The 72,089-nt window shown below is 46.8% G+C and overlaps 2 long non-coding RNA genes and 2 pseudogenes across 6 annotated transcripts; 1 reads left to right on the top strand and 3 right to left on the bottom strand.

The window, feature by feature from the left end:
- Window positions 1-10,018: 10,018 nt before the first annotated feature.
- Window positions 10,019-18,242, bottom strand: LOC120639737 (annotated as a pseudogene).
- A 2,450-nt stretch (window positions 18,243-20,692) lies between these two features.
- Window positions 20,693-24,251, top strand: LOC120639738. 5 transcript variants are annotated; one of them, XR_005661644.1, is made up of 3 exons: window positions 20,693-23,534; window positions 23,626-23,847; window positions 23,915-24,251. It is a non-coding gene; the product is annotated as an uncharacterized LOC120639738 (long non-coding RNA). The 5 variants fall into 5 exon arrangements; XR_005661642.1 differs by having other exon boundaries at window positions 20,700-22,010; window positions 22,341-23,847; XR_005661641.1 differs by having other exon boundaries at window positions 20,700-21,408; window positions 22,341-23,847.
- Window positions 24,252-25,585: 1,334 nt separating this feature from the next.
- LOC120639739 lies at window positions 25,586-30,848 on the bottom strand. Its single transcript, XR_005661645.1, has 2 exons — window positions 30,382-30,848; window positions 25,586-25,878 (listed from the first exon to the last, which is right to left on the bottom strand). It is a non-coding gene; the product is annotated as an uncharacterized LOC120639739 (long non-coding RNA).
- A 10,354-nt stretch (window positions 30,849-41,202) lies between these two features.
- Window positions 41,203-42,608, bottom strand: LOC120642872 (annotated as a pseudogene).
- Window positions 42,609-72,089: the final 29,481 nt, after the last annotated feature.

Here is a 72,089-nt window from a genome sequence, read left to right on the forward strand (position 1 = left end):
AATTCAATGGGATGATTCCTTGAAGTTCTTGTAAGCCTCTCTTGTGCTTGAGACGTTGATTCTTCTAGTGATTCGTCATCTTGATCTTGAGCTTGGGCTTGTTCACTTGTGATGTGTGTGTCATCAAATGGAAGTTGTTCTTCAACCACTTGTTCATCTTGGACATCATGGAAAGGAGGTGAGGCATCATCTTCTTCATCGGATGACTCATCATGGTGATGTGAAGGTGTAGACTTGTCTTCATCCTTTGAGTCATCCTTGGAAGTGACTTCAACTTGAGTGGATGAGGCTTGTAGCTCTTCTTCCTCCTCCTTTGGCTTGACTTGCCCAATAGTGATGTTCTTCACCTACATCATCACAAGAGAAAACTTCCCCTTGGGAGCCATTAGTCTCATCAAACTCCACATCACAAGTTTCTTCAATCTTGCTAGTAGCACTATTGAATACTCGATATACTTTGGAGTTTGATGAATAACCAACAAGAAAACCAACATCACATCTACTTTCAAACTTGCCTAGGTGCTTCCTTTTCTTGAATATGTAGCATTTGCAACCAAACACCCGGAAGTAGGAGATGTTGGGCTTCCTCCCAATGAGAAGTTCATAGGGTGTCTTTCCCAAGAAGCGGTGAAGATAAACTCGGTTGGATGCATGGCATGCGGTGTTGATGGCTTCCGCCCAAAATCTTTGTGAGATGTCATAGTCATCCAACATTGCTCTTGTAAGAGTGATCAATGTCTTGTTCTTCCTCTCCACCACTCCATTTTGTTGGGATGTGTATGTTGATGAAAACTCATGCTTGATCCCCTAGTCGTTGCAAAGCTCTTCTACTTGAGTGTTCCTAAACTCCGTGCCATTGTCACTCCGGACCTTCACAACACTTGACTCAAATTCATTTTGAGCTTGCTTGACAAAAATCTTGAAGATCCCCATAGTCTTGCTCTTGTCCTCTAAAAAGAAAGTCCAAGTATACCTAGAATAATCATCAACAATTACAAGACAATAGAGATTACCGCCAAGACTTTTGTAGGTGGTTGGCCCAAAGAGATCCATGTGTAGTAGCTCCAAGCTTCTTGATGTTGACAAATAAGCCTTCATGGGATGTGATGATGCAAATTGCTTCCCGGCTTGACAAGCACTACACAATTTGTTTTTGTCAAAAGTAACATCTTTGACACCAACCACCATACCTCGTTTGAAGGTCTTCTTGAGTTGGCTCATGCCAATATGAGCAATGCGGCGATGCCAAAGCCAACCCATGGAGTTCTTGGAGAAGAGACATGTCGCCAAGCTTGCATTATTAGATGAGAAGTCAACAAGGTAAATGTTACCATGTCGAAATCCTTTGAATATTAAGCTCTTGTCCTCCTTGCTTGTCACTACAACCTCACTATCACTAAAGGTGCATATTAGTCCTAAATCACAAAGTTGAGCAATAGATAACAAATTGAAACTAACCGACTCAACAAGCAACACATTAGAGATAGAAAGATCCTTGGTGATTGCTACCTTACCCAAACCTACCACTTTTCCTTTTGAGTTGTCACCAAAGGTGACATGTTCATAATCGCCCACATCTTCATCTAGTGAGATGAACATCTTTACATAGCCGGTCATGTGTTGTGTACATCCGCTATCAAGCACCCAATGCTTGCCACCGGCTTTGTAGTTCACCTACACACAAATGAATCACTTTTGAGATTTGGGAACCCAAGCAAGTTTGGGTCCTTTGACATGAGTTACTAAAGCTTTAGGAACCCATGGTTGGCGTGGTAGCTTTCCCTTAATGTGAGTGCCAATAAACTTTGCCTTAACCTTGCCACTTTTAAGCTTGCTTAACACGAAATGATTTTCATTGAATTGAGACTTGTAATTAGGAGGCAAGGTAGGAGGTGGACCAGTAGGAATTGGACACTCCCTTGTGTGATGCCCGGTGATTTGACAATGTTGACAATATGAGCCAACTTCCTTGGTGAAGCATGCATTGAGCTCCGGCGACTTGGGACAATTTTCCGGAGGGTTGGGAAATGATCCAAGTCCATTTGTCCCATAGTGCCTTGCATTGTGGAAGAGAATCTCCTTATGCAAGTGTTCTCCCCTTGTCACATTGAACATGCATTTGGTCATGCTTTCAAGTTCCTACTCAAGTTGTTTCTCCCTATCATGGTTAGTCTTTGAACAAGAAGGAAAAGCATGATGATAAGTAATAGGGTGAGGCAACTCCACAAGATCATAACAAGAAGTAGCTATATTGACTTTGATGACTTTCTTTTGAGTTTCTTTTAGTTCTTCATCCAAAGCATCAAAGGCAAGGTCAAGTTCTTGGTACTTCATATTTAGGTTAGCATAATCAAGCTTGAGCTTCTTGTTACATGAAGTAAGTGACCTGTTAAGCACAACTACTTCCTCATATTTAACATTCAATTCATCATGCTTAACAAGTAGCTTGTCATGCTCCTCTTTAAGTTGCTTGCTAGGAACAATGCTTGTATCATGAGTTTCTACTACCTCATTATGCCTAACAATCAACTCATTATTTGAAGCCTTAAGCTTGGCATATTCAATTTCAAGAACTTTACATTTTGGTTTGTACTTCTTGATCACTTGTTGGTACTCATCTAGGATGTTTTGCACTTCATTAGGAGATAGGCAATGTTCACTTTCATCACTAGAGGAGTCTTCATCATCACTCACCTTAGAGTTACCTCTTGCCATGAAGCACATGGGTGGTGGAGGTAGAGGTGCCTCATCACCATCATCTTCATCATCATGCATGGCAATCCCGACAATTTTTTTATTTGATTCTTCATCACTTGAGTCATCATTTGAGGATTCACCATCCATGATCCATTCTCCAAGGAAAGCCTTGACCTTCTCTTTTCTTGTGAAAGACCCTTTCTTCTTGTGGTCCTTCTTCTCATGACTTTTCTTTGATGACTTGTGTTGATTGTCATTATCTTCTTGTTTCTTGTTGAGCTTTGAAGGTTCTGGACAATCATATGAGAGGTGACCATATTTGCCACAATTATAACAAACTTTCTTGACATTGTCCTTGCTCTTCCGGGTACGAAACTTGTTTTTCTTGGGGTCATAGTTGTACCCTCTCTTGTTCAACCTTGACATCATCTTGGAGGTCTTCCTCATGAGAAGTGCTAGATCAACATCACCATCTTCATCATTTGAATCTTCATTAGCTTCATCTTCGCTTGAGCTTGGTGATGGAACTTTGCACTTGTTCTTTTTCTTGGACTTATGATCACTTTTAGTTTTGAGTGCAAGATCTCTCTTGTCTTGCGGTGGATCAACTTCTCCCAAGAGGAACATCTCATGAGACCGAATCTTCCCAACAACATCACTCACATCAAGTGTTTCAAGATCCTTCTCATAGAGCAATGAGGTGACGATGTTGTACTTGGGCTTGTGTAGACAATGTAGGATCTTCCGGATGATATCACTAGTAGACAAAGGAGAAATTTCAAGAGCATTAATGTCCTCAATAAGCACATTCAATCGAGCATACATTTGTTCAACCAATTCATTTGGAAGCATTTTGAATTCATTTAGTTTTTAATTAAGCACTTGATATTTTTCTTCACGAAGCTTTTTAGAACCAACATAAATAGCTTCAAGTGCTTCCCAAATTTCATGAGAGGTCTTTTTGCTGTGAACACGAGCAAAGATCTCCTCACTAAGAGCATCAAACAAAGTATTCTTCGCTCTAGCACCATATTTGACTTGATCTTCATTCCACGGACCAACAATAGGTTTTTCCGTGACCGCCCAAGCGATGGGATTAATAGCCTCAAGGTAACCCGCCATGCGAGCTTTCCAATAAGCATAGTTTCTCTCATCGAGCTTGGGTGGACCACCACTTCCCCCGGCCATTCTCTAGGATTTTAAGCCTAAAAAGATAGCCCTTGCTTTGATACCAATTGTAAGGATCATGGCCCAAGAAGGGGGGTTGAATTGGGACTTTTTCAAAATTCTATCTAGTCCTTAACCTAGACTAGTATTGCCCAATCTATAAATTTGAAACCTAGTCACTAGAGCATGCTAGCACAAGGTCCTTAGGTAGGTAAACACACTATCATGATCATGTTGCCTAAAAGATTTCACACTAGCAAGATCAAAACCTAAGAAAAAGATCACACTACCATGCAAGTTGTCCTAGTCAAACTACAAGCAATCAAAAGCAAGAATAACAACAAAGGGATTTAATTGCTTGAAATAAGAGTAAGGGACACGAGACAATCGGATTTTTTTCCCGTGGTGTCGAGGAGTTGACGCTCCCCCCTAATCCACGTTGGAGCACTCACACAAGGGTATAGCTCTCTTGCTTCACCAAGGAGCAAGTGATCACTAAGAATGCTCTTTCTCCATCTCCGGAACGGCGAGCTTCACACCGTGTACAATCTTCTTGTCTTGGGGCTCCCACAAACTACAAGAGCTCACCAAGAACCTCCCGATCACCAAGACCGGCTAGGTGCCGTCAAACACCAAGAGTAACAAGCTCCTAAGCCTTCACTTGACCTACACTCAGTTGGCCCTAGCTCAAGCACACTTGCTACACTTGCAAAGGATGAATTCTTCAAGGTTGAATCACAAACAATATACTAGATCTTCTCTTGTTTGCTCAAAGCACTTTCTCTTCTTCTCAAGGGTGGCCTCAGGTATTCAGAGTGTCAAAGGCAACTGAAATGAGCCATGGGGTGCCCTTATATAGAGTGGAAAGAGTTACATAGCCATTGGAAGTCCACTGCAGAAAAACCGTGAGCACCGAAAGAACTGATGGGTGTCAGATTTGAGGCGTCGGTTCAACCGGTCTCTCTGTGTCCAAATTGTAGCCGTTGGGGTTCTGACACAGTATCCGGGCTTGCGTCATTGCACCGGTGCATGCTCCGTAGGGGCATCGGTTTAACCGGTGCTGAAGAGGTTCACTGATCAACTCAAACAAGCTCTTTGGAACATAGGACGTCTAATACACCGGTGCTTTGATTCTGAAGCATCGGTTCAACCGGTGCTGAAGAGAAGTTGAAGTCCACCAAAACATGCTCTCTAGAACAAGGTACATCCAATGCACCGGTGCTTATCTTTTGACCGTCGGTTCAACCGGTGCTATAGAGTTTTTGACTTGATTTCTGCCTGCATCCAGAGAAGATAGACCGACAGGGCATCGGTCCTTCCGCCAAGCATCGGATGCTCCGACGCTAGGGCACCGGTTCAACTGGTGCTGCTGTTTTTCTTTGTTTTCAGCTGAATTGACTTGGATTCGAATGTGACTTTGATTGTTTCTTCTTCCAAGAGTTGTGTTAACTTCTATTGACCATCTTTTGCTGTTTTTGAGTGAGTGTGCAAGATTTCTAAGGCCAACTCAATTTCGATCAAGCTACTAACTCATGAACCCCTCTTAATAGTACGGTCAAGAACTAAAAACTATAAACCCTAGCTCAATCAAGTATCCTTCATCTCCTTGTGACACTTGAGACTAGCAAGATCCTTAATCTTTAAAATTGAGTCCTTGGCACGCATGGTTGTTCCGAATTGAGGGGTCTCTTTTCATATTTCATACGAGACTAAATTAATCATTAATTTATCCTTCAAAACACACGTTAGTCGCATACGGTTGTCATTAATCACCGAAACTTACCATTAACATCTATCGGCTTAGATGCACTTCAGCTAGTCACCACGTCGTCCTTGTTGTGCGCCTCTTCGGCCTCGCCGTTGGCTATGGCGATCTGGACGGCCAGGCCGGCCTTCTCCTTGGACTCGTACTCGGCCATGAGCTTGGCGTAGTTGGGCCCCGGTTCCGGGGGCCAATGATCTTCTTGCGCAAGCCGTAGATGCTGCCGAAGTAGAGGGAGTAGATGTGCTCCGCGTACTTGATGATGCCGACGATGAACATGAGGACGGTGGCGTGGATCATGGGGTCGCCCTGCAGGGAGCAGAAGATGACGGCGGTAGCGAAGAGCTCGAAGAGGAGGCCGACAAGGTAGCGAAGCCACAGCTCGTTGTCCTCCAGAGAGTATGCGGTGATGGTGTACGGGCCACCTAGGTGGAGCAGCAGGAACGGCGTCCAGAACGCCAACATCATGCCATCGGCTGCCTCGTGCTTGAAGCTGAAGCCTATGATACGCGGATACTTCGCAAAACTCACGTACCGGTATCGGATACCCGTACTCCACGGATACTCCCGGATACATATCCCGTAAGTATCGGACTATTTAGGTATTTTCAAATAATAAAAATAAATCGGATACTCATGGGATACCTGTCCGATACCTTCAAACCCTAACAACACCACTCAATCGCTTCGTATAAAGGTCCTCCGTTCAGCTGTGCCACCCTCTCATCCCCACTCGTGCGGCCCGCGCAGCCGCTAGAGAGGGAGAGGATGAGCCGTAGCCTCCGGAGAGGGAGAGGAGGAGCCGCGGCCACCAGAGTTGGCCGCTACAGAGAGAGAGAGAGTGCCGGAGGTTGGGGAAGAAGACGACCGACATCCATTCATGGAACAAACGAACAGGTAAGAGAAGGTTGGTTCTTTTTTCCTTTGCCCCTTCCCTTTTCTAATAATTATAGAACATATGAATATATGAGTTTATGATGCATTATAGTCCCTGGAACTTCTATTTTCTCACATTCTAGTTCCTGAAACTTTTATTTATTTTTATTTTTTATATATATTGGCGTATCCCCGTATCCTTGTTTTTGGAAAAATGGTGTATCGGAGTATCCCCGTATCACGAACCGATATCCGTATCCGCGTATCCGGGCAACATAGGCTGAAGCTCCATATGTTGTAGAGGATGAGGCCAAGGGTGAGGACGGCGACGGAATCGGCAAGGAGGTAGCAGGACCATAGGGTAAAGCGGGATCATATGGCGGAGGACCGCCGCCATGTCCGTGTGGGGCCGAGGAAGATGAAGAGGAGCTGGAGGAGGAAGCTGAGCAGCACGGCCACCTCCGCCAGCTACGAGAGGCACAATGCACGCTATATGTGCTTGCATTGGTTGCTGCTGGTGCTGCTGTGTGTGTGTGTCTCCATCGTTAATTAGGCACACTTAGGTGTGTGGGGTGGCAGGAAAGGGAATTACACTAATATACTAGTACATTATTACGTCAATTCGCAGACAAGATGTCGGTGATGCTAACTAGGTTGGATATGGAATAAGTCCTTTTATGCCTCTTGCAAGAGACGTATCGGAGAAGGGGCACGTACTAAAGTGTATCAACAACCTTGCACTCGGATCGGAGAAATTAAAGGGCACTAAAGTGCATCAACAAGCTTGCACTGCAAGCAATTTATCATTCTCCCACAGGTCGCGGACGAAGCCCAAATAGAATATTTGGGGCTCATCAGTCATCAAAATGTCTCAAAAAACTTCCAACATTTGGGTTTAGCTATAGAAGAGTTGAAGACAGCATGAAACATCCTAATAAATATCTAAGGGCATGTTTAGTTCCCAAAAATTTTCAAGATTCCCCGTCACATCGAATTTTTGGACACATGCATGGAGTATTAAATGTAATTTAAAAAAATAATCAATTGCACAGTTTAGCTGTAAATGATGAGAAGAATCTTTTGAGCCTAATTAGTTTATGATTGGACGCTAATTACCAAATAAAAACGAAAATGCTACAGTATCCAAACCCAAAAAAAATCGCGAACTAAACATGCCCTAAACACATTTTGAAAACTTCCCACAACAAAAGACGAGTTTGCAGCCAGCATGAATGCCACTAATAATGTACGTTACTGTACATGTGTTACATCTCATGTTGTGGAAAGTTCTCAGAATATGTTTAGACATCAGAAAGCATGCATGCTTTGAAAGCAGTATTACAAAAATAATCTTTCAAAGGCTCGTTTACTTGCCAAACCATTTGTAACTATTTCAGGGAGCACTGTAGCTTATAAAACTCCCCTAGAAATACATTTTTAAGGATGGTTTCATATTAAGTAAACCGTCACTGAAAAAATATATAGTTTTAAGGACAATATGTTTAAGAGAACTCTGAAAATATTATTTTCAAAGATAGTTAATTATGTCAACCGTCTCTAAAAATAGGTGATTTCTAGGGATGATTGAATTAAGTCAACCGCCCTAAGAAATCGATTTTCAAAGGCGTCCTTAAAAATATGTAGGGCACAAATAAAATTCATAGTTTTTCAAACCAAGTTAGATGAAGCCAAATTTATATCAAAGTTATAGCTCTCAACGAGATTTAAAACTTTGTAGTTGATGAAATTTTTATTTAAGTTCTCAGATTTCAAATTTTTTATTTTTTCAAATGATCTTGAAAGGAAAAAATGTCCTATATCAAAGTTATAGAGCTCGGTGAGATCTAAACTTTGTAGTTGAAAATTTTCTCCTATGAGATTGTTTACGAGTTACTCCCTCCGTTCCAAATTATAAGCCAAGAATCTTGGAGAGTCAAAATTTTTCTAGTTTGACCAAATTTATACAACAAGATAATAATAACATTTACGATACCAATTAAGTATTATTAGATTCTTTGTTAGTTATATTTTCATAGTATATCTATTTGATGTCATAAATCTTTGTGGTTCTCTCTATAATTTAGTCAAACTTTGAGATGGTTTGACTCTCCAAGATTCTTGGAATGACTTATAGTTTGGAACAGAGGGAGTAAAATATTATTTACAAGATTCGTGTATATTACTATAAATAAATATCATCATATATCCAACCAAAAGTGATTGTGTCGTGTAGTGGTTCAGAATAGAACACGCGAGGCGAAAGTTTGTGGGCGGTCCCTCTAGGCTTCTGACCACACTAAAAGTATTTTTTTAATTGCATTCTAAATGATTTCTAAGAGAACACCAAAATTACACCACTAAAGACAAAACTTTGAGGATCTCCATTCCACGAGCGAACGCAGGACTCTAAGTCAAGATTGACAGACGACAGTCATGAAGTACGTCTCCTATGGAGTTCATTGGGATCCAATTGCCTTCCACCTACACCCCTAGAGGGGAGGAAGCCTCCAGGGTTGGAGGACCGACAATTGGAGAAAGAGCATATCCAAGATAGGGGATCATGATCCCACTAACCTGGCATACGGTGAGAAGATGCAATCAAGGAATCTAGAGGATGATGGAGCAAGGACACTGGCAGCAGACACCGTTTAGCAAACATCTTGTGCCACAATATAGGGAGTGCATGGAGGACCCGCAAGAAAGTAAGTTGTGGTAGGTCTGAGGTGGCCCTCCATGGTGATTCCCTCATGAAGGACGTGACGTCTTTAACATCGCCACAACCGGCTTAAATAACTAGAGCAAGGTTTTCACCAGAAGGAGAGGGACAACACCACAGTTGTATAGGCACACATGGAGGCTGCATTGATGCCTCCAAGGAGGTAAACAACGCCGATGGGCGCGGTCATCTATCGCAAAGCCAGGTCATGCACATCATTTGCCTAAGCTCCCCAAATCCTTGAACTGTAGCCCGCCATCTCAGACCTAAGTAGACGAGCTCGAGGCACAACGACGTGCAATCGACATAGGTACTGAGCCATGAGCCCATGTTGTGGGCTCCTAGGGCACACCGACAGCAGCTGCTCCAAGGGCACGGCCCTACCACGCCCCCACTACCTGAGCCTTGACAACTCACACAATGCAGTAGGGCATGTTGCCAAGCATAGAGCTGGCAACTAGCATGCAGCTGGGAGGTAGCCTGGTGACCACGGCCACCGAGGTGCGAGCAGGTGAGCGACCTCCGGGGCGCGAAAAGCTCAGCCAGCTTTGGAGCAAGTCATCAGTGCACGAGCGGCCGAGTGAGGCTGCTTGGGCACACGCGGGCCAAGCCACCGACCAGTGCTAAATGGTTCACCGAACAACTTCAGCTTTACTAATAGAGCTGCTTGTAAAGCTGAAGTAAAAAAAATTCTTCACTAGTAAAACTAAGCTATGCCAAACGAGATCGAGATCTACGTTATAATTACATTCATAATAAAAAAGAATATATACATCTAGAAAATTCAAAATATCTTATAGTTTAGTAACGATGAGTATGTATAAAAATATACTTTTATTGTGGTCTTAGCTGACGACCAGTGACAAACAACCGAATAAGATAATCAGTGTGATAATATAACACTCAGTGACCCTCTATAAAATCAGCAACGGTGGTAAATGGAAGACGAAGAGAAGGGAACACATATAGACGACAAGGAGCGAGCTGAGATTCCTACGCTACTACTGGTCTCTGACGATGAGCTTGGCCTTGGCGTCCCCTTCCTGGATCTGGTACATGTCGCCGAGCCCCATGTGCGCCATGAGGAACCAGACGAGGGTGATGAGCTCGCCGCCGCGGCTGAGCTGCCGGACATGCATCCTTCCCCGGCACTTGCCCGCGGCGTACGTCAGCATCTCGCCCCACACCCCCGTGATGACCTCCCACATGAGCGTCTCGTCCAGCTCCCGGAGCACCTTGGCCAGGATGACTGCGTCGAACAGCGCCGACTTGCTCCGGTCGCCCTTCACCTCCGCAGGCCTCCGCGTGGTGTTGACGTTGAGCAGCATGCTCCGCGCGTCTTCGTGGTTGTGGTCAGGGTTCCACGCTGCCATGGAGTTGAAGAACCTCTGCGCCTCGGCGCGCGTGTCACGGTAGCGGAGCAGGCCGATGCCGGCCGTCGCCGCCAGCATGTCCGGCTGCTTGATGAGCAGGTACAGCATGTACTCCGACAGGGTCTTGCCAATGGCTCGAAACCGTGGGGTTTCTTCCATCGTCGCACCAAGCCTGTCGTGCTTGTGGCGGCACAGGTCGGTGGCGATGTGCCACAGCAGCAGGGACTCGTCGAAGTCCTTGATCGTCACGCTCTCCATGATGAGGTCGAACTTGATGGCCTTGTTATGATTGGCGTCGTCGCCATCCTTGAGCCCATCCTTGATGTGCTTCTCAAGGCGGTCGATGACACCCTTGCCCCGGCGGCTGCACACCTCCATGATCTCGTGCTTTTTGTCCAGCTTCTGAGCCGCGCCTTTGAGATCCTCGAAGATGAAGTCCAGTAGACGTGACTCCTCCGTGTCGTCGTCGTCCATGTCGTGTACACCCGCCTTATTGCAGCACTTGGGAACAACCCGGCGAAGCCGCTCGCAGAACTTGTTCTTCTCCCTCTTGGTGAGCCAGACGCGGCGTATGAAGACGAAGTCGTCGACGATGTCGTCGAGGCCCAGGAAGTCGGCAACCTTGTTGAGGCCGAGACAGCACCAGGCATGGGCAGGCTTGCCCAGGGAGTGCGCGATGAGGTTCAGCTGCGAGGTCTTCCCCGACCATCGCCGCGTCTCCCACCGCTTGGTGGCCTGCCTAAGCTTCGCCAGCAAGCCCACCAGCCCCAACCGCGACGACCGCTCCTCCAGGTACACCTTGGCGCGGTTGGAGAAGGAGATCATGAGCAGCGCCACCACATCCAGTGCCAGCCCACCCAGCAGCAGCGCGTACGTGATGCCGACGTCGACGAGCAGGATCTGGTGCCCGGGCTTGTCGAGGAAGAAGAAGATGACGAGCGCGTAGACGAGGCAGCAGGAGCAGATGCAGCGGAGGACCCACCCGACCTTCTTGTGCGCCAGGGGCGCCTTGGTGTACACCATGTCGTAGATGAAGTTGAGCTCCACCTCGATCACCTCGAACGCCTCTTTGGGCGTCGTGGCCACCCGCTCCAGAAAGAAGGCCTGGCTCAGTCGCCGCTCCTTGAAGCTGAGGATGACGTTGACAATTGACAAAGAGCCGGCGGAAGACGAGGAAGAACTCGTACGCCCGGGCCTCCACGGTCTTTTTGCTGTCCAGCACCAGCCGTTTGGTCTCTTGCTTCTCCATCTCCTCGTGCGCCTGCTCGGCCTCACCGTTGGCTATGTCGATCTCGACCACCAGGCCGGCCTTCTTCTTGGAGTCGAACTCCGTCATGAGCTTGGCGTAGTTGGGCCCGGGCTCCGGCGGGTCCAGGATCTTGTTGCAGAAGCCGTCCACGCTGCCGGAGTAGAGCGAGTACGTGCGCTCCCCGTACTTGATGATGCCCACCACGAACACCAGCACGGTGGCGTGGATCAGCGGGTTGCCGTGCAGGGAGCAGAAGAAGATGACGCAGGCGGAGAAGAGCTCGAAGAGGAGGCCGTGTTAAAATAATCGGATCGACTAGGTGTAGATCAGAGGGTTGAAACCTTCAACCGTGGAGAAAAGCCTTGCTGGTACCGCCGTTGCCACCTGCCATGGCGCCGCTTCACACGTCGAAGTTCGTCGGAGTAGAGGTGCAGTGGCGGCGTGGAGCAGAGGCGGCTCGTCGCGGTGCGATTGACGGGACTGGTGGCGGCTTCCCGTCGCTTCAGCGCCTCCCTCTCAGATCGGTCTAGGGTTAGGACGGTGGGAATAGTGGCGGCGACGAACCTCATGTCAAGCCATCAACCCCACCTCTCTCTTTTATATGGCACTGCGCGACGGGGGCCCACCAGCCGTTCTGGGCTGGGCGTCCCCGATCAGGACGCGAATCAAGGGCCCAGTTGGCCGTTGGGCCAACTGGTGAAGATCAATCCAACATTCTCCCCCTTGATCTCACCTTATTCTTTCAACTTTATATCTTTATATATATCTTTATTCCTTTTCATATTTCATCACAGATTAATGCATAAAGCATCTTCATCGTCACGGTCAGTTGCCGATAGATTCAGCAGCTACAATACACGTCTCTGTTCTGAAACAAATCCTTTAACTTTGGGCCCTTTATTGTCCGGAAAACATAGGCTATACCATAAACCCATGTCGACTGTGTGTTCTCTATACACACTGGGCGGCAAGCCTTTAGCAAACGGATCCGCAGACACTTTCTATCATTTATACTCACAATGCATTTCATCATGATTCCGGACTTTCTCCTTTACAACGTATAACTTTGTGTCAATGTGTTTGGCACCACACTTGACTCGTTGTCATAGGAGCATACTACTTTAATGGTTATTGCTGTTGTCAACTATTATCAACTCCGGGTACAGGTTCCCTTAACTATTTTGCCTGTCCCTCGGCCTCGTATTATGCTATACCATGTCTTTGCATCATATTGATGATAATTGTTTCATTTTGGAGCTTTTCCACACAAAACCTCCAAGTGTGAAAGTTAGTGACAATTTTGGATTTCGCTACACATTTCACATGTTCTACTTTTGTACTCACAATCTTTTGAGAGTACTTGATCTTTCCAACTTAGCATGAGGCCGACATTCTCAATTTTATTCCAGTGATCTATATCTGGATTGAACTTTTGCCAAAATAACCCGGATAAACAAAATATGTCAGGGTAAGTTTTTTACTTGCGCGCCTATAAAGCTTCCAGCAGCTGAAGCATTTGGAACTATTTCCATTTCACATTGGTTCCTGGAACACTAAGGTTCCCAAAACTATTACCCTTGACGATAGGAACAAGCATGAGTTTATTCATATGCATACTTCATTTCTTTAGAATCTTTTCCAAGTATGCCTTTGTTGTAACCATAATACCCCTTCCTTTTATCTCGATGAGTTTCAATTCGTAGAATGAAAACCCATCACCGAGATCAAAATTTGAGGACAAGAATTCTTTATCTATAACAATATTTTAACACCACCACTAGAATTCTAGTAGGATGTTATCTTCATTTAAGATGAGGAAATCAGATTTCCCATTCTTTTACTTTGCTTAAAACTATTGTCCTCCTCAATCTCTTTAAACCCAAAATTTCATACTATTTTATTTAAACTTTAGATACCACCGTCTCGTGGCTTTCTTCAATCCATAAATGAATTTACTATTGTGGTATCCCATATGTTCTTTCTTCTCTTCGACTAAAACTTTTGTCACAAATTTTGCTTTATATCTTTCAACATTCCCTCTGGAGTCACATTGACATTTTGTAGGTCCATTATAATCTACTGTGATGGTTCTTTCAGGAATCACATCTTTTTTTTATGGACTTAACCCATGGAATTCTTATGACTTCTTCAAATGAGGTGGAATCGACCTCCATTTGATTTTCTTTACTTTGTATAGGGATGTTGTTGCTCCTTCTTTACTTTGTATAGGGATGTTGTTGCTCCTTTTGCCAAATGGCTATGGACTAATGAGATCCTGCATAACAAGATTCTTCTTTACTTTATTCATTTTCTTTGAGAGCTAACAACATGTGTTGTATACAACATCAGCACGTATGAGAAACTTGTTCTTGAATCATCGAAGTGGACACGCATTCCCACTTTTGTAAAGATGGCATATCAATAAATCTTTTGGTTTGGGTTCTATCTGTGCTCCGTAAACTTTATATGTGCTCATAAGCAGCATCTTACTATCTTTGAGGGTAGTCCAGCATGAATGCTGAAATTTAGCTATTTCTTTACATAGGGGTATCAGCATAGTGACCGTTGTACTCCTCCTGACGGTCACATTCATTCTTTAATAGATCATCTCTTGCTTTCAATGCATATTACAGGACAGTATCTTTCTAAACTCTCATATTTCTACCCCTCGAAATGTGGCTTGAACTTTTCTGCCACAATTTCGAAAACTATTCACAACTTTCGTGAATGAGGAAACTTTTATTACTTACTTCATCCACATGATCACGACATGCAGAATCAATTAATTTATTACTTTGTATGGGAGTACCTTTTACTCATTTTGCTTTGAGAACTCAATAGAGTCCTTTATTCGATATGGCAGTACTTTTTCCTCATTTCATTTCACGAACTCAACAGAGTCCTTTATTACAAGTACTTTAGCAAGTCATGCTTGCATATCTTTCTTATCTCGAGGTTCGCATGTAACTTTCCATTCTTTTAAAACTCATTGAGTGCTTAATCACTGTGACACAATAGAAGTGCCCGATCAATTCTAGAATAGCAAAGCTACTACAAACTTTTCTTCCAGTGTGGGATAAACCAGCACATGAGTCATCACCACTTTCTCCCGCCGTGCAGGATTAGCACTATGCTAACTTAACCCCGTCATGCGGGTATTATTTCATACTTTTTCCAGACATAAATGTCAGAATTGGCTTATATCAAATTCAGAAATAAATCTGAATATTCCATGACACACATGCTTAATCCGACGTTGGTCAAATTAAATATGTATGACTTATCACAAGTTTGAATAAACTCAAAATGAATTCTACTTGATAGAGAGTACATAAGAGATATTTCTCAAAACAATCTTTTATTGATCATTCTTCTTTTCCTTGGATCAATATTCATAAGTACTTTTCTCATGTGATGACCTTCTTTCTTTATGAGTCGCAAGTACTCAGTTCATTTTCTTTTGTTCCTTCAAGCAGAACTACATGCAAATCTCTGTCTGAAAAGACAACAATTAAAACTTTTAAGTTCTATTCTATATCACCGTTGGGCAGAAATAGAATAATCTTTTACATTAATTCCATATCACCGTTGGGCAGAAATGGAATTAACGTATGGAAATCTCAATAAACTTTAAAACCATATATTTGCTCCTCAAAATTAAATTCTCCCGTTGGTTCGAATTTAATTAGAGGATAATCAACTTTATTGCAGTGCAAACTAGAAAATACATTTCTCTAGTTTGAGAGCAGTTCTTTAGCTATTCTCTGAAATGGTCACTTTGATGCAACATTTACCAGAGACCTTAAACTTCAAGGTATGATTCATGAAAAAATTATAATAATGTTATCATCAACGTTGGTCAGAAAATAACAATACCATAATTAACTTTAAATTTCTCTTCCATGAGAAATATCTTTGTGATTCCAGTAATGCTCAACTTTGAGACTTCAAATGGCAAAATAATGCCAAAACTCAACTTTTACTTTAAACAGCGGAAGCTTTTCTGTCTTTTACCTTTAAATGTGTCTTTACCCACAGGAAAAAAAACTTATTTAAGACTTTTAGGCTATTCTTCCAATTAAATCTTCTCGTTGGTTCCGACTTAATTGAAAGATTAACCTTTTTCTTTGCAGCGGAAAACTTTTCTTTCTTTAAACAAGTGGAAAACTTTTTCTTTCTTTATAGAAAGAGTGCTTTGATTTTCTCTCTAAATAATTTATCTCGTTGGTTCAAAATTGAATTAAAGGGTGAAACTATTGAAAATTTCATCAAAATCTGCCTCAGAAATTGAGAATTTTACCTTTTTCTTTTACTGTGCACGTGGCCCGGCTCGGGGATTCGGTCCGCTAGCTCGGCGCGGCCCAGCAGCGAGCAGTAGCCTCTCCCCCGGCCTCGGCTTGGCCTCATGCGCGGCCCAGTCGGCCCAGCAGCTAGAACCAGTGGCTTGGCTCGCTGGCAGGTCGGCTCACTGGCGGTTCGGCCACTTCCTTTTGGGCCTGGAGCCCAACACCCAACGGCCGGGCCGCCGAAACGGCCTGCCGTGGCGCCCCCTTATCGCCCACCTGGGCTGAAAGTCGACCCATATGGCCGCCCGTTCGCCCTTGGCCGTTAGATCTTATCCGACGGCTGCCCGCGAGTTTCGCCAGAGCAAAAACCGGCGACGGTGCTCCCCAAACCCTAGGTTTCTCCTCCCGTGTTTCTCGGTCGAGCGAGCGGCGCCGCCGCCGCCGGCCGCTTGTTGCAACATCGCGGCAAGCCAGCCGCCACGCCGCACGCAAGACCGGACTTCTCTTTCTTCTTTCTTCTACCCTATCTCCCCTTTTCTCTCGCGCTCAAACGGAGCGGCGGCGGCTTTGGGTAGCCGATGGAGGTGTCGGCGGCACCGCCGCGGCTCCCTCACCGGCGCGTCGGAGCTCCGGTCGCCGGAGCAAGGACCAGCGACCCTCGAGCCTCTTTCTTTTCTTTTCTGGCGCTCTCTTCTCTTTTCTATCTCCACTCAAGTGGAGGCGGCAGCCTTGACGGCTCGCCTGAGGAGATGGCCGGCACCGGTACGGGCCCTCTCACCGGCGCGCGCGTCCACCAGAATGTGGGCGCGCCGCCGTCGAGGGGCTCCTCGTCGGTGCTGTGCCGCGTGTGGGCACAAACCCGCGGCGGTGCTTTCCTGCACGAGCTGTGGCTCGGCCGGAGCTCTTCGCTGTGGCGGAGCGGAGTCTCCTCGCTCGCCACGGTTGATGACGGCGGTGGGGAGAAGTGAGGTATGCCCTTCCCCGATCCATCCTTTCTTTTGACTGTTCTAGTTTTAGGGTTTGCATTTCTTTGTTCGATTCGAGATCAAATTTCCTCCTTTCTTGTGTGTCTGTCTCTTTCGATTCATGACCGAATCCAACCCATCTCAATCCACACACTAGAACCTGGCTCTTGATGCCATTGTTAAAATAATCGGATCGACTAGGTGTAGATCAGAGGGTTGAAACCTTTAACCGTGGAGAAAAGCCTTGCTGGTACCCGCCATTGCCACCTGCCATGGCGCCGCTGCACACGTCGAAGTTCGTCGGAGTAGAGGTGCAGTGGCGGCGTGGAGCAGAGGCGGCTCGTCGCGGTGCGATTGACGGGACTGGTGGCGGCTTCCCGTCGCTTCAGCGCCTCCCTCTCAAATCGGTCTAGGGTTAGGACGGTGGGAATAGTGGCGGCGACGAACCTCATGTCAAGCCATCAACCCCACCTCTCTCTTTTATATGGCACTGCACGACGGGGGCCCACCAGCCGTTCTGGGCTGGGCGTCCCCGATCAAGACGCGAATCAAGGGCCCAGTTGGCCGTTGGGCCAACCGGTGGAGATCAATCCAACAGGCCGATGAGGTGGCGGAGCCACAGCTCGTTGTCCTCCAGCGAGTAGGCGGTGATGGTGTCCGGCCCACCCAGGTGGAGCAGCAGGAACGGCGTCCAGAACGCGAAGATGATGGGGCTGCTACTGCCGCCGTTGTTAGCGTTATTGTTGCCGGTGGTGCCGCCGCCGCCGCCGCGCTTGAGGCCGAAGCTGGAGGAAGAGTTGTTGCCGCCGCCGCCGATGTTGCCCATGTTGTTGAGGAGGAGGCCGAGGGCGAGGTGGGCGACCCAGTCGGCGAGGAGGTAGCAGGACCAGACGATGAAACGGGGTACCGGAGACGAGGAGTGCTTGCGCATGGGGCCTACAAAGATGAGGAACATCTGGAGGACCAAGCTCAGCAGCACGGCCGCCCGGATCTCCCAGTCGCTGTCCTGCTGCGGCACCGGAGGGTTGAAACCCATCGCCAACGACCGATCTGCCTACCTGAGGCATGCATGTCGTGCGTGCACATTCAGTCACTCATTGGTTAGCCGTTGCATTGCATTGCATGATGAACACATCACGCATTGCCTGAAATTTGATCACATCAAAATATCTCTAGCAGCATTTTCTTCAAAAAAATATTTGTAACAGATTTTTTGCTGATAAATTAAATGATGGTTCAGAGAAAAAGCAAATGTCCAGATAATTTATTTGTCCCATTCAGTAATATAATCGATCGAGAAACTATTTCTTTGATCAACCACTCATACATGTTTGTATTGTTAGTGGTTGTCTGGTAAATCGACATACTATTTTCGTCTACATTTCTAAAAGATGAAGATATTATCACCGATTATTCCCTTTTCGTTTTAAAATGACGAAATCTGTTGGTGATGAATTTATTTTTAAAAAAAAGGCTCTCGTAGAGTGTGTGCGTGTGAGTGTATAAAATAATAAAAGAAACAATATCCATACGGTACCCCGTTGTACCGTGAACCATATCCATACGGTCATAGCTGTGATATACAAGGAAAGGATTACAAGATCATATCTCTAATATGTGCTACGGATAAGCTTCTCTCCATCATACTGACGAAAATTCCACCTAAACCAGCTGCTACAACCTTGCAATGCTTGCTGCCTTTGTTAGGTGACTTCAAATTTTACCATTTTATGACTGCCCGCCCTTGACAATTTGATTTTCTGTATGATGATACCCTGTTTTGTCCGCATTGCTCCCCCAATTCGCTGTGCAGGGAAAGAGTGAGCAGATGATGGAATACATCAAGAAGTTGCGGGCCGGCATAAAATGGTTGCTTGAGAGAGAGGAAGCAAACCTCATTGAAATTGGGAACATTAGTGCCCGGCTTGAGGTTGAAGGGAAAGAACACTCTGAGACAGGTACCAAACCTGAACTCGACCCGATCATCGAATCGGATTTGTTGGCCCAGCCGCCCAGATCCAGCCTAACACGTGGTCGGGTTTGGAAGAAGAAATGAAGGAGTGGAGAAAATGAGCCCCCTTAGCTTCATGACTATTTCATGGCTAGCTCCACCACTGCAACCAAACATAGTTATACTACTGACACCTTGCTTTATCACCATGGCAAACACATCCTAATCAGCTTGCTTGCTGGAGATTTGATAAAGTTGTGAAAAGAAACCAGACCTACAGTATAGTGCTCATGCGTTGCTACAGGTAATATAAATTTTATCCAGATCTACATAAGACTATGAATTTTATGCTCTTTCAGTTCGTGTACAAGTTGTACCGTGACCGTACGAGGTATTAATAATTGTCCAGGTTCTATTAGGATTCGGATTGATTTGTTTGGGTTCCGATTAGAATTCCAATTAACGGACCGTGGAATCGTTGCTTGCTTTAGAAATAGAAAATAAGTAGAGATAAGAAAATAAAATGATTTTTTATCGGTAAAGAAATGAACTCGGAAGACACTACGAGTAGGAAGCAGCGGTCAACAAATCTAGAAATTCCACTCGACATCGCCACGTCAGGGCGGCCACGAAGGCAAAGCACGCGCGTGGGCATAGCGGCCTGGCTGCGGCGTCTGTGTCTCCTTTCTATGTCTCCATCCGTGTCTCCGCGAGCTTCTGGTTCATTAGTTCATTGGTTTGCTCATCTCCGAGAGCTGGGCCTGTAACATTTCCGTCCACAGCCTAACGACGAAGTCAACTAATCTAATTTGATTTTCTGGACGAATTATTCCAACATATTGGAAGTATGAAAGTGCATATCTCTTCTTCTCTACTCCTAAAAAGCCCGAATGGGCGACTCGTACGTCGGCCGCCCTCGCGCCCCCCGCTCGTCAGTCTGCCGCGCGCGCACGGCCGTCGTCCGATCCCTGGTTTCCTCGCTGCGAGCGGTAGACCGCAAAAAACGCAATCCTCCCGTCGTTGCCCCCCCCCCCCTCCCCTATGCCCATCGTCATTCTGCCGCGATCAATCAGCAGCCATCCGATCGAAGGTTACTCGTTTCGGCGGTGGTCCGCAACAATCGCGGAACCCCGATCGTCGCCCCCTCCCTTCTGTCCACCGCCCCCGCACTCGCAATCCCCGCCCAGCCGCCGCCGCTGGTCTGCCCAGGACCGATGCCACACGAGTACACTGCCTAGGATCGCACGCGACGCTGCCTGTGTACTTTCCCGAGGAGCTATGGCTGCGGCGGCACCCACGACCCGGTCGAACGGTGCCTATTGTAAGCCTCAAGTTAAGATCCCCTTTGCCTCCTCTTCCAGTTTTTTCTTACCTTTCATCGAAATCCATCATTCCTAATCTGCCCTATATTTCCTCCAGTGATGCTCCGGCCAAGCACAACAGTACGTGCATGGCGCCACCGTGTAGGTCGCCGTCGGCTTGGAGCGGAGCAACAAGATAAAGACAGAGCCCTTGGATCCGAAACCAAGGGCGTAGATCAGATAGAGACCATACCCCTTCGTGTGGACCTGGTGCACCATGGACTACACAACACCCATGGTCCACGGGATTCGTAGACCGAGACTGACAGTCCAAGCAGGGGCCTCCTGTGTTGCCCTCTCCGGTGACTCCACGATTCCTCTGCCATCGCCTTCACCGCCGCCTGCGTTGTGGTGCCATCGCCTGCGCGCCCCGCCGTCACCTGCGCGTGCCACGCCGATGCCACCCGTACCACGTCCATGTTACGTCATCATCACCTCCTCTCTTCCTTCCCTCTCCCCCCTCAGGCAAGCCGAGCAGAGCTGCCGCCACCCCCAAATCCTCCCCTCCCGGCCCTGCACCCATAGCTGCGCCGCATCCTACTCCACCTTGGCCCATCGTTCCCTGCCCGCTTTGACGCCTTCCCCAGTCGGAATCGGCCCGTGACCGGCCGCCGATGCTCAAATCCGGCCCATCTCCGGCTGCCCCGACCCCGACCGAAGCTGCGGTGAGCTTCCCCGCTGCCCACGCGCTCTCCTCCCCCCACTCTCCCCCATCCTCACCTGCCCTGCGCCTCTTCACCGTCGGTGATCTGGTCGGCACTGGCTCACGTCGTACAGGCTGGTGAGTTCGATCTGTTTTGCAAATCCCTGTACAAAACCGTAGCCCGTAGTTTCTGGCGATCCTCTGGCCATCCGTGCCGCCGCCATCCGTGCCACTGGCCTGGGCATAGGAACGGCAGATGTCTAATGGTGGTGACACGCTCGATAAAAAGCTAACATCAGATCGTTCTCAGATACAAAAAGTATTACTCTTGTGCCTCTACGAATTCTGACATACAATCAGAGGTAAAATTTTGTTTATGCTTGTTGATGTTTGGTCTTGCCTCTACGAATTTATCATGCTTGCTGTTTGCTCTGACACTAATGAGCAATTGTCTCCAGAATTTGTTTACAAATATAATTCAGTTTCTGTTCAGGCGAGACCATCCATTAGTACATGTATACACAATATGTTTAGTACATTGGCTTCCTTATTTAACTTTGTGACACTTCAGCTTCCTCAATTACTCTTACTAAACTTCCAAGTTTAGTATGCTGTAATCTACCTTCTACAATGTATCAACACCTTTCAGCTACAGTTAGCGACAAGCACACGTAAAATATTCGATAGAACAAATGATATTAACCAAATATTCAGCTACAGTTATACAATGTCAAAATATAAAGGTAACATATAATTGATTTTAGCTCATCTGCACAAGTAAAGCAAACCAAATAATTGTTGGCATCAAGCAGCCTAGCAATATATTTGTAGTCTGACAAGTAATACTTTCCAGCACAAGCTATAATGTATTTATCATATTATCACAAGAACTGATGCTTGCTATCTGCATTTCAAGTTTGTAACTCAACTGGGTTGGTACTATTGTCCACGCTACAGGACAGAGGTAGCATGGCATTCCAAATCATCCCTATACGTAGAAACATTTAGTTTTATGCACCTTGCCCAGTTATTTATTGTTTATTCTAGGAAAACTGATAAGTCTTATTGTTTTGATACACATCCCTATAATCGAATAGGGTGCCAGCTTTAGACCAAGGAAACTTAATTAACTTGAAATAAATTTGAATTGTCTTAGGTGACCTGTTGGTTAACTCATCAATTGATTATACTTTTTTTTTTGCTGTTATTGTATTAGGCAATATATCATTTGTTTCTATTTTTGTAATTAAATTTTAAATGCATCTGTGATGTGGTTTATATGACCCTTTTGCAGTAAATACAGTACATCGGTCTTCCTGTCAGCAAAGGGATCAGTTCTGTTGTTGCTAATCTTTGCAATTGAGATAAGTAGTGGTGCATGGAGATGCTGCTGCGAGAGTCGAAGAACAGCAATTGGGATACACGAATCATAACTTCAATTCATTATATAACATTAGGGTCATCTGCAGGCATTTGGACAAGCAAAATTAAGCACTAATGGAAACATACCAAGCAATGTCACATGTGAGTTGCACAATAAACTTCAGGTGAGCCTCTGATATTATGAGCTTGTTTGCTGCAGAAGGGCCTCTTCCAAAGGTACGTCCTTTGCCTACTTATGGATGATATGGAATGTTACTTCCGATTATTCTCTTGAAGATGGCATTTTTTCCATGAAGTCAACTGTGTTTTCTTTTTTTAATTTAGAGTGCTAAGGAAACTCCTAAATTTCACTTAGAATGAGGGATATGAAGATGAAATAACCTACCGCTTTGCTAAGATTATTAAACTTTTTAGTCCTTTTCTTTTAATGTTCAACAAACGGCTACCAGGTCTGGTAAAATTTATATTGTGAGAGAGATTTTTTAATTTGCATCTTCTTCTACTATTTGGAAAATTTATCACCCATGTCTAAGACCAAAATGATGTTCTGACAGAAATAATCCGTGTCTTCTACTTTTCAAGCAATATATAGCATCCATATTTAAGATCAAAAGGAGATGCTGTGACACAAGTAACATGTATCTGTACAAGAAACGGTAAGTTGAACCTGTAGATTTAGCTAAAGTAGCACAATTTGAGAAGCTATTTTCACTTAAATTGAAAATTGAAATATGTCCAAACTATATGTGCAGGAGTCTGCTTGTTATGGGTACTGACGTTTACCCAACGGTAAGCCAGTCCACTTCAGGGCAGGCATTTGACGAAGTAATTGCAGAACTGATAAAACAACACATATTCCCACCCCTTTTATCTGCTTTGTTCCAAATTTCGATCAAATTGCTTCTTAGTTATGTACTTAATCCTTTTGTCTATTGCACTTTGGATGCCCCATTCGAATTTTCTAATTATTGATGCAGTGCAGGAAAGAAAAGGAACAGGAGGAAAAGGCAGTGAATCAACTCTGAAGAGCAAAAACTGAGAGCAGTAAAGCTTATTATGATTTGCAATATGGCTGAAATTGATACCAATTCAATTGAAGAGATAGGTGCCTCAGTGCCTGCTATCCTATTTATGGCAGTTTCTTCTCATTGCTGCTATTATGGAGAAGTTTTACCACTAAAGCACAATGCATGCAGGATGCTTCTCAATGCGGCTTAAAACTATGTTCTTCCATGCTTCAAGTATTATGTTGAAAATTTTTGTCTTCGTAGCAACACATGGCCATTAAATTGAGCAATTTGTATTGAGCATTGCCACAAGCGTACCATTAGAGTAGGTAGAATGCATCAAAGATGATGGCAAAATCTATTTTGCTGAGGTTCAATGGTGGCTTCAGACATTACTCCTTATTGCACTGGGTAAGATTGAACTCATAACCGTTTTTAGGTTGATGCCCATCACTAAATGAGGAGTTTGTTGCGACAGGAGGAACCAGCAGATGGAGTTCAGATTTACACATGGAAGGATGCTGCAGTTTATGAGCTCAGTGATCTTCTAAGTCCTTTCTACAGATGTTTTTACTTGTGCCATTTTGAGGAAGATGAAATGTTAATTTATACCTCAAAGGAAAGTAGGTTCATATCTTGGTTGCATACCACTAGGTGTAACAATGACATATCAAGTCGTATGTTGCATTCCTCCCACACTGTAAATATATCATTTTTGCTTGTTTGATTTGGATGAAGTGACTAGAAAGATTGGAGGAGGTCGGTGAGATGTTGATATGAATAAAAGTAAAACAAGGTGTCGGACTCCGGGTACAGGACACTACAGTATGACAATATTGTTTGAACAAATTACCAACAAAAATAGCTAAAATCTGCAGTGACTAGGAGTTGACAAGACGTTGCTACTTTGGTTTTGAAGATTGAACAACGATTCAGTAGAATGCGGCCTCTTGATACTCTTTTGCGATATTTGAAAAGATCTATATGCTCTTTCTGCTGCAGACAGGGGCACCTATCATTTTTTTTATGCCATCCTGTAATAATAATGCACCCTCCATAAGTGCATTATGCAAGTAAGTTTGATTGACAACACAAATCAAGTTCAGCGAATTTCACTTGGCACCAAACTATAACTTTACTGATGTAACATCTTTAATTCTATATATTGCTCTAAAAGTATTTTGACTCCCGTAGCAACGCACAAGTATAAACCTAGTACAAGTATATACATATACCTCATCCAAACACCTTGACGCGGGCCATTCCGGCATCCCGGACTACCGGTCAACACACACCTTCCAGAACCCCTGATTTCGGTATGAGAACTCCCGCTCCTCGCACCTAAACTATTATCCGAGCAGGAAAGTAGACTAGAGGGAGGTAGAAATATCAACTAACACTACTCTAGAAAGTGAAGCCAGATTTAGAGTTGTACATGACCGAGTACGCGGCTATATGTATAGTTTTCACCCTGCAGGAGTTATACACCTGTACCCACTCGGATTGCAAGTCGGAATCAAACCGACTGAGACACAACCCACAACCAAGACTCTCTAGTAATAACGGTACCATCTTGCTTTCCCGGGGTTGGATACATTCGGCGCAACGAATGACCTGGGACTGTGAATCTCTAACCTGGCCAACTGGTTTCGAAAGTCTCGGAGACTGGGTTCGGCGCAGTCCGAATTCCTCATGGGCGCGCCAGCCTCCACCCTCTCCTAACACGTAGTACTCCTACAGTCCTGGTCCCGCACAGCTAGGAATGGCTGGAACCTCCGCTCATACGGGGTAAGTGGCGTGCACGTTTGACATAGTTCCATCTCCAGGTCCACAAGCTCAAGTACTTAATTTGCTGAGGTGAGTATCTTCGTCACAGTGCGTATCCGCCGCAACGGTCCGCGTTTGGCACCTATCACAGGTATAGCCCACCAACTCCTAAAGTACCACCAGTTCCCGAAGGAAACGCTTCCCGAAGGAAGAGTGCACCCGCAACAGGCGCTCTGTAGAGTGTGCCCAACACACACCCCCAGCCCCTGATCCGAAGATCAGGTTAATTCACTCGCCCCCGCTAGAAATCCTAGTCAACAACTCCTCATATGTGGATCTCCACTCACGCCAACACTATCATCACACAACCCACACATACACATACACATGGTAGCCAAAGCATCTCAATAATCAATCAAGATAAACATGGGAGTACAAGGAATGCTGGTAAATAAATGGCTATGCAGGTTCATTTCATCATAACAGGAAAGTAAAACATAGCATAGCTAGTAAGAAAATGCCTAATAGGTATTCAAATCGTAGATGGGCGTGAACTTGGTGTATCTTCGTAGTCTTCCTAGGCCTCCGGGGTCCTCTTGGATCTCCTGGGCTTCTGGGAAGTCCTCCTGGATCCTCCGGTCGTCTGAAACATCGGTCAGCTCCTCCCATAGGGACCTAATCGTAATAACATATAAAGATATGGACCAAAGTGCAAAATACACAAAAGTATTCAAATAAGATCCACATCACAACAAAACTATTCTAATGGGTAGTTCATGATTTTAGAAGAATAATGAAACTGGTTTCATAATTTTCGAATGTCCGGTTTATTTATTATGAACTTTCTAAGGTTAAATTATTTTTTAAAATTACTAAATGATTATCGGAGAAGGAAAAAACACACACATTTAGCCACGTGGCAGCACCTGGGGCGTGACACGTGTCATGCTGACATCATTATGACATCAGCATGGGGTCAGTCCTCTGATGACGTCAGCAGTGAGCCATGCTGACGTCATCATTGACTAGTCAACACTGACCGGCTAACGGTCAATGGGCGGCTAACGGTCAATGGGCTAAGGTGTGGGTCCACGAGTTAGGAGGTCAACGCGTGGGGGCTGCGGGTTAGTGGGTCCACTGGTCAGTCACACATAGTGGCTAATAGGCGGGACCCACGTGTCCGGTCACACAAAACAAAAGGAAAAGGAAAGGGGTTGCGATATCACGGGCTGAAGGCAAATGGACCGGTTCAATCGGCCCATATGCTTAGCTCAGCTCGGAGCGAGACAGGTCGGCTCGGGTCTTCGGTTCGCGCTAGCAGGCTGGCTCCGGCAGAGGGCCGGCCTATGTAACTCGGCTTGGCTCGTGCAGGTGTGTATGATCGCACAGAAGGTGTTCGACCAAAGGCCGAGGCGGCTCCCGCGAGCATCACGCACGTCGCGGCTCTGTCACACGATGACCGCGCGCGGCGAGGTAACGGCGGGACAGGGTCAAGGCACGGCGGCGAGCGGGGCGGAGAGGCGACGGCGGCGGAGCAGAGCAGAGTCATGTGGCGGCAAGGCCGCGGGCTCCCAGCGTTCCGGGTCCGCGGCGGTGAGCAGGGACAGGTCACAGGTACGGCTTAGGAAAGGGCAAAGGCAGCGACACGGCGGAACGGGTACGACGAGGGTCGTGTGGCAGGCCGGATTGGCTAAAGGGCCGGTGTGTGCAACATGCATAGGTGCTTTGTCCCAACGTCAAGGAGAACTGGTCCAAGCTCAACACGTATTCGGCAAGAAAGATCAAACACAAGCACACGTCTTTGGCCTTAGGCTTACTAGCTTCTTGCATGGAGCTGTAGCAACGTGGATCCGATCAGATCAAGGTTCAACATGAAATACAAGGCTGTGACATGGAAGAAAGCTAGCAGGTACGTGTTGTGAAGGAGTTTGAGGCGATAAGAGGGCTTTAGTGTAACACCCAGGTGTTAATTCTCTGTAATTTAATCACGGCCCTTAGTTTCAAACTCACGGGACACATCTCTAAAACCAAAATTGTGCTTGTCAGCCTGGGCGGACCGGTCTGACCGGTCGGGGCAACCGTTCTGACTGATTGAACCTGTTTCAACCGCTCAGGGCCCACAGCATTTAAATCTTCTCTTTATCTCTCTCTCATCAGTTCACTCACCTGCCTCAGCTCTCTTACCCTCTCTCCCGAGCTCTCCCTCACCCCAAGCCCTAAAATCCGAAATCCTCCCTCTCCACTTGATTCCAAGGCCAAGGAAGGATCAAATCGGCGTGGGGAGGCTTCTTCTCCACGATTCCCTCCCTAGGGTGCCTGGGATTCAAGTTCTTCGGGCAAAAAGGAGCTCACTCAAGGTATTAAAGCTTGTGTAGGCCGATCTCTTTTTCTAGGAGGTTTTAGTCGATTCCCTCTGGTCAAACACCTTTAGTGACATCCTTAAACTAGTGCCTAGAAGAGTTTTAGAATTGGTGGGCGAGTTTCGCCGCGACAAGAATTCTAACTCTGGTCTGGGTAGGACCGGTATGACCGGTCGGATGGACCTGTCTGACCGGTAGGGTGGCTAGTGGTGATTCAGGACCGGTCTAACTGGTCGGGTGGACCGGTCTGACCGGTGCTAGCAGAGGCTGAGAGGGTGTAGTAGGAGGTAGTTGGTACAAGTAGTTAAAAATTATTTCGTGTATTGGGTACTTGTAATTTTTGCAATTCATATATGCATTCTCTCATATCATATGCATATGCACACATGTAGCAGCCGCGGCAGAGGAGGTTGTGTACGAGGTGGTTGCGGAGCCACCGGAGCCGCTAGAGCAGGCCCAGCAGGAGGAGAGGCGTGAGACCCCGGCCCAAGGTCAAGTTCACCCCAGTTCTGAGCAGCAGCTCGAAGGCAAGCCCCGGTGCATGTCCTACTATTTCAAATTATGACTCACTATTTATATTTATTACTTGTGCATTACGTTTCAAGAATTGTTTGGAACCCTAGTTGCATGATCCTTAGGTCCCCTTGAGTTATATTAGTATGTATAGGACGATAGAATGTTATGCTTAATAGTTCTCGGTAGAAGTCGAGTGAGATCTCGTCACTCGCGAGATATAGGATGTTCAGAAGTCGAGTAATTTCCGGTTACTCGCGAGATATAGAACATATTTATATTCCAGTACATGAGTATTGAATTTTGTTATGAGATGAAGGGAAATTGGAGACCGGACGAGAAATGATGATGATATATAGTTATGGCAGCAGGACAGGGTTCCTGGTGTCTATCCCCGTCTGTGTCGATTGAGAACCGTACCGTTGTTGGTCCTGCTGATCATGTTTGAATTGTACTAACCGCATGCCGGGAATAGGAGGTAGTCGAAACCGGTAAGCCTAGTACTGTCTTACTTCGAAAGTACAGGAACCCGCACCCAACTCCTAGGGTAGTCGAGTGGCCGCGGAGAAAGGGGTTGCATATGTTTACTTTTGGTGGTCTCACGTAGGGCTCGGCTGACTATATGTCGTTTGGCTGGTTCCATAGTTCGAGGCGGGGAGGGGAAGGGTTGGTGCGTGTGGTCCGACGGGGATTATATGTGCCGTGTTGGTTAGGTCCACCTTGTAAGGTTAAATCGAATTGATTCGCCGTCAGTCGCTCTCAAATATGAGCACCTTGATCTCCGAGTCACATCGTAGTTTTATGATGGAATGATAATTATTTATAAGATGATAAATACATTGAATCATTGTTTATTGCTCCCTCATGTTTGTTATAGTTGGTTTATGCAAATGTTAGATTATGTTTAATTTACATAGAATCTGGAGCTAAAATAATGAAAATAAGAAATTACTTGAGTCGCTTTTCTGCAAAATAAACCACCAGCCAAAAGCCTTGCATGTCTAGATATGTGGGCTAAGTATACCCAATAGTCGGGTAAGTCTTACTGAGTATTAGTTGCTCAGGGTTTGTTGCTGCCCAATTTATTTCAGGGCACCCAGATGTTGACTTCTACCCCTGTTATATCAAGTTCATCTGTCGGAATGCAGAGGGGTGGGGAATGGTGGAGCGAGACCCTTAAACTAGGGAGTTGGCGGGTTGCACACTTGTGGGCGGAGTGTGCAACCCCTCTGTTCTGCTTAGACCGGTCTGACCAGTCCGAGGACCGATCTGACCAGTAGTCCTTGGGGGGTCCATGCAGGCCAGTCTGACCGGTTAGGCTAACCTATCTGACCGGTGGTGTAAAGGCAGTGTAGTTGGTAGTAGTGTAGTGTAGTCCTTTTTCCTCTTGTTTAAACTCTAGTTTTATGGTTGTAAAACTTGTAAATTATGTGTGTATTTGAACTAGGATGGTAAAACTATTGTATTTGAACTTGGTTTGTAAAAATTATACTTTATATTATTTGTCGCGTTGTTGTATTTTCAAGTATGCGTCGTGCATGTACCATCTACGCCCGTCTTCGCGTGGGACTACCGGTATTGTTTCGATCGGGCCGTGGGTTGAGAAAGGACTGTCAAATTAAATCATTAAGCTAATACACCTAATGTGTTCAAATGACATCCATTACGCTTAATTTAGAGTTTTAATTCGGCGGTCCCGTCACATTTAGCTTGGGGTTCAAGAACGTGCAGGGCTCGAGGGCAGGTGAGCGGTGGCGAGGTTGTGTGCGCGCGAGGTGCTCGGGAAAAGGTCACAAAGGATTTGGACGCACGCAGCGCGATGGCGGGCGTGGTCACCGGGTGGCTGCGGTGCAGAACGACGATGAGGCAAGGCGCGCGTGTGTGTGCGCTCCGCCTGTGCTCGATGAAAGGCCGCACAGGCCCGTGTGCGCGCCCATCAGGACCGTGGCGAGGCAGGCTCGGGCAAGGACATGGGCGGCGACAGGTCGACGGCGCGGCGAGCTGCGCACGGGTCAAAGGCGCGGCCTTTGGGGTCCTACGTCGGGGATTCGCAGTCACGCGCGCGGGTCCTAGCTTCCTAGGGCCGCGGCATGGCCGGGCGTGCACGCAAGGCACCGGCATCCCGGGTCGCGGCACGACGCGGCGGCGGGCAAGACAACGGCTGTCTGCGGGTTGCGGTGGCGTGACGGCGTCAGGTCCCTGCACAAAGAACGGGACGGGGCGTCCTATGGCTTGCTACAGAGGGTTCCTCGGCACGCCGGCCGGCAGCATGGTGAGGTCGAGGGGCGACGAAGCGGCGGCCTACCGGTGGTCTGCGGATGAAGGTGGCTGAAGCAGTGGCGAGGTGAGGCCGGGCGGGGTTGAGGCCGTGCCGTGCCGAGCTGCTGCATCGGTGGGGTCGTACGGGCGCTGGGTCGACGGCGTCCTCCCCCTCCTCGGGCGGCTCCAGTCCTCTTCGTGCTCGGCGGTGGTGTTCTTCTCCTCCCCTTCCTTGGCTTCCTCTTCTGCTTCTCGGATGAGGCGGCTGCGGCGTGGGGGAAAAAGAAATTGAGGGGCTGCTGGTGCTCGTGTCTGGTGGAGGAAGGACAGGAGAGAGGAGGGAAATCGATTGGAGAGAGCTACTGGTGCTGGGATTGCAGCTTGTGCTTTCTCGGTGGAGAAGAAGAATCAGAGGGGGCGCTTGGCTTGCGGTGGAAGGAGCAAGGGAGAGGAGGGGAGATGGCGTGCAGGTGAAGGAGATAGTGGCGGCGGCTGGTAGGAGAAAAAGAAAATGAGATGGGAAGAGAGAGGAGTGGGGTATTTATGCAAGATAGTTAGGGTTAGATTAGGTGGGGTTCGAGGTTTGGGCCAAAAGAATTAGCAATTTATTTCACCAAGCTCAGTCAAATGAATTAGACTATTTCTCATAATCAAATTAAATAAAATTATTCAATTCATGAGCCGAGAAATGTAATGTCATAATTTAATTGAATCCAAAGAAATTTTGATAGATATAAGTCAGACTATTTTCCGGAAGCGGATTAATTAACAAGGGATTAATCCGAAGAGATGAAAAAATAAGATCTTAACTCATGCATGACTCGAGAGAGTGGTCAAGATTGAGAAGGTCGAGAACTCGAGATAGTTAACGAGTCGACTGTTAGTAGCCTATCAGGCTGAGAGGTCGGGGACAGTTAGCAGGCCGGGATAGGGCTAGAGCTAGGTAACGGGTTAGGGTAGCGGGTTGGACTGGTTCGGGCCAGGGTTAGGGTTAGAGCCGGGTAGGCTTGTTAGCATTTGAATTTAAATTGAAGGGCACACTTCAATTTAAATTCCACTCAATTTCAAACAAGAAATTAAATCCAAATCTATTTGGTATAAACAAGGTAGATCCAATAAAATCCAAACAACTCCAAATATCCGCACTAGCTATTTATTTTCCTTAATTCAATTCAAAATTTTAATTATTAAGAATTTTAGAAGGGTAGAATTCACACTTAAATGGTTCTAACTACAACATTACCACAAAATTTTTTGAAATCCACATTTTTTGACTTTTTAACATTCCGGAAAAATTCGGGATATTACAGCGATGAAGTCAACAAATGCCTGGGACTTGATGGCTGTTCGTGGAGTGTATGATATCTCATAACCCATTAGCTTGAGGGCCCACTTTGCTATCTAACCTCGCCTAGTGGGATGGAGGTCACCACCGTCACGGGGTGTGATTCAAAGTAGCGGTGCAGTTTTCTCTTGGCGATGAGGACGGCATACAAGAGCTTTTGGATCTAAGGGTAGCGCATTTTCGAGTCTGACAATACCTCACTAATGCAGTACACCGGCTGCTGGACTTTATGGACATGCCCTTGCTCTTCGCGCTCGACAACTATGCCAGAGCTAACCACCTGCGTGGTGGCCGCGACGTAGAGCAGTAGGGGCTCTCCGTCCGTGGGTGGCATGAGGATCGGGGCCTTTGACAGGAGATCCTTGAGCTTGTCAAGTGCCTCCTGAGCCTCGAGCATCTAGGCGAAACCGTCGGATTTCTTCAGGAGCTTGTAAAGCAAAAGACTCCGCTCGCCAAGCCGCGAGATGAAGCGGCTCAGCACCACGAGGCATCCCGTCAGCTTCTACACTCCTTTCAAGTTCTGAATCGGGCCCATCTTCACGACGGCCGTGATCTTTTCTGGGTCGGCCTCGATGCCATGTGCGAACATGATGAAACTGAGGAGCATGCCCCCTGGGACCCGAAAACACACTTCCCGAGGTTGAGCTTGATGTTGTGAGCGTGGAGCCTCACAAACGTTTGCTCTAGGTTGGTGACAAGCCTGTCAGTCCGTTTGGACTTGACCATGATGTCGTCGACGTAGGCTTCAACGATTCGCTCGATGAGGTCGCCGAGGCACCAGAGCCGTTGGTAGGTAGCCCCGATGTTCTTCAGACCGAACGCCATCGTGGTGTAGCAGTAGACTCGTAGGGAGTGATAAAAGATGTCGCGATCTGGTCGGACTTTTTTAACGCGATCTGATGATACCCGAAGTACGCATCAAGGAAGTTGAGGGTTTCGCACCCTACAGTCGAGTCGACTATCTGGTCAATGTGCGGCAAAGAAAATGGATCCTTCGGACACGCTTTGTTGAGACCAGTGTAGTAAACACACATCCTCAATTTCTTGTTCTTTTTTGGTATAGGAATAGGGTTGCATGCCAATCTGGATGATACACCTTGTTCATGAACCGAGCTGCCAGGTGCTAAGTGACTTCTTCCCCGATCGCTCGTCGCTTTATCTTGTGAAAGCACCGCAGGCGCTGCTTCACAGGCCTGGAACCTGGCCTGATCTTCAAGGCGTGCTCCGCGACTTCCCTTGGAATGCCCGGCATGTCCAAGGGCTTCCACACAATGATATCCTTGTTGACATGGAGAAAGTCGACAAGCGCTCATTCTTATTTGGCGGAGAGCACTGTGCCGATCCGTATGGTTTTGTCGGTGGAGTTTTCGGGGTCGACTAGGACCTACTTCGTGCCTCCCGTAGGCTCGAAGGATCCAGCCTTTCGCTTGGAATTAGGCGCCTCCTCGATGACCTAGGCCTTGAGGACGGCAAGCTCCTCCATGGCGATGACAGCCTCGGCGTTGTCACAGCACTCGATCTCGCACTAGTACATCTTTTAGAAGGCCGTGCCAACCGTGATAATGTCGTGCGGCCCGGGCATCTTGAGCTTCAAGTATGTGTAGTTCAGGATGACCATGAACTTCGCGTAACACGGCCGACCCAGGATAGCATGGTAGGAACCAGGGAACCTCACCAACTCGAAGGTCAGGAACTCCGTTCAGTAATTCGTCTGATCCCCGAACGTGACGGACAGATCGATCTGCCCGAGGGGGATGGCCTGCTTACCCAGCACGACGCCGTGGAAGGGGGCTCCAGTCAGTCGGATGCGCGACCGGTCGATCCTCATGGCATCGAGGGTCTCAGCGTAGATGATGTTGAGGCCGCTACCCCCGTCCATCAGTACGCGGGTCAACCGCTTCGTGCCGATGATTGGGTCAATGACAAGCGGGTATCTGCCAGGTTATGGCTAGGGGTGGTAAAGAGCCCAATATTTTGAACTAGAAAATCAAAGGGCCGGGCTCCAAAAGGGACGGGCTCTAATCTTATATAATTTTGAACTAAAAAATTGAAGGGCATTGTTGGGCTGTAAAGAGGCCACTAGGGCCATAACCCATTACCACCCCTAGTTGCGGCACATGGTCGGGGTGGTCGGACCGGTCGAAAGTGATCCCTGATTCAGACCACTTGAGGTAGGATGGCATGACTGGCTCGGCCGAGTAAACTTCCCTACGGACGATCTTCTCCTACGCTTGGATTCGTAGGTCGCTGGCCCACCGAAGATCATGAGGCCCCATCGGTCTTCCTCTTGTACTCTTCCTTTTTGTTGCTGCCACTCAGGAAGCGCCTGAGGAGGCCACAGTCTTTGTAGGCGTGCCCGACTAGGTGCCCATGATTGGGGCACGACGCCTCGATCATCTTCTCGAAGTGGTCAGGAGCGAGTTTTGTCGGCGCTTGGCCCGACCTCCGACCCTCCTGGCCGCCTTGGTGACTTCGGCTGCCTTGGTTGCCGTGGCCGCCCTGGCTGCCTTGGCCACCTTGCCTATGCTATCCGCCCTATCCTTCCTTACGGTCGGCTGTAGCCACGAGTGTAGCTCCGTGAGGCAGCTTGTTCTTCTTCTTTTTGGGACACTCAAATGTGCTCTCGCCAGCATCGTCATTGCATCTGGCCTTGCCCTTGGAGCGCTCAAAGGTTACTCCAATGGCCTCCTCACTAGAAGCGTGGTTGGTCGCGATGTTGAGGAGCTCCTTGGTCATGCGTGGGTTCTTTTGCCCCAGCTTGTGGACTAGGGACTTGCAGGAGGTCCCGGTCAGGAAGGTGCTGATGACGTCAGCGTCGGTCACATTGGGGCACTCATTGCATTGCCTCGATAAGCACCGGATGTACTCCTACAGAGTCTCACCCAACTTTTGTCGGCAATTCTTGAGGTCTCAGGAGTTCTCCGGGTGCATGTAGGTGCCCTGGAAGTTCCCACGAAAATCTCCCTTAGGTCAGCCCAATTGTAAATCAGGTTGGCCGGGAGATGATTAAGCCACGTCCGGGCTGAGTCGGCCAGGTACAATGGCAGGTTGCGGATGATGAAATAATCACTGCCTGCGCTGCCGACTCAGCAGGTGAGCTGGTAGTCCTGAAGCCAGAGGCTAGGGTTTATTTCCCCGGCATACTTCGGGATATAGGTCGGCGGCCGGTAGCACGGCGGTAAGGCCAAGTTCCAGATCTGCGAGCTGAAGACCCTCGGCCCCAGTGCATCAGGGCTCGAGCTTCGCTCTTAGTCTTTTTTCGGGTGCCCATCGCGGCGCCGATGGAAGCCACAAGTCGCTTCACCACGCACCTCCTCCCGGCCGCGGCGCCAGGCCTCGATGGTGTGGCATGCATCACGGCTGGTGCCAAGGCGCCCTTGTATCGGAGCTTTGGCGTGTCTCCTCTCTTCACATGGCGGTTGGTCGACTGTGCGGTCCCTAGCTCCACCCACTGCCGGGGTGTGCTGACTGGCCTCGAGCCCATGTCGTCGAGACATGGAGCTCTCGACCTGCTAGGCCGCCGCTCTCTCTAGTAGTGCGCTGACATCCCGTTGGGTCTGCCGACCCTCCAGGGTTTTAGGCTCAGGGAGGCCATGGAGCAGGGCCGCGGTGGCGGCGATGTTCTGGCTCACGTGATTAAAGTGTTGAGGGCTGCCATCATCCTTAATGATCCTTCGCTGCACGTCACGCACCCTGGCGCGTGCGCGTCTGCTATCCCCGCGGGTGCTCCAACTCCTGCAAGATCGCGTCGCGCTCTTGCTCGATTTGTCGGCGCGCGGAGTCGAGCTCCCTCTGTCGTGCCTGCAACTGCTCCAACTGCAGGGGCGGGGTGAGGCTGGCCGCCTAGTGGCCTCCGCTATCAGAGTCGACTGAGGGGAGGCTTTCCTCGTCCTCATTCTTGGAACCATCACCAAGTCCTCAGAGGCGTGCGCCATAAAGCACTCCCACTAATGGTGGTGACTCCCTTCGTCAGAAGTCGAGTCGGGGAGGGGCTCGGACTCCTCTACCAGGAAGTTGTGGGAAGACCCCGAGCCATAGTTGGCCATCCCCACGAACTCCCCGCCTGCGGGGAATGGGTCCACGACGCGCATCATGACACATGTGAAAGACCCCATGAGATTGCACATCCCTCTCGTGAGGAGCTCCAGGGAGAGAGGCTCCACCCCGATGAACTACGCCAGATGGCTGGCGAAGAAGAAAAGGGTGCGGCGGAGCTCCTTCAGCGACGGCTGCGGCCTGAGGAAGATGTTGAGCTTCCGTCGCAGCTCTCCGAAGTCGACAAAGATGGGCTGGACCTCCCCGGAGGGGCAATCCTCCGGGTCATCCAGCCTCAACTTTCTGAACTCCTCTATGAGGGAGTCCAGGCTGGTGGTGTGCAGGGGTGAGGAAAGCGAGAGCACTCGCTCGAGCTTCCCCTCCCTGGTGACGACGAAGTCAAGATACTCGAAGTGAACAAGCGCTCCTGGGGCCCAAAATCCAGCGAGAACAGCCATCCAGTGCAGAAAAAGGAAAAAACATCGAGACGCGCAAGATCCCCTACTTGGCGCGCCAACTATCGGCGTTTCGAGGAGTGACGAGTAAATTTGTATGTGCGTCTAGGCCCGGATGGTAGCAAAGAGGACACAAGGATGTATACTAAATTCGAGCAATGTGCCCTACGTCCAGCAGTGATATTGCTCACGTTACCTTGCTCAAGTTTATAGTAGGGGATTACAAACGGGCGAGAGAGGGAGAGCTCTCAAGTCTCGAGGAAGCAGAAAGGTTTGGCTCGCTCGACAGTGCAGCCGAGTGTGTGTGCGTTGTCTGTGGTTTCTCTGGTGACCATGCCTCACGCAGGAGGCTCTGCCTTCTCTTTTATAGGCCAAGGAAGGGCAGGTTACAAGGAGGAGAAACAAAAAGAGAAAAAAGGGGTGAGAAGACATTCGGGATCTCGCCAGTCCTCCCTATCGGCGGGCCCCGTGGGCCACTGTGGATGTGGTCAGGGGTAGAGGTCGTCGGCGATCCACGCCATCCCGTCTCGTCGAGTCATCAGCGGAGGCGTGGACTCCTTCCTGACAGGGCAGTACAAGGGTCGGTGGTACAGCCCTGCTCCGTCCCGTCGAACTGGGCACAGAACCATGGCTCTCCCCCAACGAGCCAGTATGGGAGTTGGCGGAATAGTCCCACCCCGTCCCATCGAGCTGGGCGCAGGAGCGGGTCTTCTCCCCATCGGGCTGGTACGGGAGTTGGCAGAACAGTCCTGCATTGTCCAGAACCCATGCTGACGGGGGCAGGTATGCCCCGTGACTCGGCCTGCCATGCAAGCGTGCGCCTACCTTCCGAGGGTCGGGCGAGGCGGAGAAATTCTCCCGACCCTTTGGGGGGGTCGGGGGTCGGGCTAGGCGGAGAATTCCACCAACCCTTCGGAGGGTCGGGCGAGATGGGAGCACCTTCTCAGCCTTGCCAGCATTGTTGTTGGGCTGCGCGGCCCATCTTGGCCGTGATTGGGGATTCTTTGGGCCCTTTCAGGCTGCGCGAGGAAGAGGAGTGGGCCTCCTTATGCAGTCTGCATGGGCTTCGCGGCCCAGGCTAGGTCTGTGGCCGGGTGCTCCATTGTTGGGTACCCGTCAACTCCCTGCATCCAGTATTTATTTCGTCACTGATAAATCATAGGTTTATACTAATGCCATATTGTGTTTCCTCTTTATCGGCCCTCTGGTTATAGGAACAGGATCCTCTGCAGTCAGTGCACCCTGACTTCGTCACTGACATGTATCAGTTATATTACTCTGCAGTCCCACTCGTGGCCCACGCATGGCCCACACATCAGTGACAAAGTTAGGGTGTCGTCCTGGTTACAGAGGTACTATAGGACCTGTATCAGTTATATCAAGGACCCAAGGCACAGAAGTAAGATTAACACAACAAAGTTCATAAGTATGTACTGAAAATGGAGTTTTCCTAGAAACAGTTCTTGGGAATGCAGTCCACTCAATCGCACGATGCCAACTACTCCCTCCGTTTTAAAATTTAGTTCACTGTTGATTTTTGAATACAACTTTAATCATTGGTCTTATTCAAAAAATTAGTGCAAATAAATAGAAATATAAGTCATATTAAAAGTATATTTGAGGATAAAAAATTGTAATAAAATCAATGATACTTACATAAATTTTTTTAAATAAGACGAATGGTCAAAGTTGCATAAAAAAATCAATAGTGAACTATATTTTAGAGCAAGCATCGATTTGAAATTATCACATCGTGGCAACTAATGTTAGGACCTGCGTATTAACATATTATTTTCCTTGATATGCTAACCAAGCACGAGTTTATATTTTTAGAAATCCGCAAGTAGTACTTCCTGTCTCGGAGTGACAGACATGCATGCTGGTACAACCTAAAACAGATTTTTCCAGCGACTTCGGCAACTATACTACCAAATTAAGAACATATTATATATTAATTATGCTGAAGATATCCTCTAAGAAAATCAGATACAAATCGATCAAAGTACACACAGCAATAAGTATCATAAAAGAACAAATAAATGGATACAGGAATATATATGGATTTGATGATCCAGAAAAAAAAAGTGTTCATCCACTAATTCATCGCTCGATCTTGTTTTTCCTGTGACAGACTGCCAATTACTTCATATGCCCCCAAAAAAAATAAAAATGCTCAGTTGCTTCTTTGTTTGCTGCTCTCAGGCTCCTTTTGGTGCAGTATAAAAAGAAGAGCTACATCGGTCACATGAGTAGGAACAGAGACACAGCAGATACGATCAAAGACCACGCAAGTCATCCTTTTTCGTTCAGGAACTTCATGATCATCTGTCGGCAGATCTGCTATAATTCTCACTCATATTCATACGACTTGAACTTTTTGTGGGAATTGATTCGAACCGCATCCTTTGACTCTATGATCAGTGCAGGCGTGTGGGACAGAGAAGACTACATACAGGCCATGAGGGGCTCCATTAGTGAGGCAGAGGAGCAGCAGGAGAAGCTGCCTCTTCTTCCTCCCCATAGCACACCTTCACAGGTCAGTCCCTTCAATTCCTTGCTCGCATATCTCAGCTCATCAAAGAGAGCATGGTTACTATTTTTTTTGTTTTCTTCGAAAATAATATAAAAAACCAAATGTTAGGATTGGTTTGAGAAAGTATATATCGTTGCTTAATAATCTGTTGACATATCATTTGGCCACTTGTCTTATTTAAAAATCAGTCACCTGTGACAGATAGCCCACTTGTTTAAAAATCGTTGCTTACGAATCTGTTGACAGATGGCTGGTCACTTCCACGATTGTGATGGTGTCAAGGTCAAGCAGGGTCTCCATGGCGATCGCCACCTATGACAGGTGTTCCCAAGCTCTTCCCACAGAGGGCGACAAGCATCTTGGGCGGCACGGACCATAGGATGGCCACAAGGGAGAACCAGTCGTCTCGATGGTTGATGGCGTCGCCTTCCTCTGGCTCAACTGTGTACCACAATCCTTGGGCCTCCGGATTGACCTGCATCAACGGCGCCCATTCTTGATGGTGCGCGTGAGGATGTGGTACTGGTCGGAGGCGCCTGTTTATTTGATGACAGCCGCACGATGACCTCAGTGCCGTGATGACCGCGGCGGGGCCTGGGTGAGAGCGAGGGGCGGCTACAGCGATGTGGCACGTGCGAACGGCCACCCAGCGGCTCGGATCACGCAGATATCAACCGGATTAGCTCCGGCCAAGGTCAAAAGGGCCACCAGAGATGAACATCATCACAGAAAACGAACACAAGAGAGTTTGGCACTGCGAAAACTTGTAGCATATTCAGTTTTTGGTGCTGCGAAAAACTTGCAGCATATTCACTTTTTGACTCTGTTATTTAATAAAGGTGTGTGCGTACAACATCGACGAGAAGAATGAAAGGCAGGGCTCGGTCATTGCTCCCCGCATGCGTGTGCCATGACCGCTCTTTGGGTGCGCCATCCTGCATTCCGGGTTGTGCCGCGCGTGACGCTGACACTATGGTTCCGACGTGGACGCGCACATCTCAAACCAGCTACAGTGACACTCCCAGTGTAGTTAAGCGTGCCAAGCTCAAAACTAATTCATACTGAAAGCAAATGGTTTGTAGAACAAGCAAGAACACAAGAACCAAGTCATGATAACAGAGGCCGCGTTGCAGAGGAAGGAATGGGTCCGCCCGCGGGTCATCCTAGGTGTCGGCTATGGCAGCAGGGGTGGCGGCCAGGGCATGGTATAGGTCCGGGATATTGGTGGATGGAGAATGGGAGGTGTTGGGAAGTCTAAAACTAGCTCTACACGAAGTTTATAGAATTCCAAGAGACAACTAGGGGCCCCGAAAATGAGGGGGGTGCCCCTTCTTTTATAGTTGGCTGCCGGAGGCAGTTAGGGTATAAATGACCTCCGCCAGCCCTTCAACCACTAATTATTCTAGCATATTCGAGGGCTAGCTGGTCCTTTTACACCCAGAGTTGTTGGCTCAGTACACTATTGTTATGATTACAGAGACATTGTGGTCCCCTCGGGACACCTTCGCCACAAGGCTAGCTAAAGTCTCTGGACCTTCGCTGGGGAGGACGGCGAAAGTCTGGCAGGCTCCATGGCTTCTCTGGGGATCTTGGTGCAGATACCCGGTGCTTCCAAACTTCGCGCCGAAGCCCCCTAGGCGGCTTCGCGAAGGGCAGGGAGCCGCCATCCCCTAGGTGCCTAAGAGATACGTGCGGAGGTCCGGCTCGTCTCCTTGGACTTCTATCTTGGCTTCGTGTGGCTTGATCCCGGACCATGCTCTTCAGGCTTCACATCGTCTCGGCCAGTCCTGCGTTCGCCGCCGCGCCGCAACTCCATCGAAGCCCCCATAGAGACCTTCGCCGGACCCCTTCGCCGCTTCCTGCAACGCATAGACAATTCCAAAGGGAGCTGATGCTTAGTTCCCAACAGGAGGAAATGAGGAGGGACCTGGCGAGGCCGACGGAGAGATTGGCTTGCCAATATTTTGGTTGCCAACCAAGCATGCTCTTATCAGTCCTTAACTTCTCGTCCCCATGGTTCGTCCGGAGGGGTCTAGACATTTCAGTCAACGCAACAATACAGACTTCAAAACAGTTTTCAGCCATGTTTGAAGCTTGTACTCACGCTAACGATGTTTTAGACGTGGTTAGATAGTTTCCACATGCCGGGTCCACATCAACATATAGTCAGTATGCCACATATGCAATTCAACGCGTGTTATGAGGATTTAGACGTCGTGTGATACAACTAGCAAGTTTGTGGACCACAACGTGTTTCTTAGGAGTTTATGAACCTCAATGTGTATTTTAGGATTTTTGGGATGTAGATGACATCCTCGGACAAGTTGAGGGACTGCCCATGAATGCATTGTACTCAAGAAACAATTAAGGTCATCACAACACAGGAATACAATAAAGCTTCATGGTGGCATATGTTGGAAGCAGACATTCTTAAACTAATCAATTTTGTTTCTGTTGTTAATTAATATTTGGCTTAGAATTAAATATGTACATCAATGCTTGATCATCAATTTAATCATTTACTTTTAGATTTCTTGATAATTTACATAGCAAGTATCATGAGAGATGGGGCTGGCTATTAAGCAGGTGGGATGAGCATGCCTAGCTAGTGTCGGTACCGCTATGGGGATGCAGCACGCTTTACAATTAGATCCTTGAAAACAGCCGGGCAGCTTTTGCTCAGATGCTCCAGGCCGAAGGCCTTGGCGACGTCTTTCATATTCGCTGGATCATCGAGGAATCGCAAGCATGCCTCCTTAAGCCCAGGGCAGTGGTGCTCCTCGGCGAATGGCAGGATGACCGCCACGGTTCTCGCGTTCACAAGCTCGGACAGCTTATCCTCACATACCAACCTCAGCCTCTCCATCTTGTACCTGTTGGCTGCAGCAACCAGGTCTGGGAGCATCGCTGCCGTCTCTCCGTTCATCTCCGGCAGCGAGTCGGTGTAGATGTAGTAGAGCAAGGCCTCGAAGTCCTGCGCTTCCATGTCTTGGATATGTACAACGACTGCGCTGCTCTCCTTGTCCTTGGCCAGCAGTGGCAGGCTGGAGAGCTCGTCGTGGAGCACCGGCGATCGAGCCATGAGCACACACCTGTGTGCCGCCAACGCCCTACCATCTACCTCGAATGGCGAGGAGGCTGCCTAGGTGGCGGTGCAGGTCCGACGGTGGCACTGTCACAGCAGCAGGCGGTGGATGTGGGATTATTGCGCCAACGTCGTCAACGTCCATCGTCTGAATCTCCTTTGTGACCGCGAAATCACACCTGATGGTGAAGCAGTCGTCCTTGAGATGCTCAGATTTCTCCAATTCATCCCTCTTGACGAAACTCGTGAAACCCCAACCCATGTCGGTGAAGATGCATAAAGTGGAGTTTTTGGTGTAGTGTGGTACGGGCTTCCCCCCATGGTCAAGCAAGCTAAACGTGAACTTTGCTTTGACACCTTGGGAGACATTGTAGTCAAGCTGAAGAAAAAGGGATATGGAGTCTGACGATTCTGACTTGTCACCGTTGGGGTAGTAGAGGATGTGCCAGCTGTGGCCTCCAACACGGAAAGATCGGGACTTGATGTGGCTGCCGTTCGGGACCTCCATGGTGTGGGAGTAGCCGTCGATCTTCAGTAGGTGCTGGCCGCTCTCACGGGCAACGATGGCGGAGGAGGACTGCAACGGCCTGCCGCTGCCGACAGTGGATGCCATGAACTGGTACTTTAATTTAGCTCCTCTTTCTTGCACCAGCTGCAGGCTGCAACGTACAGAGAGATATTGCTATCCCTAATTAAGTATTTGGAAATATGAAATATCACATTATCGAGGCCATAATTAATAATTAGCACCTGGGTAACCCGAATTAGCTAGTTTGGGCCTTGGAGAGAGATTGATTATTGTGGAGATGATTTGACGTCGTCGATTGTGGCAAGGTAGCAACAACTGCATATATATTTATACCCGAGCCAAGGAAACGAAAGAGCAGAAGAAATCAGGCATGGAGAAGGATCATTTATTTAGTACTACACGTTTGTTCAAACATAAACAAGATGGCTAGATTCTCCAGCTTTCTTGCAAGCAAGCAATGTATACAGGTAACATCAGCTCTGCAAGCTTCCGAAATCCGTGAATCTCTGCAATCCCTTATTCCATGCTTCGACAAGCAAGGTTCTTCTTGTGCCTTCTCCTCTATCAGAATATCAGTGGTTCAATCAAGGCACAAGTTATCAAAAAATAAAAATAAAAATCAACGCACAAGCCAGCATGAGAATTCTGGACGGTACGGTTGTTAGCATTTTAGGATAGACAAGCACTAGTATAGAATGACATATTAGAGAAAAGTTGGGGGCCGGAAACATATCTCCACTCGATGAAGTGAACTTGCTGTGTAGTAAAGGGAGATAAAAGCTTGGGCTTGATGGGTGAGTCGAAGAAGGTCCTTCCCTGATTTTTGGTGCTAGGCCCTGATTGGTTATCAAGGGCAACTCATACAGAGTGCAAGGCGGCGCTAGGCCTGATTGGTTATCAAGGGCAGCTCATACAGAATGCAAGTGCCTTGTGCGCGCATGGTGCATACCTGACTAGATATAAGATATATTTGAAGAGATACAATCGCATGTACCTATTGTATCGAAAATATGATGCTGCATAGTGTCAATGTATTATATTTCTGTGATGGACTAATGTAACACAGGATATAGTAGTGACTCAAAGAAGATTAACTTTGGACATACCAATATGAATTTCACTGCAGCGGAAAGAAATCCCTGCTGGCAACCCGTATCATGTAAAAGAAAACAAAATTCCTAGATGAGAGGGTAAGTATCCCCTTACACTTTTTTCGGTCCACAAAGAACAAGATCTGAAGGTACTATTTCGAAACAATGGAATCAATTCATGTGGAAAAAAAGGAATCATGCTATTTAATCAATGCAAGAAAAAATAGAACACAGTCCCCAATCCAAGATTCAACCAAACGAAATCTCTATGGGCTCAAGCAAATGAATATTCAATGAAGTTCCACAGGCTGACAAAAACAGCAGGAAAAGCATACGCAATGCAGTGGGCCAAAAACGATCAAAGCAACAAAGCAGATAAACCGAAAACCATAATACAGCTAAACATAAAAATCGAGGACCAAGCAGAGCAGGAGACCGATGACAAAAACAATTTAAAGGAAGAGTACAATGTCATAAATTAATAAATTACAAGCCGAAGTATTTTGAAGTACGTGTTTTTACCAAAAATGCAAACACATAAGTTATAATTCTTACCACGGGCAACATGTGACTCTGCTGGGTGCTCACCTAAAAAGCCAGTCCAGGGACATGAGAAAAAAAGTGGGTATATATGCTTTTCCAAATGGAAGCCTATATTTTTTTTATCTCTAATTCCAATATCCAACCATTTATTTACCTACAACTTCATGGACTAATTTTCAACCAAGCAGGTAGTTGCACTCCATCTTGTCCAACATTCTGTTTGTATTCTTAGACTTTTTTTTTTGGGAGAATTTTTGTATTCTTAGACTTGGGTTCCAATACCTTGCTCCTCCTGTTCTTTCAAAAAAAAAAAACCATGTGACCAAGCTTTATTGTGATCCTAATGCATGGCATAAAGTAGTGGATATTGATTGCGGGCACAAGAAACAAAATGATCTATTTAGTAGACAAATAAATTATGTACATCTAGGAAGCCAAGTACAGATAGATGATTGGCATGTAAAACTCGGGACATACGTGGCAAAAGTAATCTAATAAACAAATGTTGGTCTGCAGTGTAATTTTTTTTTACAAAATCAAATCAACCAATAAAGATGGAGGAAGAAATCGGAATTGGGAGAGGAGCAGACCTGCTCATGCTGTGAAAAGTGCACAACTACCAGAAACCACTATACTCTCACGTGTTGGTGCCTCAAACCCCCTCTTGAGCACTGTTGAATCCCATGCATGCTACAGCATGGCGCAGGTAATCCACACCTGGTGCTGGTGTCTATGTTTCAGTCGTGGCGCCATCAGGGTGGGGTACAAACAAGATCTTGAAAATTGGTGCGGAATAAAGATCCCATGCTATGCTAGTAATTTTTTTCAACTTGCTTATGCAGTTGTACTGTTTATAAAGATTGCTTACCGGAGATCATCGACAAAGAATGGTTTACTACTACAGGTATGCATGATTGATCTCATGACATGTGTGAAATTAATAATTACACAACATTTTCTTCCTCTGGATATGATGATGTGGCCATGACATTAAAGCATAACTTGATTCCCACTTTATAACCTGAAATTCAGAAACAAACCCATTATTGTTATATCTACCACCTAATTAAGCCACATATTTTTTGCATTGTAAATTGTAAGGTGGTGTTAAACTAATTTAATTCAGAGGCAGCAGTTCAAAGTGCTACACACGAATCAGGTCCAAATATCACAGCTCATGTTGATACAAAAAGAGCAGTGCGTTTGAGAATAGATGGATTGAAAGGCCATATTCTCAAATTTTAAACACCATAGATTGTATGTAAGGTAACCATCAGTGATTGTCCATTTATATAGATAGCAAAGCAATCAGATTTGTTTGCTAGCAGAGAGCAGTGTCTGTGTCTAGTACAAATTGGTCTTTTTTGAGGTAGCAGCAGTTTTGGGAGAGATGCGAAATTAGCAGCAGTAGTATCGTCTTATTTTTTTTAGATACAGGATAGAAGTCTATCCGGCTTCATTTATCTCAAAGAGATAAACTCCGGCCAATTATTACAAAACCAACACAGTCATGTCATGGCAACACGCCATAGACTCAACGACCACTGGTCGTACACCCAAAATCACACAAAGTTCAAAGTAAACCAATCCTAAACGCCGATGGCTCTGGCGAGGCCTCGCTGCTGGCACTCCTCCATCTCCGCCCACACGCCCTCCATGTCCAGCGCCACCAGGTCCTGCTTCACCAGCACCGACCCTCCTCCTCCTCCTCCTCCTCGTTCGTCGGCTGCCTTCGGTGGCAGCCCCATGCTCACCGGGAAGTGGATGAGGGAGGTCCACATGCTCCATCTGCAGATTGCTTAGGGTCTTCTGGAGCGCAGGCAGGACGCGGCCGGGGTGCGCGTCGGCGATCCAGAGCTTGGAGGTGTTAGAATTAGCCGGGCTTAAAACATTAGAGGCTAATAACACAAGATCTTTACATAACCTAGTTCATGACAGATCAATCTAATGCAGAAAATGGTAGACATTATACGAACGTTAGTGGTTGAAGCATCAGCCATGTGTGCCTCCTCAGTTGAGGACGCCCGAGCCGTAGAGAAAGTAGGCGTTCTTGTTGATGAAGATGCGCGAGCAGGGTAGCGGCGGCCTTCCGGATGCCAGCGACACTGCCCTTGAGGGATTGGCCTTCCGAACCCCTCCAGTGCCCTTAGCGATCAGACTTGGCGGCTAGGGTTTAGCTAATGAGGTGATTGATTGGTTTAAGGTGCTAACCATGACCTTAATTTATAGGCACTGTGAGGCTGGGGGCCAGCCTCTGGAAACATGCCGAATGGGCCTGCTGATCACAGTCCATTAGGGTTTTTCATTAGATTTTCTTAATCACGTTTAGGTGGTTTAAATGCTTTCCTTAACAGTGAATATCACATATATCTTATAGAAATATTTATTTTCAACATTCTCCCATTTGATCGAACTGCTAAGCTAAATGTTCGCATCACACTTAAAGTTCACCCTCAGTATAACAGTAAGTACCGGACCAATGCGTCATCAGCAACTTGATGCACTACTGGGACCCCATTACCCACAGTCTCACTGAAACACCTCGGTAGAATGCTTATTCATTAATAGGGAGATCATAATGGCCCTAAACCAGGACCTAAAGACTATCCACCAAACCCATATTAGTAACGTGCTGCTCAAACACGTTCAGTGGTAAGCCTTTAGTGAGCGGATCCACTAACATAGCATTAGTTCTTATGTGCTCAATCTTAATGGTTAATCCTGGCATCTTTCTTTCACAACTCGATACTTAAGGTCAATGTGTTTGGAAGCACCACTTGACTTGTTGTTACTTGAAAAGAATACTGCAGACTGATTATCGCAGTATAATGTTACAGGTTCCGTAATGCTGTCAATAACCTTAAGGCCCGGAATAAAATTCTTAAGCCACACAGCCTGTCCTGTTGCTTCATAGCATGCCACAAATTTAGCTTGCATCATCGATGCTGCAACTAAACTTTGCTTACAGTTTTTCCATGATATTGCTCCACCAGCTAAAGTGTAGATATATCCTGATGTAGATTTCCTACTATCCACACAGCCTGCAAAGTCAGCATCAGTATAACCCACAACTTCAAGGTTTTCTGATCTTCTATATGTGAGCATGAAGTCTTTGGTGCCTTGGCAGTAACGTAATGCCTTCTTGACACCCACCCAGTGGACCTTTCCGGGATTTTTCTGATATCTTCCAAACATTCCAGTAGCAAATGCCAAGTCAGGACGCGTACAGACTTGTGCATACATCAGGCTTTCGACAGCTAAAGCATAAGGTATGTCCTTCATCTCATCTAATTCCAATTGGTTCTTAGGACATTGGGCTTCACTAAATTTATCGCCCTTCGCTAATGGAATAGGTGTGGTCTTACTCTTATCCATATTAAATCTCTTAAGCATTCTCTCAATATATGCTTTCTGAGATAATCCTAGTACTCCTTTGGTCCTATCTCGGTGTATCTCAATGCCCAGAACGTAAGAGGCCTCATCAAGATCTTTCATATCAAAGTTGGATGAAAGAAATCCCTTTGTCTCATGCAGCATATGCTTATCGCTGCTCGCTAACAGGATATCATCCACATAAAGCACTACAATTATGAATTTACCACCCTTTATCTTAGTGTAGATACAATTATCTACATCATTCTCCTTAAATCCGAGTTTCTTAATTACTTGATCGAATTTAAGGTTCCATTGTCTTGACGCTTGCTTAAGTTTGTAAATGGATTTTTTTAGTTTGCATCCCATATGTTCCTTGCCCTTCACAGCAAAACCTTCCGGCTGTGCCACGAAGATAGTCTCATCCAAGTCACTATTAAGGAATGCAGTTTTAACATCCATCTGATGTAGCTCTAAATCATAATGAGACTCTAGCGCCATGACGATTCTGAAAGAATCTTTCTTAGACACAGGGGAGAAAGTTTTATTATACTCAACCCCTTCCTTTTGTGTAAAACCCTTGGCTAGGAGTCTTGCTTTGAATCATTCGACATTCCCTTTAGAGTCACGTTTAGTCTTGTAGATCCATTTACAGCCTACTGGTTTGACTCCATCAGGAATATCTACCAGATCACAAACATCATTAGAACTCATGGACTTAAGTTCTTCTTCCATGGCCTCAACCCATTTGGCAGAATTCTCACATGATACTGCCTCCCTAAACGAGTTAGGATCATCAACCTTCCCAACGTCATATATATCTTCACTTAAGTATGTCTCATAATCAGGGAAAGTTGTCTATTTCCTAGCCCGATGTGATCTTCTTAAGGGCTTAATAGGCTGAGGTTCTGGTTGAGGTGCAGGCTGAGGCACCTCGTGTGACACTTCAAGTGTCTAGCTTTTAGTGCATAAATGATTGTGTGAAATTAGTGTTTTCTTTATTTGATAATTAAAAAATTTTCAGTACAATTTAGGGGCATATGTGTAATTATGCAAAATTACTAGCCCCTTTTAGTAAAAAGTTTTAATTTAGGGGGTCTCTTCAAATTTGTGAAGGGCTTTCTTGCAAATATGCTAGTAATCATTACTTGGCAGTTTTATTGCATTTTAGCCCAAATTTGGTGTGAATTTGCAATCAAAAAGTATTTTTATTTTATTAAATAGAGTTCATTTGAACTTTTGAAAATGTTTCAAAATCCTTTGCTCTAGTGAAAATTTGCACAACATGAAAGTTGTAGATCTTGAAAAACTGAACAACTTTTATTTTGGGCACCTTTTCATCTGAGCCCTAGATCAACGGGAAATTTTGTTTTACAGTAAAAACCCTAAACAGGTGCCCCACCGCCGTCAATCCTTCGCCGGAATACCACCCCATCGAACTTCCTCGCCGCCGCGTACTGCCCCACCGCCGACAGCACTGTTCCGACCATCCCACGCCCCACCAAGCCCCTCAACAGGTGCGCCTTGACTCACTGAGTCTTCCTGGCCCCCTAGCCCTCGCCGCCAGTGATTCCCCTCGCCAGAATCGGCGGTCAAAGCTCCCCCTCCCCTCTGACCACGGCAAAGGACCCGATTGCATTTCTTTTAAACCTTCCAGGGTCCTTTCTGCAAAAGTTCAAATCTTTCTTTTTTCTTTTTCTAGTGAACTTTGCAAAATCCAAGAAAAATGTAGAAAAATCAGAAAAATGTCAAATAAATTTTGTTGTATTCCTTTTAATTAGCTCTATCACCTGATGTGATGAGTTTGAAAAATTTTCTTGTGTAGTAAATTCCAAAAATAAAAGTTAATAATAACTCTTTTTAATTTAAACTTTTGTTCTAAAGCGATACATTGAATGAGCTTTGAACCTTATGTTCTTTAAAAATATATTTAGCTATTTAAAAATTTTGTAAACCAATTTCCAAACTTTAACTCATACTTTTGGAAATTCTCTTGTATTTTGTGTATGCCTTTACAAATTTAGTTAAAACCTTGTTGTGGATTGTTTAATTGGTTAAATTCCAACTCTTTAGTGAAGGAAAGCTATACTCATGCACTTCACTAATTTTTCCAAATATTGCATTTCATATAGAAGTCACCCCGCTAGCAGACGGAACTTACGAGCTCATCCAGGATCCAGACGGGGATTTTTCTGACGCTCAAGTTAACACTATTGAAATAACTGAAGCCCCGAACTCCAATTCGGAAGAACCTCAACCTACTGACTCTATAGACACCGATACAGGCAAGCCCCGGTGCATAATCCCATTATTTTAAATTATGCAATTTATTTATTTGTGCATTTAAGTTATTGGAATTGAATGAAAACCTTAGATGTATAATTCTAGGTACCTATTGGTTGAACACTAAAACTGAGTCCGTACTAGATGCTATGCTAATAGGATCGGTAAAAGTCGAGTGATTGCCTATCACTCGCGAGCTATATAGGAATTGATTGTTTATATTCTTGCAATCACTATAAGGACCACAGACGGGATTTGGTTACAAGATTCATGGTTATATCCCGCCTGTGTAGTTAATTTTGCTAAGGCCGCAGTGTGTGGTAGTGTTGATTAAGCGTTTGAAAGTACTAGCCACATGACGTAAATATGGTACGCGGCAAGCCTAGTAACTGATTGGCCCGGCAAGTGGACATATCTTCCACTCTCTCTTATAGATAGGAAGTTAAATTACATTGAAAGTTTATTTTATGTTGCACAATAAACCACGGGTATGGAGAGGAGCGGTTCTCTGTAGTCGGAGAGAGTGGCGCTGATCCACGACCCGGAATGAGAAGCAAACGGTTGCTTTAGAGTGACTCAACAATGCTCCAAGCGTGTGTGTTAGGTTTACCTTTCAAGGATTGAAATTCAGTTCGAACTGTTCCGCCTCTCACGGATATTGAGACTGCTTAATCTCATTGCCACATAGAGTAAGAAGTGAAACATTGATGATACTTAATCTTGTTGTATGCAAATATCCTCTACCATGTTTGAGTAGATAGGTGCTTACCTAGACTGGTTAATCCAACTAGAATCTGAAAGTTAAAATTTGAAAGTAAGGATCTACTCTTTGTTGCTTTTCAGCAAAAGAAACCCCAGAGCCTTCACAAACTTTGCATGTCTAGTTAAAGGGCTGTTATATACCCTTAGATGGGTCAGTCTTGCTGAGTATTAGTATACTCAGACTTACTTGTGAACTTGTTTTCAGGAATGAACTCAGAGGGCCCCAACACTAGTATGACTTGGCCTAGTGCTTTACCTATTGGCTGGACGATGGAATGGGAACCATCCACCAGCTAGGGTTTGGATGAATGATGTCATGTTCGGGCTTATCATGACATCTATCCCACGATGGTTGTACATAGTTGTGTTTTACTTTCCACTGCAAGACTTGTTTCTTATAGTTTGTTTCTGTGAAACCTCTTTAGTTTCCTTTGAAATAAAACTGTAAAAGCTAGAGCTTCGGCTTCCTAGCTTCAAAACTCTGATGTAAATTACACCTCTTATTTATGTGATGTGAAGTATTGTGAAATGTTGTATCTTTGACTCACCTTCATGCAGGATGTATACTTGTGTTACGATCCGATATCAAGTGGCTATATTGGGATTCTACCCGAAGGACCAATGATTATACTGGTTAAGGTACGTTTAGGTGTGTAGTGCACTTGAACTGGTATAATTCAAACTGGTTCTACCACACCTCGATAGGGTTTCCAACTTCAGCAATAGGCGCCATTTGCTCAGCTTGTGGTTCGCTCGCAGGCTCAGGAGCTACTACAACTGGCGGAGCGGCGCTAGTACTCTGAACTGGAGGTGTAATCTGAACAGATGGTGTACTCTGAACGGAAGGAACAAACAGGGGCACTAACTGAGGTGTTACTATTTCCTGAATCACCGTGTCAGACCCGGGACAGCGGGACTGCCCACGGGCACAGAATGTTCTAGAGTAGGGACTAGTGTTGGTGGACAGTGCCTCCGGAACGGACGAACACTACAACAGTGAGGAGTGAGCGCACCAGGCGAAGAGAAGAACTCAAAGTCAAACACAAAAGCTTCACACAATCAAGCTGAATTCTCTCTCTCTATTCAATGTGTCCCATCAATGTACAGCGGTCGGGTATTTATAGGTGACGGTTCACCTACCACCCTCCGTTATTACACTGTAATGCCCCCTAACAACTATATTCTTGGAATATTCCAAGGACACAACCGTATTTTTACATTACACAGCAGATCACAACCGGGCCCTTACTGTCTACTGGGCCCAAACACACATCATCATTCGGTGAACTTGCCCTTCGCGGCGTTTGGTGCGCTCGCCACCCGACGTCTTTCTTCGCAACTCCTCGTATGGCTCCGCCGTCACCTCTTGCCGAATCTCCGTGCTATCTTCGACTTCGCTAGTGGCGCCTTGGTCTTCGCCTCTCTTCGCTAGCCTTCGCCTTCGCCGTCGGCACCTTGGTCTTCGCCTCTCTTCGCTAGCTTTCGTCTTCGCTTTTGGCGCCTTGGTCTTCGCCTCTCTTCGCTCGAAGCCCGAGGCCCTTCGATCGCTTAGGTTGTTGGGCCGGCAGAAGACCTTGTCATTGGATCCGAATGGACCGCGGGCCTTCGGTCGATGGCCGAAGGTGGCGTCCCCAATAGTAGCCCCTCGGAGTCGTTGCCCATACTTGGAGGGGCGATGACTTCGACTTCTTCTCCTGAAGCGCCTCCCTTCGGTCCTCGACTTCTTCTCCTGAAGCGCCTGATTTTTCTCAATTCACCTATTAAGCAACGGACCAGACATCGAGGCGTCATAAATGTATTAATGAATTACTTAAATGAATTTGACTTTTTCCTTCGATGCGTCGAACGAGGCATCCGGTGCGAATTTCTGGCGTTTCCCTTCCACCCATGCTCACTCCACGAAAATTCTGGAGGGGTAAAATGGACTTTACACGTCCCCCCTCCTATATAAGTGAGGGTGCCCGGGCGGGGGAGGGTACGCTCCCATTGCCTCCCTGCTGCGAACTCTCTCGCTTCCTTCTGCCTTTGGGTCCCTTCATCTTGAACTTGCACAGTTTTAGATGCTTTCCCTTCGCTAGCGCCACGGCGAACTTGCCTGATCCTGCAATGGCTCCGAAGAAGAGCAAGTTCCCTCCTACCACCTTCTTCAGCCAGACAAAGATGACCTTGGCCATGCTAGGAGAAATGGAGAGGCAAGGAGTACTGTCTCCTGGCCTTGGACGGGTTCCCCCAGAAACGGACACCTACACGAAGCCCCGAGAAGACGAAGTGGTCGTCTTTAAGGACTTCTTTCCCGCTGGGCTTCGCTTCCCCCTCGACCCCGCTGTCATCGACATCTTCGCCCGCTACAGCATCTTCCTTCACCACATGACCCCGAACTCCTTTGCCCGTGTCAACCTCTTCATGTGGTTGTCGAAAACCTGTCACATCGCCCCAATCCCGGAGAACTTCGCTCGGGTGATGCGGGTGCACTACCAGCCGAAGAGCATCTCCGTTCGAGGCTCTGACGGCACGTCAACGAAGATGGAGCCCCAGTACGGCTGCTACACCTTCACCTTTCAACAAACCGCCCCCAGCCCCATGGGGGCGTTGAAGAACAAATGGCCGGGGGACTGGTCTTCGTTTTGGTTTTATCACAAGGTGCCCCTCGACCCTGAGACAAAGCGCCACCCTCTGGTCACCCGAAGGCTTGGCAACTTGGGCGACACCCCGAAGGTGGACGTGGCTCGCGTCCCCGATAACGAAGCGTACATGACCGTCCTTCACGGGGTGTCAAAAGTGCTTAGCATGCTTGACATCACGGAAGAATTCGTAGCATGCGGGTGCTTCCCCTTGAGAGAAGGCTGGACCATCTCCTCCTGGGCTCCTCCGGAGAAGGAAGTTTACGGGCTTCCAATGCCCAACTTCAGCGAAGTCTTCGGACTTCAAAAAGAACATAAGTTTTTTTGTGAAGACATTAAGAACCTTTGTCTTCAGCTTTCAGAAATTGATGCAGTGGAGATGGAGACCCGTGTTGACGAGACACTTGGACAAGTGTCTGGGAATGAGTACGACTTGCTGCTGTCCAAGCTTGCCGGTGCACGAGGCAATCGGGTGTTTTCCTTCTTCGGGATCGAAGCCCCACAACGTGCTGCCGAAGCTCTACTCCCCGTTCAGAAAGCGGGGGGAAAGACTGGAGGCCCCGGTGGTGCCACTGCGACACTTGAGAAGAAAAAATGGAAGAAGGGGGGCTCTGGCCCTGGCGGAGCGAAACGTACGAAGCTTCTCGATTTTTTGTCTTCGTCGCCCCTTCGCAGCACCAGGGACTCCGAGGACAATGGGGGCAAGGGGTGCCCCGCTGCTGCTGCTTCACCTCCTCTCGCTGCTGCTCCCCTTTCGGCGGTCGCTCCTGGGGCGAAGTTCCCTCTAGCCTTGGAGTACAACGCCATGGAACCGGACAGCGACGACGAGCTGGCGTTTGAGATCCAGTCCGCTTTCGCGGCCCCCGAACCCCCGGGGACCACCTCGCCCAAGGCCCCTTCTTCAGCCACATCTGCTTCTTCAGACTCGTCTTCGTCGAGTAGCGAGGATGTTGAGGGGCACGGATCTGATCGTCCGAAGCAGACTGCGGCCTCAGGGGTGGGCACAACAATTGGCACCACCACCGAAGGCGGTCAACTTCCAGCCTTTGGATCTCCCAGCTGAAGGCCCGCTACATCCACCTCGACAGAAAGAAGCAGTTATCATGTGAGTACCTCCAACCCCATTGAGGTGGCTGCTACTCTCGGGATGCCAGAGGCGAAGCTGGTCGGAGGCAATGTCGTGGGCAGCCTTCGATTTTCCAGCAGTGAGCGGTAGCGGAGGTTCCTCACCGAAGCCGGCTCCTCCTTCGGCTTCCCCCTTATGGAGAGGCGCCTGATGGCCTCCGGGGAGAGCCAAATCCTACAAGACGTGGAGGACCACTCCTTGAAGGCCTTCGTCGCTTCCCGCTGCGCCTCCCGTCAACTGAGGATTGACAACGAGCGGACTTCGCAGTTGGCGGAGGAGCGTGTGGCCGCCTTGGAGAAAGAGAAAGCTGCTTTTGAGGAGGCCCTCGCCGTTACGAGTGCTGAGGCGAAGAACAACGCTGAGGCAGCCGAAGCCGCTTGACGCGACACACTCACGGTGGAGGAGGCCAAGGCCAGCACCGAAAAGGCCAAAACTGAAGCCGAAGAGGCCCGTAAGGTTGCCGAAGATGCGCGTGCCCGCAGGAGAGACACTTTCCAGCGATGGCAAACCGCTCTCAGCTCCGCTGTTGATTCTGTGCAGGCTGATATGCACGGGCTGCTTGGGAAGTTTGCCCTCGATTCCCCGGAGATGTCGCAGGAGGAGACTGTCGAAGTGGCGGAGCTTTTTTGCTGGATCCGAGCCTCCTTGGCGATGGCGAGGTCTGGAGCCGACTTCAAGTGCGAACTGTCCGCTACGGTTGCGGCGAGAACGCTTAGTGCTGCTGTTTGCCGTTTGCTTTTGGTGGAGAGCAGCAGATCTTCGACGGGCATCGTGAAGCCTCAACTGCGACTTCTTCGGGACGCGTCCTTCGAGTGGCCTTCGCTGGACTCCTTGCGGCCCGAGTCCCTCCCGACCTTGCCGAAGAATATAGCCAAAATCTTTGCCAGGTACTTCCACGAAAAAGGGCGTGGGCTCATTGACTTGGAGCTGGAGCGCATGAGGGAACAGGTACCTCGTCATTTATTCCGGAGCTGAATCACTTTTGTTTTGCTTCCTCCGGCTAACAAATTTGTGTTGCCCCAGATTCAAGAAAAAGCGAGGCTTTCTTGGTGAGGCTGATGCTGGCAATTTGCACCCTTGCGAAGGCAGAGGTGAAAACAAAGCTGTCGGAGACCAGGAAGCTGCCAGAGATTAGGAGGATGACGCGCCGAAGACTGGCGAGGTGTGAGGGTTGAAGACCGAGCAATTTTGTTGTCTTATATATTGTACTTAGACTAAAAACATCATTGTATCTAACGCCTTCAGTGTCTGCGCAGGACAATGCGTTGGCCCCTGCGCGGATCACCGAAGGTACCATTCCCTGGCATCTAAATCGTGGGAACTTTTATGTCTCTGGTTTAACTTGGGAAAAAGTTCGTGCTCACCATCCTTGGCTTTCATTCGAAGACTTCTAGTCTGATCGAAAACGCATATATGAATATCGGAACACCGATACAAAACAGTTTTTTGCGGAGTTCTAGAGCGATCCCAAAAAACATGCGAAGATTCCATCTGAGCGCCGGCTTCACCGCGAAATAAAACGTCTTTTGGACACCGATAGGCCTTATAGTGCACCCATGGGCCTTCTAGAGCCGAAGCCGGAGCCGGTGGAAGAAGTAATGGAGCCGCATGAATTCATGTACCACCGCAAGGGAATTTATGATGAAGAGTCTTCTTAATGTTGTGTTGCCCTTGCTTGCAGGGGATGACTTTGAAGTATTTCTTCGCCGAACTGCCAGAGAAATATTGGATATCGTGGTCCGCGAAGTCATATCTGACTTGGACTGCATTACGTTCGACGAAGAAACTTCAGATGTAACTTCGTAATTTGTGTTTGTTTTGTTTTTCGCCTTTGAGCGAAGTGTACATTTGTAGTCTCCTCGCTTTCGCGCGAAGCATATGTCTTCGTTGTAACACAAATTGTTATTTATATATGCAATGAATGTATTCCAGTGTCCTCGTTTACCCTTTGATTGTGCAAAATTTCATGTATTGCGAAGTGCCAGCCCCCCTTTTGCTCAAACGGGAGGGTGAACGTGTTTGACTGGTTCATTGACGCCGCATTCGAGTGTACTCTGGTTCTTTGAAGCGCCACCCCCCCTTCGCTCGGCTTGCGGGGGCTATGATTTTTTACGTGCCTTCGTTATAGCTTTAGGTCCTCACACACAATATTCTTATTAAGGTACCTTCGCGTATGATTTTGTTACCTTAGGCTCTTCGCTCGTAAGGACTTTTCTGCCTTTAGCTTTTCGTGTCGAAGAACTTTTCTGCCTTAGGCTCTTCGCACCGAAGGACTTTTCTGCCTTAGGCTCTTCGCGCCTAAAGACTTTTCTTGAGGACCTTTGGCTCTTTAGCCGGGGACAGTCGCGTCTAGCCTTCGGCTTTTGCGCGACAGGACTTTTTCTGGCTTAGGCTCTTCGCTCGTAAGGACTTTTCTGCCTTTGGATTTTCGCACCGAAGGACTTTTCTACCTTAGACTCTTCGCGCCGAAGGACTTTTCTGCCTTAGGCTCTTCGCACGTAAGGACTTTTCTATCTTTGGCTTTTCGCGCCGAAGGACTTTTCTGCCTTAGGCTCTTCGTACGTAAGGACTTTTCTGCCTTTGGCTTTTCGCGCCGAAGGACTTTGTTATTAATTTAATCGGAAGTGAAGCTAAGGGGAGCGAAGCCCCTATTCGGGATTGCGCCCTGTGCTTACTTCTTTCAAGCGTCATCGCTTGCTCTATGCGCCGATGACTCCCCTCTTCGCTTGGCGAAGAGGGATAGACGCTTCGGCGCCCTTAGAATATACCTGCGGTTGAAGACATTCTTTTCTGGGGGCCTTGTTTATATTTCACAAGGGGTAACACAGGGTTCTGCCTCGTTAAAAACCTCACACCTTCGACGCTCAAATTGAAATGTGCGAAGGCTTCCCCCGTGATGAAAAGAGTACGGTCCCTTCAGTACATTGTGCGAATTTTTCGCAAGCAGAAAATAAAAATTGCGGAAATAAAGACTAAGCTATTGAGCCCCTTCGGTTATTTTTCTCCGCGGGCTCTTACACTGTTCCTACACATAGTACTTTTGCAGCATGTCTTTGTTCCATGAGTACAAGTCTTCGACGCCTTCCATCATGCAAAGTCTGCAGGCTTCTGTTCTCACCATGGAAGCTACAATGAATGGTCCTTCCCATTTGCTGTACATTTTACCCTTCTGCTTGGCCTTCGGGATTCTGCGAAGCACAAGATCTCCTTGAATCTCTCTGGGCTTCACCTTTTTGTTCTTCCACCTTCGGGTTTCTTCCTGGTATCTGCCCAGGTTGATTGCAGCTTGTATCTTGCCTGCCTCGATCGTGTCAATCGAAGGCTTTATGTCTTCTTCTGTTGCTCCTGCCTCTTCGGACGTCCTCCACGATTTGAATCTGATTTCTTCTGGCGTGACCGCCTCTTCGCCATACAGCAGCTTGAATGGAGTAAATTTTGTGGTCCTTGATGCCACCGTGTTGTGGGACCAAATTACCCTTAGCAGCTCATCGATCCATTTTCCTTTCGGCAACTCAGTGATGTTTTTCTTTATGCCTGCGAAGATGATGCTGTTGGCCCTCTCAACCGCACCATTTGATTGCGGGTGATAGACTGAAGTGATGCATAGCTTCGTCCCCAACTGTGTAGTGAAGTCTCAGAATGTGGCGCAGTCAAATTGCTTGCTGTTGTCTACGGTGACCTCCTTCGGTACGCCGAAGCGGCATACAATATTTTGCCAGAAAAACTTCTGCAAGGCTCTGGTTGTGATATCTCTGAGTGCCTTAGCTTTGACCCCACTTCGAGAAATATTCCACTGCAACTGTAGCATACTTGTAATTTCCTGGCGCCGTGGGCAGGGGCCCTACGATGTCGATGCCCCAGCATGCGAGGGGCCACACCGGAGGCAATAATTGTACTTCGTCTGGTGGGAACTTGTTGTATGGTGCATGCCTTTGGCAATTTGGGCATTTGTGGACCACCTCGTGCACGTCTGCCACCGCCGAAGGCCAGTAGAAACCTTCGCGAAAAGCTTTGCCTACCAATGCCCTCGTCGCAATATGCGAAGAGCACATGCCTGCATGAATCTCTTCGAGCAACTGTCTGCCTTCTTCACGAGAGATGCACTTTAGGAGGGGCGCACAGACCCCCCCTCGGTACAGGTCTTCGTTGATGATTCTGTAGTTGTGGGCGCGAAGAGCCATTCTCTTTTCTTCATTGTCGTCCTCCAGGACAAAATACCCTCGAAGATAGTCCATTATAGTGGCCATCCAGTCCTCGCTGGTTATGGCGTTGATGAATTTTGCAGGCTCTTCAGCACAGTTGATGGAGCCCTACTTCAATGTTTCGAAGAACACATCAGGTGGCAACGGATCATATTGAGCTGCGGCCTTCGCCAGTATATCGGCTTGCTTGTTTTGTGATCTTGGGAAGCTTTGTATGCTAAATCCGAGGAAAAACTTCTCCATGCTTCGGACATCTGCTAAATACTTTGCCAGCTATGGCTTCAGTGCTCTATTGGATTTATTGATGTGCCCTGTGATTAGCTCAGAGTCAGATTTGATGGACAGCCTTCGCGCTCCCAGCGCTCTTGCTTTGCGAAGACCTAGGAGCAGGCCTTCGTATTCTGCAACATTGTTTGTGCACCCTTTGAAGTCAAGCCTTGCTGCATATTTCAAATGTGTGCCCGAAGGGGCCGTGAGGATTGCCAAAGCCCCTGCCCCCATCTCTCTGGTATGCCCCATCACATTCAAGTTGCCATATTGATTCTAACTTTGGTGATTCTTGCGAAGGCATCGCTGGAGTCCCGTCTGCGATGAATTCTGCCAAGACCTGGGACTTGATTGTTGTTCTAGGTGTGTGCTCCGCTAGTTTTGCCGCCCATTTGCCTATTCTGCCGGAAGCCTCTTTGTTTTCAAACATGTCCCGAAGAGGGAACGAAGTTGGGACTTTTATCTTGTGACTCTGGAAGTAATAACAAAGCTTTCGCGAAGCCATGACAACTACATAAGCCATTTTCTCCATTTCAAAATATAATAGTTTCGAGCCACTCAGGGCTTCGGAGACAAAATAGATGGGAACTTGCTTAAGTTCACCTTCAATTGATCGTTCTTCAACGAGAGCTGCGCTGACTGCAGCACCCAAAGTGGCGATGTACAACAAAAGCTCTGCCTTCTCCGAAGGGCTGGACATAATTGCCAAATTTTCTATATATGTTTTTAAGGCTTCGAAAGCCTTCACTTGTTCTTCACCCCACTGCATGTTGCCAGTTCCTTTTAGTGCCTTGAAGAATGGAAGGCACTTCTCCGCCGATCTGGAGATGAATCTGTTCAGTGAAGCCAGCCTGCTTGTTAACTTTTGGACCCCTTTCTTTGTAGTTGGCGGCTTCATCCGCCTGATTGCCTCAATCTTCTCAGGATTTGCTTCTATGCCCCTTTCAGTGATCATGCAACCCAATAGCTTGCCTCTTCGAACGCCGAAGACACATTTCTCCGGGTTCAGCTTCAGTCCGTGCCGGCGAAGGTTTGCAAATGTTTCACGAAGATCTTGTATGTGATCTTCCCTCTTCCTGCTTCAAACGACCACGTCGTCCACATATGCGGAGATGTTTCTGTCTAGTTGATCCCCGAGCACTTTCTTGATCATTCTGTTAAATGTGCAATCTGCGTTGCGAAGGCCTTCTGGCATTCTGATGTAACATTATGTCCCGAAGGGAGTGGTGAAACTGGTTTTCTCTTCGTCCCCCTTGTTCATGAAAATTTCGTGGTAACCGGAGAAACAGTCTAACATACTCAGCATTTCTAAGCTGGCCGTCGTGTCAACCAATGTGTCGATGCGAGGCAACAGATATTCATCCTTCGGACATGCCTTGTTAAGGTTGGTGAAATCAATGCACATTCTCCATTTCCCATTCTTCTTCGGTACCATAACAACATTTGCCAACCACTCTGGGTACTGGACTTCGTGAATGGTGCTTGCATCTAGCAACTTCTGCACCTCACCCTGTGCTGCTTTCTTCCTTTCTTCGGACATTGACCTTTGTCCCTGCTTTATTGGTTTTGCCTTCGGGTTGACTGTAAGTGTATGCTCAATGACTTCTTTACTGACTCCTCGTAGGTCCGATGAGGACCACGCAAAGATGTCTTGATTGTTTTGTAGAAATTGTATGAGCCTTGCCTCTTCATGCTCCTCGAGCTCCTTGCCGATGATCACCATGCGATCAGGTACATCTTCGCACAGCGATACCTTCTTTGTGTGTTCTGTTGGTGACGCCCCTTCGTTTTTATGGTCTCTTCATGTCTTCGGCAACAAATGCTTCGGTGTCCTCTTCGGACGCTTCAATGGCGTGCACAGTCTTGTTGGTGCTGTATGCATTGTCTTTGCATCTGCGCGCTTCTTCTTGATTGCCGTAGACAGTCACGACTCCCCCTGCCGAAGGTATCTTCATGCATAGATATGGCTGATGGATTACAGCTGCAAACTTCACCAGTGTTGCGGCCGAAGATGGCATTATAGGGGTAATTGATGTCTACCACATCGAAGGTTATTTCTTCTGTTCTTTGCGTGGCCCCTTCGCCGAACGTGATGTTGATCTCTATCTTGCCGAGGGCTTCAATCATCTTGCCCCCGAAGCCAATGAGCGGGTACTGCGATTTTTGCTAAACTTGCTCTATGAATCCCATCTTGACGAAGCACTGCCATACCTGGATGTCTGCGGAGCTTCCATTGTCAACTAAGATTCTTCTAACATCATTCCTAGCGAAGTGTACCGAGTTCTTGCCAATGTTAGCTCTGATGACGAGGGGGTCATTATGAGGATAATGCTGCAGCCGAAGATCTGCCTGCGTGAAAGATATTGGGACATGCGACCACGGAGTTCAGAAACATTTCCCTTCGCTCACATGAGACACTGTTCTGAAATATTCTTTGCACTGTCTCTTCGTCTCGTGCACTGGTTCATTGGACCCTCCGGAGGGGGCATCAACTGCTCTTTCCGGGATCTGTCCTGGCTCAAGCTTTGGTGGTGGTGGCAAAGGCGTGGAGCTCCTTGACCATGTGTTGGCATACTGCGGAGCGTGTAGCATCGGCATCGGTTGGTGCGAAGGTGGTGGCATGAATTGATGCGAAGGTAGTGACATTGGAGGTGTGTATGATGGGTTGTATTTGTAGACTGGGTAAGATGCCGGCTAATTTGGTGTTGGGGTCCAGGTAGTGGGTGGAAGGGAAACTTGTTGCATTGGTTGCGAGGTGTAATTGACTGGTTTTGCTGACTGGGCATTTTTGCGCTCGAGCTCTGCCTTCGTTTCAATTGCAATTGGGCATTCATTGGTCCAATGACCTTGATCTTTGCCATGGAAATAGCAAAATGGCTTTTTTCTCTTCGGCCCCCCTTTTCTCCTCGGCCTTTCTGGTAACGGTCTTCGCGATTGTACTTGTCTTCGCGGCTGGACCTGTCATCACGACTGGATTTGTCTTCGCGGGTAAACCTATCTTTGCGGCTAGGTCTGTCTTCGCGATGATCTCTGCCACTCTTGTTCTTGTGGTGCCTGCTTTCCCGTGACTCCTCCTCAGAGACACTATTGACAGTTTTGTGCTGCTTCGACTGGTCGGAATGCCATGGCATCTGGTGCGACCTCTCATTGTTCCGTGACTTCCTCTGCTCATTCATTTCTTCAAGTTTCTGCCACTTCACTCGGTCAGATACGCAATATTCTTGCATTATCTCGAACAATTTGGTGACTGTCTTTGGCCTTCGTCGGGTTAAGTACTCCCCGCACGGGCCTAGACTGATCCCTTTGACCACTGAGTCAATAATGCTCTGATCGGTGACGTCTGGCCCTCTTGCGCGAAGCTTTATCAGGCTCTGAAGGTACTCCTGTAAAGTCATGCTTCCATGCTTCAAGTTGTGGAAGTCGCAGGATGTGACTTCGTCGGGCCTGACGGCTCTAAAGCTTGAACGCAATTGAGAGTGGAGCTGGTTCCATGATAGAATGCTTCCAGAAGGTATGTTTGCATTCCATCGCTAAGCCAGGCCTCGCAGAGCGAGGACAAGTGCCTTCGCCTTGCATGTTGTGCCTCCTCCTGCTGCTTCTATGGTGGCTTCGTACTTTAGGAGAAACTCTTCGGGGTCGGACTCACCGTCAAACTGGGGCAGTACTGCCGGGTTGAGACGATGCGGCCATTGTATCTTGTCACACCCAGTTTTTGAAGGAATAAATCCAAGCAAATAATCATATGTGCGCCAGGATCAAATTACACACATATGACGACAATAGTGAATAATAGTAGCAATGTCATAAATACCGAAGTTAAATTTATTACAAACCAAGCCGAAAGTCATTAATATAAATAAATAAGCGTTTCAGTTTGCATTTATTCTAGTAGCGGATACTCCAACTCCACAGGTAGCTGACTGGGGGAAAAGTACGCCTAGAAGTCCTGAATATTCTCTGGAAACTACTCAAACTGATCTTGCTCTGGATGATGTGGTAATAGCAAGGGTGAGCACATATCGTACTCAGCAAGTATATTGGATTCACTACGAGGCCTTTACAAAGACTCCCTAACCAGTAGTAGCCCGCTGAGGTTTCAGCCGCTAGGCGAATGCACCCTCCCCCAAAGCGAGCATACCCTGTAGGCGTACCAACCCCTTTGGCAGACCGAGTACCCCTCTTAAACCTAATCCCCCCCCTTGCGCCTTTCGGTCAGCCACTAACAAGCTAGAGAAATCTAATTAATCAGCCAAGACCAGAGCCATATAGTTCTTGTGGTTGCGCTGTTTTCTTGGGTGGTCGATCCATGGTTGATTTTAATCAAGTTCACAAATATGATATTGTTCCAAAGAGTATGTATAAAGGAGTCTCATGTCTCAAAAGTATTGTAGAAAACCCACCCATAACCATTGTTCAGCGGCTAAGCATACTACCCAAAAGACTTTTATAACAAAAATAGAAGAAAGGCTCAGAAAATTCCAGAAAAATCCTAAGAGCTTTAGAAACTCGAGCACAATCATACAAAAATAAAATATGCACCAGCATGTATGCAACAAAACAATTTAAAGTCTACGGTGAGTTTTTAAAAGCGCTAAACTAATTCCTTTTAAGCTAGAAAAATTATGGGAATATGCTAGACTCTTCTAATGCAAAAACTAGGGTGTTACAAACCTACCCCCCTTAAAATGAATCTCGTCCTCGAGATTCGGATGGATTTGAGAAAAGTTGGGGAAATTCGGCCTTCAATTCATCCTCTCTCTCCCATGTCGCCTCATCTTTTGAGTGATGACTCCATTGAACTTTACACATCCTTATAACCTTGTTCCTTGTGATTCTCTCTTCTATCTCAATAATTCTAGTTGGGTACTCTGTATAGGTGAGATCATCCTCCACATTGAGTTCATCCAAAGGCAACTGTTCTTCAGGCACTCGCAGACATTTCTTAAATTGAGAGAGATGGAATACATTATGCACATCTGAAAGGCGAGCTGGCAACTCCAATTGATATGCTACCTCACCTCTCCTCTCAAGTACCTGAAACGGTCCAATATACCTTGGTGACAGTTTTCCCTTGACTTTGAACCTGCGGAGCCCTCGAATGGGTGAAACCTTCAAATATACATAATCACCAACTTCAAACTCCAGTTCTCTTCGTCTGGTGTCTGCATAGCTCTTCTGCCTAGATTGTGCTGTCCTCAGGTTCTCTCGGATGATCTGAACCTGCTGTTCTGTCTCTTTTAGGATTTTTGGCCCAAAAACCTGACTTTCACCAGTTTCACTCCAGTGCAAAGGCGTTCTGCACTTTCTGCCATATAGAGCCTCAAAGGTGACATCTTCAAACTGGCTTGGTAACTATTGTTGTATGAGAACTCAGCATATGACAGACTCTTGTCCCAACTAGTACCATACTTCAGTGCACAAGCTATCAACATATCCTCCAAAATCTGATTTGTCCTCTCCGTCTGACCATTAGTCTGAGGGTGATAAGCTGAGCTGAAATTCAACCTCATATCCAAATTCTCATGTAACTTCTGCTAGAAACGAGAAGTGAACTGAGTGCCTCGATTGGAGACTATCTTCTTAGGCACACCAAGCAAACACACAATTCTAGACATATACAGCTCTGCTAGCCTGGCACTGGAGTGAGTAGTCTTCACATGGGATGAAGTGAGCTACTTTGGTCAGACGATCCACAATTACCCATATAGAATCATATCCAGCCTGAGTACGAGGTAATCCCACAATAAAGTCCATACTGATTTCTTCCCACTTCCAAACTGGAATCTATAATGGCTGAAGTAAACCGGCTGGCCTCTGATGTTCTGCCTTGACTCTCTGACATATATCACACAGAGCCACGTGTGCTGCAACATCTCTCTTCATGCCATATCACCAGTACAACTGTTTCAAATCTTGGTACATCTTTGTACTTCCAGGATGGATCGAATAAGCTGAATCATGAGCTTTCCTCAATATTGTCTCTCTGATCGATTTTATATCAGGCACACAAATTCTTTTCTTGAACCAAATTGTCCCTTGAGCATCTTCTGTAAAATCTAGAGCCTTGCCTTCTTTCATCTGTTCTTTGATCTCTTTTATCTTCTCATCCTCAAGTTGTCCCTTTCTGATATCCTGTTCCAGTGTAGACTCAACTTCCAGAGTTACTCCTTCTGTTTGAGAAACTATTGAAAGGTGGACTCGTTCGAACTCTCTGCATAACTCCAAAGGGTAAGCTAGCACCACATTAGCATGACTCTTCCTACTCAAAGCATCTGCCACAACATTTGCCTTTCCTGGATGGCAATGAATACCCAAATCATAATCCTTTATCAACTCCAACCATCTGCACTACCTGAGATTAAGGTCATTCTGTGTGAAGATGTATTTCAGACTCTTGTGATCAGTATATATCTCACATCTGTTCCCCAAAATATAATGCCTCCAAATCTTGAGTGCATGGACCACTGCTGCCAGTTCTAGATCATGTGTTGGATAATTCAGCTCATGTTTCCTCAACTGCCTCGAAGCATAAGCTATAACTCTGCCCTCCTGCATAAGCTCACAACCAAGACCCTGACGAGAGGCATCATAGTATATATCAAAGTTCTTGTGAATATCAGGCATCGCTAACACTGGTGCTGTGGTCAGTCTCCTCTTTAATTCCTCAAAGCTGTTCTGACAATCATCTGTCCATTTGAAATCCTTTCCTTTCTCCAAGAGTGATGTAAGGGGCTTAGCAATCTTGGAGAAATTCTCAATGAATCTGCGATAATATCCAGCTAACCCCAAGAAACTCCTGATTTTTGACACTGTCTGAGGCGGCTCCCAATCTAGCACATCTCTGACCTTTCCTGGATCCACTGCAATACCTCCATCAGTGATAACATGACCAAGAAAAGATATTTCATTCAACCAGAATTCACACTTGCTCAGCTTAGCATATAACTGATTCTCCCTAAATTTCTGCAAAACTAATCTCAAATGCTCCTCATGTTCCTCTTCATCTTTAGAATATACCAGAATGTCATCAATGAATACCACTACAAACTTATCAAGATATTCCATAAATACCTTATTCATCAGGTACATAAAGTTGGCTGGAGCATTAGTCAACCCAAAAAACATAACTGTATACTCATATAATCCATATCTAGTAGTGAAAGTTGTCTTCTCAATATCAGATGATTTGATTTTCAACTAATGATAGCCTGACCTCAAATCAATTTTAGAAAATACCCTGGCACCTCTTAACTGATCAAATAAATCTTCAATACGAGGCAAAGGATACTTATTCTTAATTATAACCTCATTAAGTGACCTATAGTCCACACACATTCTCTGAGTACCATCTTTCTTTTCCACAAATATAATAGGTGCACCCCAAGGTGAAGAACTAGGACGAATGAATTTCTTATCCAATAATTCTTTTAGTTGTTTCTTTAATTCTTCTAATTCATTAACAGCCATTCTATATGGTCTCTTAGATATGGGTGCAGTTCCAGGTAAAAGATCAATAACAAACTCGATATCTCGATCAGGTGGCATACCTGGCAAATCATGTAGAAAAACATCTGGAAACTCGCACACAACTCTAATATCGTCCAATCTGGTGCCTTCTAGCTGATTAACCACACAATGTTTTGCTGATGGCAAGGTTGCTACAAACTCAACTCTGTCTCCCTGCGGACTGGTCATTAACACTGATCTCTTGGCACACTGAATTACCCCATCACTCTTGGCTAACCAATCCATCCCCAAAATCACATCAATACCTCTTGACTCTAAAACAATTAGGTTGGCGAAAAAGTCTACTCCCATAATTTTCATGTTTACTTTAGGACATATGTATGCAGCTTTCATACCCCCACCAAGTGAACTAACAAACATGGGTTTTGGCATGATACTCATGGGTATGCTATATTTTGCTACATATTCCACAGTGATGAAAGAATATGATGCACCAGAATCAAATAAAATAGAAGCGGGGGCTGAGTTGACAAGAAACATACCAATCACCAAATCTTGAGCTTCCTGAGCACTCTCAGCTGTCACGTGGTTCACCCTCCCACGTGCAAAGTTCTGCTGCCCTCTATTGGCCTGCTGATTATGGTTCCCATTGCGAGGCGGCTGCTGCTGCTGATTCTGACTCTGACCATTGTTATTGAACTGCCCTGAATTGTTCTGTGCAGCTTTCTTTGGGCAGTTGTTGGCAAAGTGACCTGTCTCACCACAGTGGAAGCATCCCTTAACAGGAGTGTTAGGGGCACTAGTCTTCATCTGAGGGCCAGAAGGTGTGTTCTGACGGTTCTGGGGGGTGTTGTTGCGCTGAACTATCTGGTTGGAATGCTGATACTGATTCTGACTCTGGTTGGAGCGTTGAAACTGATTCTGATACTGCCACTGCTGCATCCCAGTGTGCTGCTACTGTGGTACCTGTGGCATGGGCAAGTGAGGGCGAGTGTTGCTGCTTGACTGTCCTGATCCATTGAACTTCCTCTTCTGCTCACCCAGTTCACGACGCTTGCTCTCAAGCACAAGCGCCTTATCAATCATATGCTGAAAGGACGGAAAGGTGTGAGCTACCAGTTGATACTCCAGTCCCCCATGCAGACTTTCCAAGAACAACTCCTGCTTCTTCTCATCTTGAGCTACCACCTCAGGAGCATGCCGCGACAACTGAAGGAACATGTCATGGTACTCACTCACAGTCATGCTCCCTTGTTTCAAACCGAGGAACTCCTTTTTGAGCTTGATCACTCCAGCTGGGATATGATGAGATTTGAAGTGATCCCTGAACTCAATCCAAGTGATGGTGGCAGGATTGGCATGTGCAGTAGTATATGAATCCCACCAATTAGCTGCAGATCCCTCAAGTCTGCCTGAAGCATACAAGACCTTTTCTCTGTCATTGCACTGAGTAATGTCTAGCATCTTCCCAACTGCCTTAAGCCAATCATCAGCTTGAAGTGGATCAGCTGAATGAGAATATGTAGGAGGCCTGTGGCTCATGAACTCCCTGTGCTTGTCCCTTGGCTGAGGTGGAGGTGGTGGTGGCGGCTGATTCTGCTGAGCTTGCATGTTGGCCAGAGTTGCTGCCATCCCTTGCAGAATCTGAGTCTGCATAGCCATAAGCTGTGCCACGTCGAACTGTGGCGGTGGTGGAGGTGGTGGAATGTTGGCATTTGGATCTGCACCTCCTCTGCCTCTACCTCTGCCCCTACCTCCGCATCTGCCTCCACTGTTCATCTGTCCAGAAGATAGATAAAGAAAAGATATAAGACAGATGGATAGCTGAAATCAAGGCAAAGATAGCAAGGATATATTGAAGAACAGCATCTTAAATAGATAAGAGTTACTTAACAAATAGTAACTAATACAGTTCTAGCCTAAATATTCTAAACCTTAGCAATTTAGAGAGCAAGAGCATGATATAATCAGCAGATAGAAAATAAATGGGCATGATCAAGGTATAGATAGCACAAATATGATAGATATAGATATCATGGATAACTGGACAGCAAGGATATGATAAACTTAAGTGACATAGATAATGATAAAGATGTGATATAATGATGATAGATATAACAGAAAGCGGTAATAAGCTGAAAGGAACCCGAGATATGACTCAACACTAATTATATTAACCCAAATCGATATCATTGTGGCAATCACCCCCACAACACATCGCAGTCAATACAAAGATCCAAATCACACAAATAGCATAATAACAATGTCTCAAGCACACCAAACTAAAAGTTTATTACAAACGACTCTCAAACGACTCGACTAACTCTAGACTCTAAACATGGAACTACTAGCCATGGGATCCTCCTAAGGTAGGACGGTGGTGGTGGGCTGCTGAGGGCCAAAGTTAGTCCTCTTGCGAGGCGGTGAGAGAGCGACGTCAACATCATCTTCCTGCACTAGTGGATCTCTTCCTTCAAGCTGAGCTTGAACCACTACATTCTTCCTCCTCTCATCCGCTAGCTGACGACAGGTCCTCTGCAGCTCCTCAGCGTTACGCTCCATATGATTGTGGAGCGCGGCAGTGAGTCCAACTTGGGCAACCATCCTTGTGTTTAGCATGTTCTGCACTCCCATGATGGCACTCCTCATCTCGCCTGGAGAACGTCGAGGAAAATGCCTCCAAACTGTATGATCAAGCTCTTCCCCAGCAAAATGACACAGAACTGAGAGAGCCTGGCTCGCAGCATCACTGATCCCAGCTACGAAAGTGGCCCTGGGCGATAAAGCATAGTGCACTGCTGACTCTACTGTCCCTCCATGCTCATGGTGTGGCCTGAGGATGTGAGCTGATACTATCCACTCCTCTGGATAGCGCGGGTGAGTCCTCTCAGCGCCCACGTAGTCGATCACCACCTGAATATGCAGACGGTACAACAGCATACGCAAAGTTCTGGAGAAGTAGCAGTCCCCAGGGTGGTGGTGGAACCTCACGATCCACGTCTCTGGCTCAGGCGGTGGCGGCGGTGGTGGTACTGCTCCCGGTCTAGGTGATCCTCCATGTCCAGCTTGTGCGGCCTCAACAGGTGCATCTCCAGCTTCAGCAGGTGCATCTCCAGCTTCAGGTGGACCTTCGAGGTGGATCTCCTCATCATCTTCCTCAGTCAGGTCCTCTACTTGTACCAGATCCTCAGGATCTTCCTCTGGATTATCTTCCTCAGCTACAAGTACGGGTGCGGGTGCGGCTACAGGCTCAAGTGCAGGTACGGCTGCGCTAGCGTCATCGGGAAGCAGGCTGCGGGCGACACTTCTAGTAAGAACCATTTATAAGTGGACAGTTAGGCAAGTTAGTACAAGAGAAATAGATATAGATCAATAATAAGATATAAATGAGCAGTGCAAGGATATATTAAATAGCAATTATTAGCAACAAGGAGGAGATAAATGACCAATGGACAAGAATTAATTAATCAAAAGCAAGAACAACATTAATGGTATTTAAAGCAAAGCTAGCTAACAACCGTTACTATCTAGGCTGACGTCCTACAGTCAACACGGCTCTGGTACCACTTTGTCACGCTTAGTTTTTGAAGGAATAAAACCGAGCAAATAATCATATGTGCACCAGGATCAAATTACACACATATAACGACAATAGTGAATAACAGTAGCAATGTCATAAATACCAAAGTTAAATTTATTACAAACCAAGCCGAAAGTCATTAATATAAATAAATAAACATTTCAGTTTGCATTTATTCTAGCAGCGGATACTCCAACTCCACAGGTAGCTGACTGGGGGAAAAGTACGCCTAGAAGTCCTGAATATTCTCTGGAAACTACTCAAACTGATCTTGCTCTGGATGATGTGGTAATAGCAAGGGTGAGCACATATTGTACTCAGCAAGTATATTGGAAAAGTAAATGACATGCAAGGCATATATCAAGGAATAAAGGCTGGCTGAGCAAAGCATTAAGTAGTTTAATTGAGTCATTAACAACTAATTACTAAGCATGTATGAACCAACCCACATTTAGAAAAGAAGTAGTAAAATTGAAGTAAATGAGTAACTTGGAACAAATAAACAACTGAATTAACCATCATGATTTCCATTAAGTTGAACATGTGAGGGTCTGAGTCGCTCTTGACCGTGAGCACGGCTGATATATCAGTTTTCACTCTGCAAAGGTTGCACACTTTACCCACAAGTCGTGTCTCCCTTTGTGCCCAGGTTTGCAAGGCCCTTAAACACTTCCTTTGGTGAGTGGCAGAGATTCACTACGAGGCCTTTACAAAGACTCCCTAACTAGTAGTAGCCCGCTGAGGTTTCAGCCGCTAGGCGAGCGCACCCTCCCCCAAAGCGAGCGTACCCCGTAGGTGTACCAACCCCTTTGGCAGGCCGAGTACCCCTCTTAAACCTAGTCCCCCCCTTGTGCCTTTCGGTCAGCTACTAACAAGCTTGAGAAATCTAATTAATCAGCCAAGACCAGAGCCATGGAGTTCTTGTGGTTGCGCTGTTTTCCCGAGTGGTCGCTCCATGGTTGATTTTAATCAAGTTCACAAATATGATATTGTTCCAAAGAGTATGTATAAAGGAGTCTCATGTCTCAAAAATATTGTAGAAAACCCACCCATAACCATTGTTCAGCGGCTAAGCATACTACCCAAAAGACTTTTATAACAAAAACCCGGCTAATCAAGGACAAGGATCATCAATAAGGATATATAGGTAGTCCCCCACAATATTAATGCATGCAAGCTTAATTAAGTGTTATTGGGACCAAGCATGATCAAGGAATATACTTTCCTTTCTCAGTTACTTGCTGCTGGTCGAAGTCTTCAAAATCTTGCTCTTGAAAGTTCTCGAACGGCTCCTCGTCTATACGTCAGGAACATGCCAAGAAATACAAGTACATACAAGCAAACAATGGAAAGGACTTTATGAACCTCCTATAGAATCCGGCATGACCGAGGAAGCTCCTCAAGGATTTGATATCCGTAGGTGGTGGCAATTTCTCCACGATTTCTATCTTTGCTTTGTCCACCTCTATCCCTCTCTCTGAGATAACATGACCGAGGACAATTCCTTCTTTCACCATGAAATGACACTTCTCCCAATTAAGCACAAGATCAACCTCTCCACATCTTTTAAGAACTTTCTCCAAATTTGCCAAGCAATTTTCAAAGCTAGTACCATGCACCGAGAAATCATCGATGAATACCTCCATAATCTCTTCTATGAAATCTGAAAATATAGCCATCATGCACCTTTGAAAAGAAGCGGGCGCATTGCACAATCCAAAAGGCATCCTCCGATATGCAAAAGTTCCATACGGGCAAGTAAATGTGGTCTTATGTTGATCATCTGGATGAATAGGTATTTGGAAGAACCCCGAGTATCCATCAAGGTAACAAAAGTGTGAATGCTTTGCCAACCTTTCTAGCATCTCGTCAATGAATGGTAGTGGAAAATGATCCTTCCTCGTTGCCTTATTCAATTTTCTATAATCGATGCACATCCTCCATCCCGTGATGGTTCTTTGCGGTATCAATTGCTCCTTCTCATGTTTCACAACTGTGAGTCCTCCTTTCTTTGAAATGCAATGCACGAGGCTTACCCATTCACTATGTGGCACAGGGTATATTATTCCGACATTCAACAATTTGATAACCTCCTTCACCACATCACGCATAGCATGGCTCAACCTTCTTTGATGCTCTACGACCGGCTTGTATTGCTCCTCGAGTTGTATACGATGTGTGCAAAAAACGGGGCTAATACATTTCAAGTCATTAATCGAGTAGCCGATCAACTTTTTGTATTTCTTCAATAAATTCAGCAACTTCTCCATCTCTTCCGGGCTTAATTCGTCGCTAACAATCACCGGGAAAGTCTTGCCATCTCCCAAGAATTCATATTTCAATCCCTTGGGGAGCGGCTTCATCTCAACATCGGGCGCACCATCCTCTTCTTGATCTAACTCCCCAATATCTTCAAATTTTTCTTCCTCCAAATTCCCGTGTTGCAGCTTCAACTCTT

The sequence above is a fragment of the Panicum virgatum genome, chromosome 7K (genome assembly GCF_016808335.1).
Source record: "Panicum virgatum strain AP13 chromosome 7K, P.virgatum_v5, whole genome shotgun sequence".
NCBI lineage: Eukaryota > Viridiplantae > Streptophyta > Magnoliopsida > Poales > Poaceae > Panicum > Panicum virgatum.